The sequence below is a fragment of the Cryptomeria japonica genome, chromosome 9 (assembly GCF_030272615.1).
Source record: "Cryptomeria japonica chromosome 9, Sugi_1.0, whole genome shotgun sequence".
Classification (NCBI taxonomy): domain Eukaryota; kingdom Viridiplantae; phylum Streptophyta; class Pinopsida; order Cupressales; family Cupressaceae; genus Cryptomeria; species Cryptomeria japonica.
In genome coordinates, this window is record NC_081413.1 from 668,592,028 (window position 1) to 668,646,754 (window position 54,727).

Sequence of the window (54,727 nt, forward strand, 5' to 3'; positions counted from 1 at the left end):
GCCTCCACCAATCTAGACAAGGTGGCTAGAACACAAAACACCCACTGTGACCCAGGCAGACCTTTAAAACCCTCACAAAACCCTTAAAAACCCCAAAATTCACCCTAGGCACTATACGGCCACTTGGAGGCCCAAAACCAAAGAAATCCTTGAGCCCTTGCCAAATGAATGGCAGTCCATTTTGGGAGTTTGGGTATTTTTTGCATCGTTTGTGAGAGGCAGCCCTAAAATTCTGGGTAGGAGGCCTAATTGGTCCTAATCCTTGTAGCCCTATTTTGTAGGCAAAACACAAAATAGTGAAATTGGCAAGGGGTTGAAGGCTTGAAACCTCTTGGGGGCACATGAATGGGTGGAAAGATCATGAATTAGACCTGAAATAACCTTGCTAAGACCTTGGAAGGTGTAGAACAAGCCTAGCCCTTATTAGCCATAGTAAGGGGTTTTGAGTCTCATGAGTAGGTGAGACCTTAGGAGAAGCATTGCAACTCATTAGTGGGTGGAATTGGGCAAGGTCAGGGGATTCCTCAATCAAAGGAAGTCCTAGAGACCAGGGGTGTGTAGAGAACACCAGGTGATCCAAGGAAAGGATCCAAGAGCATAGACTAGGCTAGTCTATCCCAAACCCCATCCCATCACTTCACCCTCTGACACTCTAAGCACTTCGACACAAAATCAGCAATGTTGTGTTTCATACCAGCCCAATGATAAATCTATCTAAGATCCGCGTGCATCTTCTTGACACCTGGATGTGTCGAATAAGGTACACGATGGGCCTCAGTCATGATCAAAACACGAAGACCCTCCAAAGGTGGTACATAGATCCATCCTAGGTGATGAAGAAGTCCATCTGCCTCAAGTTTATATCCAAAAAACCTACCCTCTAAAGTCCTTTCGGACTCTATCACAGCTCTAACATCCTGATACCAAGTATCTTGAGGAAGGACTCCTAGAATCCTCTCTCTCAAGTCTACTCCAAGGGACAATGCTGAAACTTCATGCCACCTACGACTCAAAGCATCTGCCACTATGTTCTCTTTCCCCTGAATATAACGAACCTCAAAATCATACTTGCAGAAGAATTCCATCCATCTCCGCTGTCGAGCATTCAAGTTCGGTTGCGTGAATATATATTGCAGACTGCGGTGATCACTATGCAGCTCAAATCAATGCCCTAAAAGGAAATGCCACCATCTAACCAAGGCATGAACTACAACTACCAACTCTAAATCGTGAACTGGATAGTTCAACTCATGGTTCTTAAGTTTGCGAGACTCATAAGCAATCACACATCCATCCTGCATAAGCACTACACCTATACCTTCCAAAGAGGCATCTGTGTATACCATAAAATCTCTAGATGGATCAGGAACTACCAAAATCGGAGCACTGACAAGGAGTTCCATCAAGGTCCGAAAATTTTCCTCACTGTTCTAACCAAACAAACTTCTTCCCTTTCCTCTAAAGAGAAGTAATCAGGTGTCCTATCCGGGAAAAGCTTTCTACAAAGCGACGGTAATATCCAGCCAAACCCATAAAACTCCTAACTTTTGAAACGTTGGTCGACGCTGGCCAATCAACAATGGCTTGGATCTTTGAAGGATCCAAGGATATACCTTCTCCCAAAACCACATGACCAAGATAGTTCACCTCAGACTGGAAGAAGTCACACTTTGCCAAATTGGCATAAAGTTGATTCTCCCTCAAACACTGCAATACCTGACGTAAGTGACCCTCATGCTCTTCCATAGATCTAGAATAAATCAGATTGTCATCCAAGAATACAATGACGAAATAATCAAGGTAGGTGCGAAAAACCCCATTCATGAGGCTCATGAAAATTGAAGGCACGTTCGTCAACCCAAATGGCACCACTGTGAACTCATACTGACCATAACGAGTATGAAACATTGTCTTATGAATATCTGCATCATGAATGCGCAACTGATGGTATCCAAATTTTAGGTCAATCTTAGAGAACACCTTGGCTCCCTTAACTTTATCAAAAAGGTCATCTATACGAGGCAATGGATATCTATTCCGGATTGTTACCTTATTCAGTTGTCGGTAATCAATGCATAACCGAAGAGAACCATCTTTCTTCTTAACAAAGATAAGAGGCTCACCCCAAGGGGAAACACTAGGATAAATGAATCCCTTGGCCAACAATTCTTCTATCTGCAACTTCAACTTACTCAACTCCTAAGTAGTCATCCAATATGGAGCTCTCGAAATAGGTTTTGCACCAGGAACCAAATCAATGCGAAAGTCTATGTCTCACTTCGGAGGCATACCAGGAATATCCAATGGAAACACATCAGCATACTCTCTAAGAATAGGGTGACCATTAAGAGCGATTTCTCAACTCTCTGACTCATCCACATCCTCAAGAGTAACTGCAAAAATTTGACACCCTCTACGCATGCACCGCTTAAGTTGCATAGTGGAAATCATACGTAGGGATATCGGTATTTGAACTCCAACAATCTCCACTTCTCTGTCGAGGTCATCTAAATACTCCATTGTCTTCTTGCGATAATCTACGCGAGCACTATGAGATGATAGCCAATCCATCTCCAACACAACTCCATAAGAACCCAAAGGAATGACTCGAAGGTCAACTGAGGTAACTATGGTTCCTAGGTCCAACTCACAACTAGGAATAAAGGCATCTACAGAGACACAGACACCTGTAGCCAACTCTACTTGCCACCTATCCGCCTACTTAGCAAACGCGAGTCTGCACCGCTCCACAATGGATGAATAAATGAAAGAATCTGAAGCACCGGAATAAAAAAGTACAGAGATAGGGATTCCATGCAACATACCTGTTGCTTCAATACATGTACCCTGATGATCAACTTGGCAGTCATCCACTGCTGCAAACACTCTATGGGATCTCCCTGCATCTCCCACTGTAAGCTCTGATGTTGTTGGCCTCTAACTACCTGTGTTGTGGAAATGTTGAGGGCACTGCGCGGCTCTATGACCAAACTGTCCACAAGAGAAGCAAGCTCCTCTATTACATGTCAGCCCACTAGACTACTGGAAACTTCCCTGGCTAGGGGCGTGAGATGTACTTTGCAAGGACTACCCTGTCGAGCCTTGTTTTCCCCTCTTCCAGTTCTTGTTCTTCCTATACTGAGAGTTGCCACCTTGTTGGTCCTGGAACTGTTTCGGTTTTGACGATTGTTGTTGTTGCTGATGTCCACCCTTAACGGGTGCCTAAGGAGTCCTAAACGGTGTAGCTGACTGGGACTAATTTCCTTGAGCTCTATTCCCACTAGAAGGTGCACTCCCTATCAACACACATGACTGACCACCAAGTGCACGGCTAAGGTTCAGCTCAACCAATCTGGCTTTTGCCATGGCTATCTCAACTGAAGGTGGCTCAAACACCCTCACTCCTCTACTGATGTGGTCATTCAAACCTCTCAAGAAGTGTTGAACAAGCATAGCCTCGTCATTACCAATCCCGACATACTGTTTGAGCTCATAGAACCTGTACTCATACTAGTCTACTGTCATACCATACTGACGTAAGGCGTAGAACTCATATGCCCGAGTCTGCCTCCACTAGGGTGAGAGAAATTGTGCCCTGGATCTCTCCAGAAATAACTCCCATGTTACGGTGTTAATGCACACACCGATCTTCTCCTCCTCTAGTCTCCACCAGATCGAAGAAAAACTTTTGAGACGCATAATAGCACATCTCACCTTGGTATTGCTACTATATGGAAACATAGTGAAACACCGGTCTAAACCGATGAGCCAGGTCTCTGCCTCGAGACCGGTACCCATACCATCAAAGTAAGGAGGGTTGGACCTCATCAAGTCCTTTATGTGACCCAAAGAAGGTGGATCTTTGTCAGCTATAATCTCCCTCCTCCTGGGCGATCTCTCCCTCTCTCTCTCTCCTCTGGAACTTTTTGATGTGGCTCCTCAACCCGAGCATGAATAAGCTACTCAAGCTCAGGTCTTTGACCTAACCTAGCCAGAACCTCCTGAAACATTTGTCTCAGCTCTTCCCTTTCGGGAGCCTGCTCTCCTGCATGCTGAGGATCCTAATGAACTGACTGTTCTGGCTCAACACTCACATGAGTGGGTGGTGGTGAAGGAATGTGACGGTCAGAACCACGGCCTTGTCCTCCACCTTTGCGTCCCTTGTGGCCACCTCCCCTAGCTTTCCTAGCCATGACCTAGCACCATAAAAGAGAAAACAGTTCAGATCTACGACAAGGATAAGACAAGAGAAAAACAAACATTAAGACCTAAGTAAAAAGGACTAGCTAAATAGGCTCACTACAAACCTAGAGTACCCAGTGTTCAAACATGGGCTTTGATACCAAATGTAATGCCCCGCCAGGAACCCTAAAGGAAAACAACACAACTAGGCAACTAAAGGGTGAAATATTTTTTTTTAAAGATTAAGTGCATTAAATTATAACAACGGCAAGTTTAATAATACAACGGAAGTCTAACACATGATTTCCTAAGAGTTACCAATGAAGATTAATTCATAGATTATATTAACATCATGGTTAATCCAATTGTCCATTTAATTAGATAAATTAAATACTTAAGATTAAACCTACACATACATCTAAATTCCATAATGAAAGAATCAAAGTATTCTAATGCATTTATTTATCCATATTCCATTTATACATAAGATCAAAGCAACTGAATTAACATACATCCCACTGACATAATATTACAATATTCATAATTACATGGCTTCCAAACATACCACGGAATCCAAAAGTTACAATATCAAGGTTACATAAAAGTCTGATACAATGACCACAAGGTCTCAACTGAACAATGATCATGAACAAGAGCTAGTACATCAACCACGAACCAAGAAACACCAGCAAAGCCTTTCCTCGCCTGAAGATACAATCCAGAACATCTGATGGGAAGTGGCACTACCACCCGACCATGTGATCCTGAAATGGAACTACCCCACCATGCTAGGAGATAGTAGAAAACCCTCAAGCAAGCAAGATAAGACAAGTACGAAAGAACTACATGACTCCGCAAACGTCCATGTGACTCAACTCACAAACACTAGTGACTCTAAGGAGAGAGTGTCTTCGCATGGCTTACGATGGTTACCCTGGTAGGCCTCCATAGGTCCCGGCCCCCATCCTGAGTTATCCTGGTAACCTCTCCCGAACCTCCAGCTCCATCTAAGTCTCATGCGGACCCTACCAATCCTTTTGTGAAGACAAGGTGGTAAGTTTGTCATTCCAAGCCTTCTCGCAACATTTTGAGCCATGTACTAGCACTTACCTATGCACGAGGTACATTATATTAATTAATATTTAATCTACCCACCCCCTAATCAATTATTAGGTTATCACTTCTTAACTAACTTTCGACGGGTTATCCTGTCATCCACTTCGGGTGGGACCCCCGCTCGAAAGCCACTCTCTCTCATAGGACACTAACGGGAAAGGTCTCTCTACGAGAACTCTAGATGAAACAAACAGCCATATCTAATCCTAACAAACCACAGGTGAAGGATACACAATCACTAACCCAGGATTGACCATTTGGAACAAAACACACAATGGCTCACATCAATAGGGTTATACAACAACACCTGACCAAGGAGATATAACAACATATGACATAATGACAACTCAACCAGAATTACAATGAAATTAAGCTTGACCGCAAATACCAATTACACAAGATCCTAATACAGGCAATCCTTTCTTTAAACAACCAAAAGCACAAATAACTTGCAATTAAAGATTTTCTAGAAAATAAGAAAATACAACTATATTAATACAAAGAAATCAATTTTGTCATTTGTCCAATAAGGTTAAATCAATCATATAAAAAATAATCTCCTAATGTATTTCCAAGCATAAATATAGAATCTAAAATATAAGATTTTTTTTAAAAACCAAACTCTAAATTAATATAATATAATTATATGAATATATATATATACATCGTATATATATACATCATATATATATCATATACCTATAATCACATTACAAAATATATATATAACCACATGAATTAATTTTCACAGTATTAAAGTAATACTAAATAACATAATACCCATAATAAAATAAACTTATATATGAATATATATACATATATATTTATATACATATATCATATTTATAATGAATTAATTTAAAAATCAAATTTAATAACCTGCATAGAAATCCGAAATTTCCATATTTCGGTTTGCACGAATTATATCTAGGGTAGCAAATTTAATATTACCTTGCTACATACGGTAGCAAGTGCTACCGTAGGTAGCACATGCTACCACACGGTAGCAGTGCTACCGTACGGTAGTGGCTACCAATTGGTATTTTTTATTTTTTATTTTTTTTTTAATTCATAATAACCTAAAACACCAGTAAATTTAATTTTCAACCAGAATTTATTTCCAAACCAATTTATTTCCAGGGAAATTAATCAATACATAATTTCTCCAAAATAATATAATAAAATAATTTCCCTTTACTTTTAATAACACAATAAATTTAATTAATGATTAAATTTATTTCTATAATAACTAATCATATCACAGAGATACACAAATATTAAAAAGGACTGCCATAGCCAAATATCAAAACAAAAATCAAACAAGAGGAAATGATTTCTCTTGTAAATTCCATTCCTCCCAAATCTTGCAATTTTCATGCACAATAAAAATCTTGGCAAAATTTACCATAATAACTTTTCCCAATCTTTTCAAAATTTTAATCTAAAAACACCCAAAAAATAACTTCTTTCCATAAACCAAAAATTAACTTCAGGAATGGACTTTAGCCAAGAACAAGAAATAATCAGACAGGATTTTAGATTTGACAAATATCTTAACACACACATCATTCAGAAAGAAGAAAGAAATAAAATATTTTCTTTAAAACAAACAATCAAACGAAGCCACCCAACCTGGTATAGCTTTCGTAGAAGAAATTTGTAGAAGAGAACCAATCCTTCAACAACCTTCCAAATAAATTTCTCTTCACCTGAATCTCTGACCTATTTCCTGTCCCCCCCTAAAATAAAGACATATTCCCCTTTTAAACTAAAATTCTAGGTTGCATATTTTTTTCCCCAAAAAAACCCTAATATTTAATTTTAGTAATAAAAGCAATTTTCTTTTCTTTTCTAATATTCTAACAAAGGATAAGTTCTTTTCTAATATTCTAACAAAGGATAAGTTAACATGCAATAATTAAAAATCATTTTTCTTTCTTTTCTTTTCTCATGCAAATTAATTAATTTTCTAAATAAAAAAATTAAAGCAATACTTTAATTCTAATTAATTATTTTATTTATTTAAAATTCTAGGAAACAATAAATGAAATTAATCTAATTTATTTTTCCACTAAAATTTAAATAAAATATATTTCTAATATAATGCAACTTAATTTAATAACTTCTTTTAATTAATTAAATTTATAATCTCAATGCATAAAATATATAATTCAAAAATACCAACTATGAGATAACTCCATAAATTTAATTAATTAATTAAATCCACTAAAACACACAAACTAAACAAACCCCAAGCAAAGACTCAGAAAAAGTCAAACGACAATACACGAAGGCCGAACAAACTAACAGGATGACCAACTGACAACACTCACAAGAGTGTAACTGAGTAAAATAGGGTCAACTACTACATCCTCCACTTTCATCGGACAATATAAGGCATGCTCAAACCTGTGAAGCCAGGTGGAGACGATACCCCATACCTACCCGGTACTTGTACCTGCAAAATCTTGCATCACCAAACCACACATGCATATATACAATATAGAAAACACGGCATGCACACCAATGAAGGAGAATCGCGACGTTCCCTGTCTCATCGAAATGAGTGAAGGAAAATCGTCCCCTTCCATCCAATACACTCACAGACACACAACATAGAATTACACATTGCATAGATAAAATAAAATGTCAATACATAGCAATAATCCTTAAAATGCCATAAACCACAAGTACTGAAATACTGCAAACAAATTATGCATCTCATATCCAGATAAAGCATGAAATAATGTCATATAAGTCTGAATAACACATCATGGTAATGTATCCACTGAAAGTAAACAATAATAAAATATGAGTCTAGTAAGTTCAAATGAGTAGGGGTACTACAAGTAACGTATGGAAGGTCCTAGGTTTGAGTCCTAGCTGGTCCATGTCTCAACACGATGACCAATGAAATTTACCAAATATGAGCAAAGTAATGCAATACATGGGTAGCTAGCAAGCCAATAAATCAATAGGAAATGTATAAGCTCAATTGTGACGGTTAAACCATTACAAACAATACTCCAAACATTGGCTTCAATCATCAATTATCCAAACATTATTTTATCGTAGCCAACACAAACTTTCCATTCATATTTCCATGCCTCCTCATAGCATAATAGGACCAATTCTTGGCATGTAGTATTTAATTGTACAAATCCTTTTATTTTATGAGCTTGAGCAATTGATGTGAGGAACATTCTTCACAATTACAAAAGACAAGCCAAATCAAAACCTTCTATTTATTAATTCCAAGAAAACAATAAGTCTTAGTGACAATAATAAGAAAAGCATGTATGCACCTTTTACACTCAGCTCTAAATATAAATGTCATTATATTTTTAGGTGATGTGTTGCATCAATTTGGTCTAGATCACATAACAAGAAAAACATAATACTATAACATAAATTAAACATGGATAATGAATTATGATAGGAGCTTGCCTTTAATATAAAAGACTTGTAAAATCAACGACAGCATATGTGCTACCCCTAAATTTGGAGCCATGCCATTTATCCTATGCAACCTCTACTTAAACTTGAGTAGCTTAAGTGGTAGGCAAAGGTTGACAACTATTTTCCAACACACATGAACAACACAATACAAATTGGTGGTGTAAATAATTATTCATCATGGATATTATTACACCTTACTTAAGTTTACTTAGGTACACGCATATCATAGTAGTTTGGGTATGAGACACTTAGGTGTTTGTGCCACATTGAGATAGTGTGTGTAGGAGAATTCCCACTTTTTATGGGGTTGATCTTGTTACTACTCTATCATATCCACTTATTGTGGAGTGATAATTCCACCTTCGGTAGGTGATCCACCTCATGTGAAATATTTTATTGTTTCTCCTACCTACCACACCTATTTTCTACCTACCCTTGTTTCTTATTGAGCCACATGTCATGTTTGTGTGCTCACATATCCATATAGTCTTGCCTATATAAGCAAACTCATCTACATTGTAAAAAACAACGATTGATGATCCAGTTGATCATATTTTGCATCTTGATAGAATACAATTTATTTCTATCATCTATTTTGTTCTCTCTTATTTGTGTTTTCCATTGCCTCTAGATCTTGTCAAAATCTCACATGGTATCAGAGCCATTAAAGTGTCATTGGTTTGCTAATTGAGAGAAATTTGGGGTTTGCAATTTGGAGCTTTCTATTGCAGGTTATTATTGGAGCTTGTCAGGTCAAATCTGAGGTCACCATTGGATTGGGGAGGTTTGAGAAAGTCAAAATCGACTTTTGTTTTGTCCAAATCCGACATCCGAGGCCAAATCTAGAGTCGTTTGAAGGTGGAGGGTGATGACTTGTCCTGACAGCTATCTGCAATTTTGGAGCATATTTGGCCAAATCCGTCATCGCCATTACGCTCAAAAGGCCCCAAAACCCCAAGATCGATTGTCAATTCGTCGAAATTGGCTTTCGTCCCTCCGAGTTGAAAAAGTTCCCCCCCTAGCCCATCGTACGTACTTGCAAGTACAAGTTTGCAATTTTTTTTGTTTTTTGTTTTTTATTTCAGAAATTAAAAATAAAAAATAAAAAATCATAAATTAATAATTATTGGGGGGCGAATTTATTTGTTTTTGTTTTTTATTGTTAAAAAGGCGAAAAATAATAATTTTTTGGGGCTTTACATGCCTGCAGGTACTGCGAGTACACCATAGTGTACCTGCGGTCTCGCAAGCACTGCGGGTACACCGCAATGTACCTGCGGTCCCGCAGGCACTGCGTGCAACCACAGTGTACTTGCAGTCCCGCAGGCACTGTGGCCCCGCAGTGTACCTACGATTATCCGCAGTGCTCTGCGAGCCCCTCCCTGTAGGAGTAAACTTTGTTTTTTTTATAGTTTTTTAATAATAAAAAAACAAACTTTCTAAATAAAGTTTTTTTTCCTTTAATAAATTTTTATTAAAGTTTTTTTTTTCATTTCAAAATTAAAAAAAAAATGATTGCCTTTTAAAATATATATATATTTTTAAATAAAGTTTTTTTATGGGCTATAATAAATTGTTTTTATTTAGATTTTTAAAATCATTTAAAAACAAAATATCGTGGAATAAGTCAAATTGGGAACACAATTTTTTTCTTGTCACTTCATACCTGTCTTGCAATGCTTCCAACTGACAGTCAAAGGGGGGGAGGGGTGAGGGGGGGGTTGATTTGCTCCTTTATATCTCTTGACCACATCCCAGTCGGAGGCGTCTTTTTCTGTAGTATTCTACAAGGCTTCTTTGGTGGCATCATTTTCATGTTTCCAGATTTGCACTATCATGTTGTATGCTCTTGCATGAGCAATGTTGTACTCGCACTATCATAAAGTGCCACACCTCTTTGTATCTTGTTATTGTTGACTATTTGATGTAATCCTCTTGTACATGTAGATCAGGAATATCTTGTGAGACTTGGTGCATGGTTCCAGTTGAGATTTAGATTGTACACATTTGTGCATGGCTCCCATGAGACTTAGATTGTACCAGTATTTCTGCCATTTACGAGTATCCAGATGATACTCAAAGCAGGTTGTCTCCATGTCTGATCTTCATTTTGTTGCAGCGAGTGATTCATCGTCATCGACTTGGTACTTGGTTTTGTCACACTTTGACATTATTGGTGCAGCATTGGCTCTCTTTCTTTCTAATGGGAAGGCATTTTGGTCAACATCATTGGACCATCTTAGCAGGAGATTTGACATTGAGGAGGGGCTTCATGGTGTCTTCTTCTCTCTTATTGGGGGGGACATATTTTATTCTTCTCATTCTTCATTGAGAGCATTGTGTGCTTTTTTCATCTCTCTTTTGGGGGGGAGTTTTTTTCCCATGTGGTAATCTCTCTTTCCCCGCTTTATGGGAGATTGCATTTGTACATGGGTACCTAACATGGTCTAGTAGTCGGGACCCACCTTGCATTGCTTAGTTGCATTGTAGACTTAAGTGCATTCCCCTAGGTTGCACTTAAGGGGGGGTGTTGGTGTAAATAATTATTCATCATGGATATTATTACACCTTACTTAAGTTTACTTAGGTACATGCATATCATAGTAGTTTGGATATGAGACACTTGGGTGTTTGTGCCACATTGAGATAGTGTGTGGAGGAGAATTTCCACCTATTATGGTGTTGATCTTGTTAGTATTCTATCATATCCACTTATTGTGGAGTGATAATTCCACCTTCAGTGGGTGATCCACCTCATGTGGAATATTTTATTGTTTCTCCTACCTACCGCACCTATTTCCTACCTACCCTTGTTTCTTATTGAGCCACATGTCATGTTTGTGTGCTCACATATCCATATAGCCTTGCTTATATAAGCAGGCTCATCTACATTGTAAAAAACAACGATTGATGATCCAGTTGATCACATTTTGCATCTTGATAGAATACAGTTTATTTCTATCATTTATTTTGTTCTCTTATTTGTGCTTTTCATTGCCTCTAGATCTTGGCAAAATCTCACACAAATAAAGTAGAGACACAACTAGTTTTTTTTAGACCAAATTTGACTATAGTTGTATCTCTAGATCTAGCTTACCCAATGTGCGATCCTTATGCTAATAATAATGATGGGATAGGGAATCAAAAAGTGGGATTTTATAATATGTTGAGTATGAGAGGGGTCAAAATCTATGAACCTTATTTTCCTAACCCAACCCACAAAACAATCTAAGGGTGAGCATGCATCTTTAATGTTTTTTACCCTATCACTAACTTCACCTTATTTAGTAAACATATTTTATAATTTAGAGATTTGGGAAAAAATTAGCTTCATTTTCTTGCCTAATGAAAGTGGGAATAGCATATTGGGCATGTCTCTTGTATCCTATTTTAATTTTCTCTAATGTGAAGCAAAAATGGATTCTATAATTTATTGTGGAGCCATATGCCATTCATGATGCACAAATAACTAGACAAATCTTGTTAATTTGGCTAGTTGGAGAATAATAATAGTTATTTTCTAATATGTATTAATAGAAAGTACACGCCTTTACTCTTCCACTTGCCACTAGACCACCTAATCAAATAAATCAATGTGATATTTTCCAACATTGGAAAAACAATCACTTTGGTTCTTTTCCGTTTGGAATTATACATGCTAAGCCTACAACACTTTTTTTCTTCTCATCCTCATTCTTATATTTAGATGTTGAAAATGGAATAGTAGTTGATATTCTTATTTCATGCCTCTATCATGTTTACAATTGTTATCCCAAATAAGCCACTATCAAGCAACAGATCACCTTGATGACAATTATCCATTTGAATGACCCATTTTTCTTCCAAAAAGGAAATAATTGTGATTGCTAGAGAATTAACACACCATCAAAAACCAATAGGGACCTTCCAAATGTGTTGTGACCTATTCAACGCTAGAATTTTATATTAGGTCAATGTCAAAATTTTCTTGTTCACTCCTAGAAACCACAACAATAAATTTTTTACTACTTATTGTGCTATGTTTTTTATCTATCATTATTTACTACTTATTGTGTTATGTTTTTTAATCTATCATTCTTCTCAAGTGTTCAAAGAAAAGAATAGTCTTACAATAGATATTAAATGGGGAAAAAAATGTAGAAATAAAGAATACACAAGTAGAAAACATTCATTAAAATTGAAACGCCATTGATAAACAATAAAATGAGTTGCCAAGAAAAGAAAACATGGTCCATATCTATCTTCATGGAACATCTTTCAAGAGGTCTTACCTTCTCTTTTTCTCTTTTGGAGAGGAGTTCCATTCCCACTAGATTTTTTCAATTTTTCCACATTTAAGAGAGATCTTTATTTGTCCACTCTTTTTTTTTGGTTAAGTTTTCCCCCTTCATGTCACTTAAAGGGAGTATTAATGTGCAAAGTTATTACCAGTCTAGTTAATTTTTAGTCTATTTAAGAGAAATCTCATTCACTACTCTTAAGCTCGCTTGGGAAACATCTTACTTTCTATCTCACTTCATGTAGCTTCACCACTTGTGTCCCAACACTTGTCTATAGAGTCCTACATGTGCTCCACTATTGAAAAAGTAGTGTTTCACTCCTTTTCACTTTTTCATCCTTGAATTTATATGCAAACTTTTTTATGCATTTTAAAGTTGTCAATGCACATGATATTTTGCTTCATTTCGCATATTCTTATTTGTGAAAATATTGTTTGATCTTGCAAATAATCTTGTCTGCTTCAACACACCAAAATAAGATTTAAAATTAATTTCAAATTTATCAAAACTTGTAATCTCAAAAAAAATGTTCAAACTGCATCGCATGAAAAATAATTAGAAAAATGATGTGTACAAAATCCTATGAGTTCCGAAAACAACAAAACATACATTGAGCAAAGATCCAAGGCTATCCTACTAACTCTTATTACTCTTCTTAAAATGAAGACAAATAATTCAAACAAACAACCTTAATTTTTGCATATAAAAAATCACGGTTCTTAACCTTTCAGTATTACCAATCGAACACCCTTTTCCTGGTCCGCGGAATGGGTTCAGCTGTCAACAATCTCTTGCGCTATCAATCTGTGAGCTCACACCAAATTAATGTAGTTATATCAGCCCAACGTTGTATATCAGCACTCCTCGCTCATTCATGTAATGCTCGCCAAGTTGGAGACATCTTCAAATTCAAGATTTTGAGTAGAAAGAAAGGAATTCCATTTGAACATAAGTGATGGACTAACAAGTGCAGGATGAGCTATGCTTCTTCAAGAAAATGAGCTAACATGGATATTTGGTCAATTTACATCTGCCGCCTTGCGAAACTGTCTCGACTGGCATAAGTAGTCAACTGCATACCAGAATTTGTGTGGATTTGAAGATTTTTCATTTGTAACTATTTAGAATTGAATGTTCTTCTCTGCAATTCACGGTAGAAGACGGGATAATTAAAATCATTTGCACCTTTCTATGGAGCTATCAACGAATAAATAAATTGATACAACAAAAAATAATAAAAGAATGAAACTCCTGACCTTTCAACGCCTTTTAATCCTACCCCATTGTCATCGATGACAAAAGGACGTGTCACAGAGTTTTTCTCTTCATTCAAGTGTTGGGAGGGCACAGAGCTTGCAAGGGATTTGCACTTGCAGGATCTGATACGAATTTGCAGCTTCCTATACAACGCATGCTACATTTTGACTTCCTATCAAATGTACCCCATAGGTTACAGTTATGGCCTACAACACAGAAGAGTCAGAAAGCCTAAAAGCTCGACCTCCAATTAAAACGCTTAGAACCTAACCTGCCAAAAAATTTAGAAATTTGACCTTTGAAAAAATTAGTTTAGTGTCATTTAATTTTTCCAAAAACATAATTATCATGATAAACAAATACCAAATGTTCTACAATTAAAAAAAAAACATAGTAATGCTTTAAAAGCAAAAAGCTTCACACGCTTTAATCTCTATTGTAAAACACATCTCACCATTGTTTGCATTTATTAACATAAGCATTACCACAAAGAAAAACTTTCACGTGAATTATAAAAAGTATGAATCTGTATTTTCATTTGACTCTATAAGATATAGATGATTTAACTAAGATGGCCTTCATGAATGAGGTAAATTTATGTGAAATTAATCCAATAACAAAAAAGAACATGGTAATGAGTAAATACATAAATTTGCAGAGATGTTCACATCCTTAATTGTTTCCCATAAGCTCCTAATGGGAAGAGACCAACGGTTACGAAGAAACACATCACTGTATGAACTGCAAGTTATATATTAAAAAATAATAATAATTTAAAAAATTAAATAAGAAAGAAATAAAAGAAAACAATAACCTCCTGTGACTAGTTCAATGAAACTTGACGCATTTATTAAAAGTTTTGCATTGATTTTATAAATGAATTACCAAGAACTTAAATAGAACATAATCAAGTATAATAAGTTTGAACAAATTGACACCATTTATTGAATGACATACAAGACACAAATAGTACTATGATTACAAAAATATTCTTTACATACAAGACAAATTATACTCTAGCTACACAAGTCTTCTTTATGTTAAGATATGTCCAATGTCATCTCCCTCTGAGTTCAAGGCTATTATAATATACATGCTTCATTTCACTGAGGTATGGTTTAATATAAAAACTAGATATATAGTGCAATTCCCTCACACTAGCACACAAATATATGCTATACAGTTAGGATGGAACGCTTTCAAATAGACATGATTTAAGCTACTGCAAAGCATATTGTATCCATCCTCCTTCCATGAGAGGAAAGAGAGGAGAGGTCAACTTGTATTCTTCTGGCAACTTGTTCTTCCACCACAGCATAAAGCTGCTGTTTTCCAAGAAAATCTCCGAAGAGAGTTCTTGAGCATCAATCATACTATTCACCCGATTCTCAAACTCTTTCAGTTTTGCCATTGATTCTGTTGTATAATTCTCGAGTGAGTGATTCACCTCTTCAAAATACGCCCAAAAGCAAGAATCCTGTGTCAAGCTGGCTGGCCGAGTGCGAGGTTTAATCTCTTGCTTTTCACTTTGCATTTTGTCTTCAAACCATTTTTGAAGAATTTTGTAGCGACGAGGCCTTCCTGCAGAGAGATAATGTCCAGAGACCTCGTGCCTATCATGCCTGTAATGATAAGCAATATCTAGTGGCTCAACCAGTTGTCTGTAAGCAGTTGCTGAGTATATCCACTTACTTCTGCATTGGAAGTCAGGAGGTAACTCGTTGTTTTCCACCATCTGTATGAATTCATCCCAGAAGGTAGCAAGCTTACCTCTGTTTATGTTGGCCCTGAAGTCCTTTCTGTCTTTTTGTTGTTTAAAAGCATCGTAGTAACCGATGCCATCATCAGTGCAACGCCTTTTGTACCATTCTAATTCTGCCATTGCTTTCTGTGCCTTGCTTAGTTCCACAATTTGTTTATTGCTGTTAATGCTTAACCGCATGCTATCTTCCCCTACCTCATGCAGGGCCAGTTGTGCTCTAACATTCTGAACAAAATTCCACAAAAACATTAGAAAAGTTGAAATATATCATACCTAATCAGTTAATCATAACAAACTTTGTCTCAGAAGCTGACATGTTAATCAGATGGATAATGACAAGAAAACCTATTTGACGGGGTGCATTTCAAAGCAATTCTTGAACTGAACTCATGAGAGCAAATGTAACGTGGACAAAAACTTCTATACAGGTTATCGAGAAGAGATTTAACAAATATGCAAATTTTAAGGAATTAAAATTTGATGTGAGATTTATTGTTGGAACTGGCCCAAATGTCATTAGCTCTACTTTCCTCTTATAAATATGTTAATTTAATTTATTAAAGATTTTATAAAGACAAATATGGTTTGGTTCGACTGCTGTCAAGTTACCAGGTTCCTTATAACTATTCCTAAGAATTATTTTTTCTATTTATCTTATATTGTTTTTAGCTGTACAGGCCTATGCACCGTCTCTGTTTCGTACTACGTAAACTCTTTACTCTAGAGGAAGAAAGTCATCCACAATTAGGGAATGCAAAACAAGTTACAGAGAAAAAGTTCCAAATTCATAACCGATTAAATAGGTTAGAACGTGTAGAAGATCAAAACATTTTTTTTATAGATGTGAATTGATAATGTCAATGGGTTGAGATGGAGATGTTCAAATCTTCAAAGTCTATCTTATAATAGAATTTCAAGTGGTGGCTTCTGGTCTTTCATTGTGACTTTTAAATTGAATAGAATTGATTGAATTGTTTCTAAATTGAATATGTTGACAAGAAAGTCCTTATGACCTTTGCTAATATGAAACCAACCTAAATAATCCCTCCTCGCTAATTAAAAATAAATATACTTAACATAAATATACTTAACAATGAAAATCCACCCTTAAAATTTTTAACTAAACTAAAAATTAAAATAAAACAGACACTCTTGTTGGTCGATTCGTTAGAACTTAGAAACACTGCTTAAAATGATAAAAAGAAACGCTTACGTATGGGAAAGATTAAATACCCTGCCCAGCTCCAACCACACTTCTCAAATCAACCAACCACTCGGAAACTCAACTACATAACCTATACCTTGCTAAGGATTATAGTGTTGAAGTCTCCTTCATTTCAACAAGATTAATGCTTATATCCCATCTACAGGAGTACACGACAAGCCCTCTTGGATAATCCTTCTCCTAGATATGAAAACCTACTAATGTAGCAGAAGCTATCATAGTGAGAGACTGGTGATAGAGAATTCAGGATTTAGAGAAGCGTGCTAAGACTAGTAGAGACAAGTTGCTCTCCACTTACTCTCATCATTAGCAAGGTTAACATATTACAATAGGAGATAATCACCACAAAACCTTTTCTAGTGGTGAATTCTTCATTCATAACGCAACTTTTAGTGTGGCACCTCACAGTACAACTATTGTTTCTAACTTCTAACCATATCGCATCGTACAAATCAAAAGGTTGAGTTTTAGTTAGACAACTGAATAGTTAAAGATAGAGATGATGACTACAAGGTCATAGTTTCCGGGTTTCGTGATAAAGTAAATTGCCAGAATAGGTGTGTTATACATCTTACAATTTTAATGTTTGATTACGTGGAGAGACGTTTATCAATTGTAGGGGGGTTCAAACCATACATGTACATTTTTATTCTCCTCATTTAGTTTGACAACCATTCACCCGTTGAAATGCCGTGTAAACAAAACGTAATAATTGAGGATTGTTCACAATGTACCTGCAAATTCCGAATTGTAGTTAGTCCCATTGGTTATTTCTCCAATGTAAGTTGATGTAAATGGGTTTGATTCTTAGTTTGTATGTTTCAGTTTAGATTAGTTAAACTCATTTTCACCATATTATACAGGTTAACCGAAGGTATAGTTGGGTCTTCACTATTTTCCAGGTCTTTTTTGTTTTGGTCCATACGAGACTACAGTGCACCACACTAGCATCCTTGGTTGAGACACTCAAATTTGGACCAAAGACTCTTGTCGTCTGCACTTTCCATTCTAATAATTGGAAACTTCATTTTACTATCTATAATTAGATATCTTCACCAATTTAACTATTTGGAGATATCTAAATGTACGTTGTGAAATTGACTCTCAAAAGAACATAGTTTTCCTTTTGTAGAGTCGCATCTCCTCTATTACAGGGAGCAAAGGTAGAGAAGGTAGAAAATAGCATGGAAAGAGAGAGATGGAGAATAAATAATATTATATTGTCCATAAAGTGATAAGGATAATTGTTCATTTTGAATAATTTTAGTAACATTTTGTTTTTCTACAAAATAAGATAAAGTACCGTAGTATGAATATCATATTAAAAAACTATTTAGACTTGGTACTTAATATCATAGTACCGTAGTGTGAATATCATAATATTATATTGTCCATAAAGTGATAAGGATAATTGTTCATTTTGAATAATTTTAGTAACATCTTGTTTTTCTACAAAATAAGATAAAGTACCGTAAGTGTGAATATCATATCAAAAAACTATTTAGACTTGGTACTTAATATTATTTGTTTGAGGTATGGCAATTTATTTCCTTGTACTAGGAACTAGATAATAGAATGGAATACCAATAGGTTTTGTCACCAGCCTTACCGATTAATGAGGATAAATCTTGTATAAATAAGTAGTCAATGGAATATAAATATGACATTAACTTATTCGTAGGTTGTCATTTTGGGTCTAAGTGAATGGGCTAGTGAACCCTTCCTAGTAAAGGGTTTTGTAATAACAATTATTGATTGTGCTAATTGTACCTATTAACCTAATTAGACTTTTGATGGTGCCACAAAATTGTTGCATTGTGAAGATATTTTAACTATCATTTTCTTGTCTCGAATATGGCTTGATTCATTTTATATTTTTATCTTAATTATAAGTTCTGTGTGTGGATTAATTCTAGTAATTGTTGGTAAGAAATGGGGTGATCCTGAAACTTGATTTTCATTTGGAAGTCCTAATGTCAATGAATATTAATGTCTATGGAGAGAAATAAGTTCATATAAATAAACCTTGTGACTTATTAATATCATCATGATATAATAAGATAATTGTCACATCTATTGGCATCAATAACTGTAGCATTTTATACCTTTGGAGGAACCTTAAGCTAAATTAGCTTAGCGTGAACCATTTATTGATTTGATGCTTGATTCCCTTGAATCTATATACTTCTAAAATGTTTGAACTAAGAAATGTTCATACCATTCTTGAATACTAAATGGTGAGGATTAGCAATTGAGCTTGAAAGAACATACATGTATATTGTAGATGTGTCTAATTGCTTGGTAATTATCATAATATACGAGATGATGGACTTATTTATTGGTACTAGAGCCACACAATATTAAATATAATTTAAAGATTACAACTTGACACTTTAGGTAATCCACTTTGGATATGAAGGTAAAGTGTTAACATGACAACATGATGCCTATCAACCTTTTAAATTCAAGAACCTTGATACAATAATTAACATGGGAATGAAGGATATTATAGTTGTAGGGAACCACAATATGATTGCATAGTGAATTTAAAGCAACTACCATTTAGGTTGACAATGTTGTTGAGATTGAATGAAGAGATAAACCCTAGATATAATTATGCTATGCAACATCTCTTTATACCTTGCTACTGATCATCAAGGTCATAATCAGTATAAATGGTAGGTATGAATAAATTATCCAATTTACAATCTAGACTATTATAAGAACATGAGATTGCAGCATATGGTAAAGGAAATTAAGAGATTACGAATATTATTGATGATATTGTTATTGGGTTTATAGTTTCGTGGGCTTGCCTAATGGATATAGTGTTGCCAACTTCTTTAATTAGGATGCATTGATTATATTCAAAACAAGTTTATAACTACTATCATACGTCCTTCAAAGATAACTACAATAGATTCTTGGATGCTTATGTTGAATTAGGAATAATATTATTGTGACGTCAAGTTAAGAAATGGATGACCGTTTTGAAAGTTTCTTCATATAGGTCTACTATATCATGAGTTTAGTTATTACTCCCTAACTACTATCAAGTGTTACTAATTGTGGTGAAATGTTGGCAATGGGAAACTATGTGTAGTTGTCATTGAGAGACCTTGTGAGGAGAGCTACATGTGACTTTGATTCGTTTGGAAGTGGGTATGTAGGTAGTCCTTGGGTGAAGGATGCCCCTGTGACCTCAAGTCTGTAGGTGGAGGGTCTAGAGGGGATAACCCCCAAATTTAGGGGTTGTTCCCAATTGTTTGACGGTCCCTCTTTAGTAGGGTTTAGATGAGGCCGAAATAGGTATTAGATGGTTATGAAAGAGTTAAGAAAACTTGATAACTTGTATTAATACATAATGTGCTTCTAAATAGAAAGATAAAGAAAGTGAATGGGTTGACTACCTTATAGTTGATATCTACATAAGGGTACATGTTGAGTCAAGGCCATCTTGTGTTAGTTCAATGAAATTGTTATGTGTTTGTGAAATTTAATCTTGGACCTATAGTCTCCTAATTTGTTTGGTTGTGATATATTTATTCATTTGACTAGTACTGTGAATCTTGTTATGTATGACCCTCACAAGTGTGAACAACCAAGATATTTATGTAATGATGGGCAGTCATTAAACCATGCCAATGATCAATGTCTGGGTTAATACAATGGATTAGCCAATTATTCACCTCGTTCACGACAATGAAATTTTTAATGGCTACCATGGATATGATATGATAACAGTTAGCAAGTTTTCATTGGACCATGTCAATGGTGGATGCCTAAAGCTATGGTTGTATCTTTTGGATTAGCCAACATTCACATGGTTCACAAAGGTAAAGGATTGCTAGAGGCTACATGTTGTGACGTTTACACACATCGCCCCATTGCAAATAGGGACCCCCTACTTTTTAGGCCCTCTTGGTCTTTTGGTATTGGTTTTTGGGTCTTTTCGTGGCAATCTCATCAGTCTCTCTGAGTTTGCAAGTGAGTGGGGTAAGTTTGATCAAGCCTGCTTTTCGTTTGAGCAATTTTGACTAAGTTTAAGGCTCGTTTTGTCAGTTTTAGGGTTTCTATCTTCAGTCCTAGATTTTAGGGGTTTCCTTTTAGGGTTTTCGAAAACTGAATGTTGCATTGGAGTTAGGACCCTCTAAGGAACCTGCACGTGAAATTTGAGCGAATTCTAAGCAACTTTCTATTTTTAGAAAGCCTATTTTTTAGGGATTTCACTGCCTCCCGGAATGTCTTCATTTCACCAAAAATAAAAATTACTATTTTTAGTAAGTTTCTATTTATAGTGAGTCTCCCTGCTTCCTGTTTTGCTCTAACACTGACATTTTGAAAAAGTTTCTATTTTTGGAAAGTCTACTTGTGGGAGGTCCTTGCACTCTGACACTGAAGACCAGATATGCATGATCATTTCTAAATCTGAAAAGTCAAAGAGCGGGCAGAGTGATCAAAATATGGGCATTCATTCCAAGAATGGAAAGCTTGAAAATCACCAAAGTCTAGAAAACCACTTCAAAATCCACACGTCATCCAAATCTAGAAATGACCAAAATTGATTGTCTGGAAATTCCTTCGTCAGAGTTGAAATTGTGAAAATCCATAGTGAATTCCACACCCAAGTCAATCTAGTGGGCCTTAAAATGGGGTCATCATGGAATTCATGAAAAATGAAGAAATCCCTCCCAAGAGAAAAACAACGCCCAAGTAGAGAGTAGGGCGCTAAAATGGAGTGTTCATGGAAAGTCAAAAAATTTGTGAATTCCTTGACACATGCAAAATTCCGCCCAAGGATGGAGTAGGGCGCCAAAATGCCCATGGCATGGAAAATGTGAAAAAAGTGAAATTCCTTGCCCAATGGAAAATTCCACCCAAGGATGAGTTAGGGCGCTAAAGGAGAGGGGTCGTGGAAAACCAAGAAGAATCAAAATTCCACCACGAGGAAAATAGCACCCTAGTCAAGGAAAAAATGTTTAAATGACAGAGGCATGGAAATGATGAAATTTCTCCACTTAGTGGATTCCACACCCAAGGTTGGAAATTTTCCAAGGCAAAGGGGAATTTGAAGGTCAAGAATGGAATAAAGAAGCAGGAAATCCCCTCGGGAATTTTTTAGAAAAATCCATTTTTAGACACCAAATCTCGTCTAAATTTCAAAAAATTTGCAGATTTGGAATCGTGAGAGAATTCTCTCTCCTGGACCAGGGTTCTAAATTTTAGGAAAATTCCTAAAAAATAGGAAATGTGGAAAATTGATTAAAAAAGCCTCCTCGAGACAAGAAGAACTCAAAAAGCACAAAAAATTCCTTCAAGGAAAAAATTTCCAAAAAAATTTCTCCAATTCCAAAATGTGCCCAAGGTTGGAAGCAGAACGTGAAAATCAAGGTTCAGAAAGAAAACTTCAAGAATTAAAAAAATTCCTTCCTTGGGGAAGAAATGTGCCCAAGGTGAAGAATTACAGGAAAGTGGAAAAATTGACTAAGTGTTGAAAATTCCTTCCTTTGGGACAAAATTCCAAGAAAGTGAAAAATTGTCTAAGTGTTGGAAATTCCTTCCTTCATGACAGAATTCCAAGAAAGTAAAAAAAATGACTAAGTGTTGGAAATTATTTCACCATGGAGAAAATGTGCTCCAAGAAAGGAATGGGCACGCCAAATGAAGGTAAGGAAGGAAATTTCCTTCCAAGATGAAATTCCTCCATGACATGAAAATTTCGCCCAAGGAAGAAGATGAAAATTCCAAGGTAAGGAAGGAATCGAAGATGAAAAGAACGAGAAAATTCCCCTCAAGAAAAAATTTTTAAAATCCCATTTCAGGCATCAAAATTCATCCAAATTTCAAAAAAAATTCAGACTTGGATTCATGAGAGAATTTTCTATCTCCTAGAACTTGGAACCCTATTTTTGGAAAGTTCCTAAAAAATAGGAGATGGTGGAAAATCATTAAAAATCTCCTCCAAAGCAAGGAAAGTTCGAGAAACTTCAAGAAAATTCTTCATGGATCAAATGTTCTTCTCTTGAAGTTTTCTCTCTCCAAGGGTTTCTCACCAAGTCGCACTCGGGTCAGCGCATGTTGAATCAATTGAGCATCTTTTGCATACAGTTGTCACGTGAAGGCATAGTGGCGGCACAATTATTGTTGGAATATTTTGACTACGCGGCAGCTCGATCAATGCATGTTGAGTGCATGAAGAATCTTCTGCATGCAACCGCCATATTTATGATTTATGGCAGATTCCTTTTGCATGCAACCATCGCATGTGGAGATGGTGGTGCATTTATGACATGATGGGGTGATTTGTGCATGGAGGAATATTCATTGTATGTTGGGCGAATTTGATGAAAGTGGTGCATTTAATGCACGAATGGATGTTGTTTTGTGCATGTTTGAATTAATTGTATATGGGCTTAATGGGTATTAATTGTTGATTCCCACCTTGTTGCATCATGAGTGGGGAATCTTTTGGGGAAAACCCTAATTAGGGTTTGCATGTGTCCTCAAGGCATGAAGCCTATATAAAGGGGGACCCCCTCATTTGTAGAGGGGGGGAGATGTTAGACAGCTCAAATAATCAGAGGACAACTGAGAGGGGGGGTGAATCAGTACTCAACGGATTACAAAACTTTAAGCATTCAAATCCTTATTACCAGAATACAAACTCAATACCCGAATAACTGATATAGCAATTAAGCATAAACATAAGTCACATAACAGTTACCATCCATCCAGAACACGACACCAAGATTTGTAAGTGGAAAACCCCGTAAAGGGAAAAACCACAGTGGGAAGCCTACCCATAGTCAGATAATACTTCTGCAGTAAGTATGTGATTACAAAATGAGGGGCCTACACATGCAGGAAGGCCAACAGCCTAGAGCGCACTGCTCATCACAAAAGGAGCCTCACTGACTACAAAATAAATCCATACTACAATCCGAAAAGAAGAGTGAACTGCAAAGATAGCATCTCCTATGCCTGAGTATAGTTTTGGTTAAGCTCAATACCGAAGGTCTTAAACCCCTCTTACCAACCCAATTCGATCACCAATGATCGACCAAAACTCCTGCATATGAGTACAACATTATTCGCACACGGGTAATCGCATAACCATCCCATAACCATAATCCCATATACCTATTAATCCCCATGATCTACAAAGAGATCTTACTTCATATATATACCAACTCTCGACCTAAATAATTAGGTCGGCCACCTAAAGATGATACAATAAATTCATAACATAAACCCGCAATCCAATGATCAACCAAGTCGGCTTAGGCCGAAAACAATATAAACCAATCATTAAATCCTGTCGGTAACGCATTGGGATCATCATCCAACACATTACACAAACCGGTCCATAACCTAGGAGAATAACACAGAGTAGCACCGGACCTAAACTAGGTCGCCATAAGCCAAATCCAACACCACCGATCAACAGGAATACGAACAAGATAACCAACAACATCTCGAAAGCCATCTAGAAGCCGCACCAACACCACTTATCACGTGAATCAAAAGATCTTCAACAAAGCTCTACTAGTAAAACCCTTACCGGTGACCAAAAGGCTTACTAGAACAAATGATAGTATCTGAGTCATCAAATCCCAAACCAAATGATCGTGATACCTATCTGAATAGCATGAATGACAGATCCAAATCAATTCCACAAATCGGAGCATACCGGATCAATATCATAATCCAACCACTCTACTGGAACCAACCGAAAACCGGTAAACAACCAAAACAGTCGGTGTTGCCATCAATGCAACACATAATCAATTCCTCCAAATTGCCAACAAGAGACTTGTATGAAATTGTTGCAATAAGTTTTTGAGATAATAATAGTGAAACATTTTTCTCTAATGGTGTCCACTTAAGTTATTTTTCAAAAATTGCATGGTTTCACCTTCCTCACTTAGAGTAGAATTTTATTCTCAATTGTTAGATAAAATGCTTTGATTTCAATGAATAATGTAATGGTGTTTGATGAATTTCCATGGTTCATACTTTTTGCATCTTGTTGATTATAAGATGCAGTGCAAAGTTAGCCTGAACCCCCAAATTTTGTGCTAAGTTCGATTGTGAATAATTGTTTGGATTGCGTCGTGTTGGGTATTCAAATACACTTTCTCAATGTGAAAATCCTTCAACATCCTCAGAAGATTGCACCGGTTCTTGCGGAGTTGTAGTAAATCCTGGCAAAACAGAGCTTGGTTTATTTGGAATTCGTCAATCAAAGAATTACCTATTGATATCACTACCCTTAGGAGTAGATTTAGATCCTTCTAAACCCTTTCCCCTTTATTTTCAGTTCATTTTGGTTCGTTCGAAGTAGAAGCATCACAAAATCTCTATATCCGATGATGGAGTTTCAGCCACAACAAAGAAGTGAAAGAACAATCCAAACGTAAGGCTCCTTGGATTACCAGCAAATCACATCAACCAACTGAGCCACGTCCGTAGTTTAAAGGAACCTTGGAGTCGATTGTCTAAACTTACTGCAATCTTAGCACACAATCGTACTTTGATCTTGAGAGAGAGTGAAGTGACCGTTAGGCAACTTTATTCTGTGTTAGGCGTTGTCATAAAAAACTCATCAACACTACCCAAGATTTGATATGTTAACAGTTGCACACATAATTACCTGACCATGCAAGTGATAATAATCAAAGAAAATTGTTTTATCGAGAGGGTTCACTAGCAGTCACCTACAACATGGGGGTGATTGATGCCAAGTGTTACCCAGGATTGTGAAGAATATTGTTGACAATATCACTAAGGTCACCAAGTGGTATATGTCAGAAGCTACTTCTTCCTAGGTGGACAAACTTATCACCGACGACCCAGAGGCAATTAATTTATAATCCACTGAGCTAGGTTGGTTCACTACTTGTGGAAATCCTTGGGATTGAGTATGGACCCATAGCATAGTAGAATGCACTCAATCCCATTGCCAGTTGTTAGTTGCTATACTTGACCTTGTTCGGTTGAGAATGGACCCCCGATGTAGTATGGGATACACCAAATCCTCTTCCCAATTGCTATTGGTGCAGAAGACCAAGGAAAAGAATGGGGCCCATGGTCTAGTGTGCAATGTACCGACATTCCTTTTCTATTAGGGATGCATTATGGATAGAAAATAAGAAGCCATTATGGATGAATCGACCACTATTTTCTTTATGATGACTATATGAGCTAGTGACTATTGTCTTGGTAATGCATATATGAGCTGGTCGTTATTGTCCTTGTGATGCCTGTATGAGTCCGACACTATTGTTTACATGATATATGTTGGAGCTACTCACTATGTATGTGATGTAGGCTCGACCTATTCAACTTGTGTACCTTGTGTTCTTGTGATGTGTATGAGCTGGTCCCTTGTGTATATGTGACGTATGCTTGAGATAATTGTTGCTTGATGTAATATGACAGTTGTGTATAAGTGTAAGTTTGTACAATAATACTTGGTAATGTTAGGGACATGGAACCCACACTTGATGTCAATGCTTATCTTATAATATGATAGGACTAAGTTAATAGATTCTCTTAATTAATAGCCAGGGTTTAAAGTGAGATTCGAGATCTCATGCAAGAGGAAAGGTTAAACTTCATCTAACATTGAATGCAAACTATGAAGCCTCTGATTTCCTACAAGAGAATACACAAACAAGGTCATTCCAAGTGAACACTCGAGGCTTGGGTCTAGGTTTCGAGATGACCCTAATTATGGGAGCTTAACACTTTCCAATGTAGGCATATAAATGGTTTTGCAAATGAAAAAGTTATGAAGTCAACCCTTCTAAGCTAGATGAATAATGTTTGGTCAATTAAGTTGATAATCGAGTGTATTTAAAAAAAATTGTAGTGGTCGTGGGTGGTTTTTACATGCAGCTAGTTGTTAGATGATCTAGTGGAGTTAGGGTTTGGTCTAAATTGTGGGTTATGTACAATGAGGTGCTGAAATGAGAGTTTTGATCTTCTCAAGAACTTGTTTGCCTTCTTATTTGACGCATAGCTTGTTGAGTTTCTCATAAATCTTGGACTTTTAATTTGTTGTTGGAGTCCAACTAAGCTATTGTTGTCCATATAGGACCAACACATCTTTAATTCAGGTTTGACATAAAAGCAACACTCCCTTTAAAGTCAAATTATGTGCTTGGGGCTCCCAGTTTTACCTACCTTTGATATCATGTTGAGCTTTCCATGGGCCAGCTAGGACTCGAACCAAGAACCTTCCAATTGCTATTGGAGTGCTCTATCATTGAGCTACTAGCCCATATAGGACCAGCCCATCTTTGGTCCAAGTTTGGCTTATCACCAATTATCCCCCCTATTGCACATATAAGTCTTTGTTGTCATTGATGTCAAACATGTTGGGGGTCCGAATGTTGGTCCAGAAGTAATATGATGTAGAGGTGTATGAGATGCTAGTCCGAAAATGGTCCAGTAGAGTCTTAATCCTGGTGATGACCTGTTAATGGTTTGGTTGTTGGTTCGGAAGTGATATGATGCAAGGTGTATGCATGTCTTGCAAATTATATATAGTATGATAATATGCTTTAGGACTATGTGGATATGTTGTTTTTGTCTAGAATAAGGAAGTTGTACATATTGAGTTGTGAAGCAACAACGAGATGACACTATGGTGCAAGTGTGTACAAATATTGTGGATGCGTGGAAACTAACAATAGGTTTTTTGGATGGCAAATATTGATGTCTTTTTGCTAGGTCTGAAAAATATATAACTATTTCAAGTGACTAATCTAGTGAACAGTATCTTTATCTGGTGGTGTGTGGTTATATCGGATATGTATCAAATGGATGTGTGGATTGGAGTGGAATGATCATGGAAGGCTGGTCTCCTTATACTTTATTTTTCAGATGGACAGATGATTTACCACAAGAGCTATCTATGTCTGTGCTCAAGGACAACATAATTATAGGACATTGCAGAGGAATGTTCTGCATTCCTCGATTGGCTAGTACTCTAAGGGTGTTTTGGGTCATTGAGTCATGTTCCTGGCACGTTACGTTTCTTCTGTGGTGGTCCTCATATCTTATTTTTGGTTTGGATTAAAAGTTTGGATAAAACAAATTGGTATGAACCAACTTATGTATTTTGGTCCAAGTGGTTGCATGTAGAACCTTTTTTTGAGATAATTGGAAGGTGTGTCGACATGGTCTGAATCTTCACACATCTCTTCTGCCTTCCACAGGTGTTTTATAAGATTGTTTTTGGGTCGATGATACATATACACGCTACATTTCTATAACTCGACCTAATAGAAGATATTGAAGATCCGGTTGATGTATAAAGAACAAATTAATTGAGTATTACGTGACATGTGATTGATATTGATACGAAAGTATGATGCGAGCTTAACGTGATATGCAAAGCTAATGTGAGGTGACATAGAGGTCCAGATATGGTACAGTGCAAAACTGAAGGATGGATTAGATTAGTATTAAGTTGTGAACTGTTATCTATATATTGGTAGATGTTATTCTCTTGCAATTCAATCTCTTATTATTGTATCTAGACAAATGTTTTGTATCTTGCCCTAAAGAAGTGATCTTCGACTATACAAGTCTTTTGTATCTTGCCCTAAGGTTGTGCGCCTTAGCCTACAAGTCCGAAGCAGTGAGCTCCCTAGCCTATGGCCTAAATCTTTGTAAACAATCTTCATACATATATTGAGTATAATTCTCATTGTGGTTTTTCCCAATTTGGGTTTTCCACATAAATCTTGGTGTTCTTGTGTGGATGTTTTTGTTGTTTTTGTCATTTACTTGCATGCATGTGTGATGATTGAAGTTGTGAAGACTTAATGGAATAAATGATTTAATCTAATCAAGTTTTAGTATATGTTGATTCACCCCCCCATCTCCCTTAAGTCACATCAAGTGCTTGGGGCTCCCAACCTGGCCTAGCTTTGATATCATGTTGAGCTTTTCATGGACCAACTAAGACTTGAACTTGGTAGCTTCCATTTGTTTTTGGAGTGTTCTACCAACTGAGCTACTGGCCTATATAGGACCAGCCCATCTTTGGTCCAAGTTCAGCTTATTACCAACACCCCCTTAAGTCACATTAGGTGCTTGGGGCTCCCAACTTGGCCTAGCTATGATATCATGTTGAGCTTTTCATGGACTATCTAGGACTCAAACTTAGGACCTTCCATTTTCTATTGGAGTGCTCTACCGATTGAGTTACTGGCCTATATAGAACCAACCCATATTTGGTCCAGGTTTGGCTTATTACCAAGGGCCCCCCTTAAGTCACATTAGATGCTTGGGGCTCCAAACCTGGCCTAGCTTTGATATCATGTTTAACTTTTCATGGACAAGCTAGGACTCGAACCTAGGACCTTCCATTTACTACTGAAATGCTCTACCAACTAAGCTACTAGCCCATACTAACCCGCCCATCTTTGATCCAAGTTTGGCTTATTACCAACATAGCTATGCTAATTATGCTAAACGCAATAAACCATTGGTTCGGAGTCCATTTAAAAAACTCTTATGTGAAAGGCAATAAGCCAATGGTTTGGTCTTCAAGATTGAAATCCAACTCTCACTCCATTACCATAGGTACTTAGCTTCAGATTTCTCTAATTCATGCCTGAATTAGCTCTTGTTGATCCCAACAATCTATAGGTCTTTAGTGGGGAGTCTCCTCTACCTCATGCACATTTGACCTAGCATTTCCTTGGCTGCAAGTGTAGCGCGAAGGTTCAAAGTAGATACCTTGTTCTTATAACCTTCAAGAACTGAACATATCTTTCGATACATCAAGGATGAAATTCGATCTAGGATAAACTAAGCAATAAACAACAGTTCTCTTCTTTCGGGATTCTACAATGCGACCATGTAAGAGATCTAGATAGCTAGAAGAGAACCTCTAGCTACATTTTGTGTCTTGGATCTGGTCCAATCTGTTGATAGTATGAAGAAGTAAGCGTTTATCTCCTTATCTACGCTAGAGGATGTATACTACAGTGCAAAGGAGGCAATATGTCAGCTCATGCGTCTTCAAACCCTTCTTCCATAGATTGATTTTTCTAGGAAACCCCCACAATCATCCGTAATGATAGGTTGAGTGGCATTTAAACGATCCAAAAGAGATCCATATGATGATATGGACTATGTCAATTAATTGTTTCACAGTAGTTCTGTGGATTTTCAGCATGTTTCTTCTATGGTGCATATCATCATCTTCACGAAGGTTCTTCTTAAGGATTTATTCCTTTAGCTTTGTGCACAGATTGGACTTCAAGGGCCTCCTTCCAAGCGGAATGATGTAGAGTAAGGTGATAGCAAACTCGCATTGGCTTTAAGAGGGGATGCTGGAGTGTATTAAAGGTATCCACAATAAAAAATAAAAATAAAAATATTAGGGATGATCTACAAATCATCAAAACACACAAAAACTGCAGGGGAGATCGAAGGACACAAACCAAAAACTTCTTGCTGAAATTCATTGATTCAAACTACATATTCGCAACCGAATCCAACTAATCAAACAACTAATCTGAACAAATCCCGGCTAACAATAACTAATCTCCAAAACTATCTTAGGTTTTCTTCTTAAGAAGGACCTATGTAACTAATCTCCAAAACTGTCTTAGGTTTTCTTCTTAAGAGGGACCTATGTCCATATTCCTATTTATGAGTCTTAAGTGACTCCGCACACTTCATAAATTTCTCTTCTATATTAGGTCTTACAGAGTCACACCCACATAAAAGGTGACTACATACATGGCTCAATCCACGTTTGGGTATCTGGAGGAAAAATAAAAAATGTTACAGTTAATGCTGTTGACTCAATTGACATAGAGTGAACCTGGGCTTAAGTTTGGTCAAAACTTGTATTTACGTTCTGCAGAGCGTCAACATATTTCGTATTAGAGTTCAGAAATTAAATCCCATTTGGCACTTCCCATATGTTTGAATACCTAAAAAGAAATGGGTTTCTACTTTCTACTGCCCACGTAGAAATAAAACAAATCTTCTGCCGTTATATTAAACTATCGCATCTTGTACTAAGCAAAGAAAAGAAATCAATAAATCACGTAGATTACATAATTTTAGCCTAATTCAGAAGTCAGTGGCCAATGGATCTTAGATTACTATATTCTACCAGTCAAAAAAAATTCATAAAAGGAATAGAAGGCTAGCTATCTTTTAAAAATCAACAAGCACTTAAGTAGAAGAAATTGACCTGTCTAATGACGTGAAATTTAATTACAACAAAAGGCAGTAAAATTTGTTTCAGCTGTTCTCAGTAAGTCATACCTGAACTCCAAGACCCAAAGCTTCAAGTTGGAGTGCTATGCAGATGGCAGAACTAGAAGTTGCTGCTGGTAATTCATGATGTACACGTACATCTGTTATTCCAGATCTCATTCTATTGTTCACTATTCTTGAAAAACAGCTGCCATATTCTGTGTGTTCCGAAATGCAATTCTTACATGCCCAATCCAGTGATACATCCGAGTTTTCCAGGACACAATGGAGCAATTGCAAAACAACCTCATGATTTTCTATACAAACTGCTCCATTTCTTGAGCAAAACAGGAAGTACCCAAATGGCCTAAATGGACTTAGGTTGAACAAAGACTTTATATTTCTTCTGGTCATGTTTGTAGAAGATATGGAGCCAGCTGGATTGCTGTATGTAACTAACGCAGAGACATGCTGCAGGACAACATAATAAAAGTTTTCTATTTGTTGATTTGAAAGGGTTATTCCAGCCATGACACTTTGGTTCTCCTCATTACTGCCCTCTTTCATTGTTGTTGACCAGTAAGGCAGCAGAGCTTCCATAGGCTCATGAATCAGTTCCCTCGGTGTAAGAAGAAGCCGAGGAACTATGTCATGAACCAAAACTACGTGGCAAAATTTTGAGTCCCATCCCCTTTTACGAATTGCCTGACCAAATTTGTTATCTCCAATCAAAGGGGACCCAAAAGTCACACAGAAAATGGAGAACTTTCTCCCATGTTTCTCCAAAACAGAAAGTGTAGCCAAGCTGGCAATGGCCCCTGCCAGAGAGTGGCCAGTAAAAACAATTGTCTCTTTTTGCTCCGCTGCTTTTAGAACCTGCAATGAGTACCTCATCAATTTGAGAACCATACCTGCTTGGAGTTTTGTAAACAAGGACTCACATAGTATGAATCAAAATCTTGATATGGTAGAAGCTAAAATGTTTTATAAATTTAAATAACAAATCCCTCAAGGTTTCTAAATTATTTAAAATCTAAAAACAAGGTAACTATCAGATCAATTGCTGACATTTTTTAATATTACAGATTAAGTAGAGCTTTTTATAAAATAGTTTTAACATTTTTTTTTTAAATTAGATTTCAAATAAATATGTAAAAGATATAAACATAGAATATATTATTGAAATTGTAATTGTTTAAAAATAATGCTGTGCATTGTGATTGTTTAAAGATAATATTGTTTGTGGGTTTGATTATTTTTTTCTATATAGCCCTCCTTTTTAACAGCTCAAATCATATTATTTTTATGGGTATGATTCTCTTGATTAAATTCACATTAAAAATAAAATTGTGATTATTTAAATCTTATGATTATAATATAGACTAAAAATAAATTTTAAGATTTTCATAAATTAAATATGAAATAATAATGTCTTTAGTTTTTTTAATAAAAGAATAAATGTATTGGAGTTTTGAATCTACAAGATCATAAATGGGAAACCTCATCTTCAATATGAACATAGAACAATAACATTCCAAAAGAGCTTAAAAAAACGCCACCATCACAACATGTCAATGTGAACACACAACGGTAACACTCCAAAATCACACCATGTCAACGTGAACACACATCACCATCACACCATATCAACTGAACACACAATAATAACACTCCAATAAGAATTTGAACAAACACTACCATCACACCATATCAACAATAACACATCACACCATATCAACAATAACAATCCAATAAAAATTTGAATGAAGGTCACAATTTAACCATCACACATAATCATTTACCAACAAAATATAAATTTATAATATACATTAGAAAATTTCTAAACAATATAAATATGTTTATTCCATATAACTGTTTTCTACACTGTATTCTTAATAAAACTCATGAGAACACCTTGCCTAATCTCTGTTCCATAGATGATATAACGCCATTAAGTCAGTAGTAAATGAAAATGATCGCAACAAAAGGCACTAAACCAGATTGAGAACTAATGAATTGAAGAAGCTGTTCGAATTTAGAATCAATATTCCTCAGATTCAGTAAACAAGAAAGCAATGTAGAATTTACGGAAATAATTGTATGGAAAGAAGAAAGGGATTTGCAATCCCTCAGATGATTACTTGAACAGAACAGCAAATTTATGTTTTAGTGTTGAGATTCGTCGAGTACTCACCCAAACTCATGAGTTTCTGGATTAGTCATGCAGATCTCGCGAGTTTAAGATCGGGACTTGTGAGTTTCAACGAGTTCTGAGCCTGGATTTAGCCAGTCTGCAGGACTGCTGGTCAGTAAAAATCTATGGATTTTAAGTTTTAAAACGCAGTCGTAATTTAAGGCATTCAATTTGTTCATCTACTTTCAGACTGACATGGAAACGGACATACAATAAATTTGTTAACAAAAATTTTAAACAACTAACTGTTAAAATAAATTATAATTGATTGTTTTCTGTTGGTCAGCTTTTCTTGTTTTGTAATTTTTTATTCCTTTTGATGTAATGATAGTATTGTCAGATTGACTTTTTTTTTAAAACTAAGAAAAATTTATTAAACTATAGTATTTGAAAAAATGTAATAAATCTTGAAGTGGAAGCTATTTGAGAAATTATTCAAAATTCAAATAGCTCTGTTATTAGTTTATCTAAATGTCTAAAATAATATAGTTTTGTAAAATATTAAAAAAATAAATTATGTTTGTCTATTTGTGTGTCCATGTATGTATGCATAATTAAGATACACATTGAAAAAGTGATTTAAAGAAAAATACGTTTTCATATTAACTTAAGCTAATTAAAGAAAGACATACACTTATAAAAATTCTGACCTAATTCAAAATAGTTGTAAATGAAGAACTATTATGTGACAATATATTCTAAACTAGAATAACATCTTAAATATTCTTATTTAAAAGACTTCTCAGTCTTGAAATGGTTATTTATTCTATGTGATAAATTATAGATGGATGTATAATATTTTTAGGTTAGCTTAATTTTATTATATTTTTAATTTATAAAATCGATTTTTTTTCTATTAAATATATATGATCTAAAATTGATCTTATTTAAAAGACTTCTCAGTCTTGAAATGCTTATTTATTCTATGTGATAAATTATAGATAGATGTATAAGATGTTTAGATTAGCTTAATTTTATTATATTTTTAATTTATAAAATCGATTTTTTTTTCTATTAAATATATATGATCTAAAATCGATTTTAATTTTGAATAATCTCATTTTATATTGCTTTTGTTATTCTTTACTTCTTAATGATAGAACATTAAATATGATAGATAAAGTTAAAAACAATATTACAAATTTAAATCTAAAAATATTTAATATACATAATATAAATTATTTTGTTATTAGATATAATATAATTACTTTCTTAAAATTACTATTTTTAATAATTTTTTAAATTTATTAAAAAAAATCATCTATTAATTAAAATTTCAACATTATAATATATAATAATTTAAAAATATAATCAAAATAATAAATTATAATTTATTATCCAATTCTTACCAATAAAAAAATTAATACCAAAAACTAAAAGCAATGATTATCATCATCAAATTTTAATAACAAATTAAAATAACTTATAATAATATAACTCTATATAAAAATTAATGTCAATCATTGTATTACTCTCCATCAAAAACAACCAAATTTCAAAATTGTATAATAGAACCACAAGGACTCCAACTATAACACGGCAGTCATCCATCATTCAGCATTGAAAGAAGCATTGCTTATAGAAGAACTTTGAAAATTATATTTTTGTTTTATGGATAAAAGAGAGATTTTGAAACCGTCCCAATTTTTATAGAGATCAACAAAGACATTTCAGAGTGACTCAAACGTCACAAAGAATAACAAGAAGAAACATATAACATAAAGCCAACAAAGTAATAACAAAACATGAACACCCCACCAGACGTAACGAAGACAAAACTGACAAGACAAACTGTCCAATAATAACAACAGATATTATTTAAAAACAATTTAATAAATCATGTATACATTGATAAATTAAATATTACAATTAAATAATAATTAATACTTATATTATTTACCCTGATAACATTTGCATTTAAAAAAAAAATCATTTCAACTCTTAATTTACTTTTAAAATACAACCTATAAAATTTATGTCACTACAAGATCCTCAAAAAAAACCCAGTGTGAACTCAAAAGGAAAAGTTGAGAAGAAATTCGAAAGTTGAACTTTTCTCATTTCCACAGTCTAAGGATTCGTACCATAGCAACAAACTTGGACTTAATTTAAACTCTCCAAGTTAACTTGGTCTTGGATCTTGAAAGACCCAGATACCAAATTTATTGGACTTGGCTAGACCTGGTCAAAGCTGGATATTCTAATCAAATTTATTAAATAGAGATCTGGCCCTCTGATCGGGCCTCATTCAGCCATTTTGGCTGATTTTGGGCTAATTTTGGCTAGTTTTGGGCCAAAGTTGTCTTGTATAGATGATTATCTAAGGGATCAAAACCTCTGAAAAAAAACTCTTCAAAACAAAAGAAAAACCATGTATCTGCAAAAATCTCACATGTTGATCCCAGAAGGAAAAATAAATAAAAATAAAAAAACCCAAAAACAGTAAAAGCCAGAATTTAATTAGAATAAGTCTTTAAAAAGTTTGCACACATTCCAACTAACCTAGGTTTCAACCAACTAACCTGGGTTTCAACCCCTGAATTCTCCCACATATGCAGGAAGCTGTTGAAAAGCCCTTCGTGAACAAGGGCTCCATCCTCCACGAGCCCAAAGAGGCCACCATTCTCTGATTTAATCTCAAATTCTCCAAAATGACCACCTACTTCAAAGACAGCAGAGCCATCCAAAGGCCCCTTGAAGGCAATAAACAATATCCCTTCCTCCTCATCCTCAGTGATGAGATAAGGGTTATCACCAAGGTTTGTAGCAAGACAGGCCTTCCAGGCCTGTGCCGGTAAATTGGATGCAGCAATAAATGAACCCATATAATAACCATGATCAAACCTGCAACCATTTTACAAATTCTAAGTTCTCGAACTAAAAAAAATCATATAGACAGTATGTGACATTCTTTTTATATAATCATTCCAATCAACTCATTTTCGCTTCTATGGGTGCCCAAATTGAATGGAAATTCATTTTTTGAGATTTTTTCACATAGAGAGCTTTTAGGGTATTAGGTAATTCCAGGAAATGACGAATATTCAAGATTTTGAGATTTCCTTTCACAAATTTATATTTTACAGAAATCAATGAGAAATTTCTGGAACAATACATAAAATACGATGAATGAGAAGTGGATACAACGTAAATCTTTCCAAACAGATGTAAATGGAATATGATGTGAAGCTTACCGGGGAGTTTCTCCAATAGTATCCATGGAAGTTCAGCCGTATTGGAGCCGCAATGCCCAAATTTAATCCGCTTTTTTGCTGCCGCAATTGAGGCTAAAAGGGTTGCAATTTCCGAACGAATTGGGTCTGCAGTCATTTTCTGGTCCATCTGTAACCTAAAAATTCTATTGTTCTGTGGAAAATAGAAGGAAAAATTAGCCTATGAACTTTCTTGGAAGGTGACTTAGGCGTTGGCGTGGCTCATTGGAAAAAATGGCGGGTCCAATAAGGCGGCTGAGGAGTCAACTTGCCTGAATAATTTGATGATTAATATTAATTTTAGATATTGTTTTATAATATCGATACAATGATAAATGATGTAAATTTTTATGTCAATTGAGTTTTTTCTTATCACCTGTTTCTTTATATATATTTTTATCTTTTATTCAATTCATACCTTCACACATACCAATGTATTCATCCATTTAGTACTCCTTTAAATGCACATGCTTCTATGTACCTTTTATCTACTGTTTCTTTATATATATTTTTATATCTTTTATCTCATTCATATGTTCACACATATCCATGTATCGACCCTATTTATGCACATAGTACCCTTTAAATACACATGCTTCCATGTACCTTTTGTCCACCTTGATTTCACCTTTTTTATGTCCAAAGTCAAGTTCTCATTACGTGTTAACCCCATAGTCTCTACTTGACCCCTTTCATATTCAACTTTTGGCTAACTCTTTGCTAAAGTGTTTTCCTTCCAAGTTTTGATTAAATATATTTTTGCATGATTTAGGGGAAGAGCACCAATAGTTGAGCATGTACCAATTGTTGTGAGGGTTGTTGATACCTTTTGTTCCAAAAATTGAACAAATAAAACCTATTGTTTGAAACAAAAAAATATCAATTTTTGTTAAGAAATGTACCAATATTTGTTAAGGAATGTACTAATATTGTAAAAAGTAACCAATCAGGTGATGCCATATCAGCTGCACAACTATTGGGGTCTCTTTTGCACGCCTATTGGTCTCACTTTTTTTTTGGGTTGTTCTGGACACCTTGGCAAAAAGCATGCTAATGTGGCATCATATTTGATGATGTGGCCCTGAAACCTTGGTTATAAGCAGGGGACTTGCCAAGTAAGCTGCTGTAAAAAAATTAGAGTGATTTGAAATTTCTAAGTAGGATTTTGAGAAGCGCGAAGTTAGGGTGCACAACTACTAGGTCCTTTCCCCTAGCGTTGTGTTCTTGTATTTAGAAGATTTAAAAAAAAAAAAATTAAGAGATCCAAGGAACATCCAATCTTTTAATCATTATTTGCATTAGAGCATTTCGATTGGTGCAAAAAAGGAAATTTACATATGCACGATCATCTTCGGAGAAAATGTCTGACTAAAGAGTATTATTTTGATCATTTATTTAAGTTTTATTTGTGGTTTGCACTTTTTTTAGAGATTCAAGGAACATCTAATCTTTTGACCATTATTTACATATTATTCACATGGCAACGTTTCAATTAGTGCAATGTTTTATTTAAATCATTTATTTGAACTTTCTAATGATTGACCTAAGAGAATATATCCACTTACAAATGTTGTTGGTTGCACAACACACCCCATTTTCCCTTACAACCCCTCTTTCAATATCTTGGTTTTAGTCTTCTTTTAGAGTATTCAATTGATTTTTTTGTATTCATTTGATTTTGAAATCTTAATTGATGAATAAGGATCACTTCATTGTCAACTTTATACAAATGTTGGAAGCCACCACCTGGTTTTAATTGGTCCTGATCTATTTGTTTGGACTTTATAGTGTGATTGCTTTTAGTAGTTTTCTTTTCACTTTGCATTCAAAAATAATCATAATTTTGGGATCATACTTATAATTAAGTTTGATTTTATTTTAGATCTAAATCATGATGTTAACATGTACTTCAAAGAAATTTGTAATATCAAATTAGTTGAATTGTATATTTTAGAGGAGACCCCTAGATATGATAAGATCCCTACCATCACGGTTAAGTAATAAATTAACTATAAGGCCCTCAAAGTCAAGTGGAAATCATTAAATATGGTTAAGACCCTTGGTGGACAACCCTAGGACCCTTGTTTTAATCTTGACATCCTTGGAAAGTGATGTAAACCCTCGTTTAGGCTACATTTGGCCCCACCATACTTGGATTTCATTTAAATATCCTTAGGATGGTCAAATTGTATGTCTAAAGCCATTTGAAATGCTTTATACCCATGTAAACAGTGCAATCTTTGAGCATGTAGCACCTAGAGGTTGGCCAAACAAAAGGGGATCACCTCTAAACTAATCCTTGCCTCCTTATCATTGGATCTTTATCACTCTGTTAGATGGGTTCTAAGGAGTACAGGTCTTGTATTTTAATTTTGCATTATTTCATCTCAAAATTGATGGTCCCATCTCTTTCCAAATGACATTGAAATCTGCATTCAGTGTTCAGTCTGAGACAGAACATCATATGGATGATATAACACTAGTTGCAACCAATCACAAGAAATGACACAGATAAAGTGATGGTAGTTCATAATTCCTAAACTAGCCTGGCGCATGTAGCAATCTCTAGATTCTAAATCACTCAGTAAACTGAAATGTGCTCACTGATTTCAAGTTCACGGTCAATTATAATAGACTCAGGTTTTCATGTTCAGAGCATAAAGAATCTTTACACAGTTTTTGTGGAGCTGATAGCTAAATTATATGTTCTGTTTTACTACTATATTGAAATCTGGAGCATAGGAGTAGCACTAAGCACATGGTCTCACGTTGTGTTTTAACTATAGAAAAATTCAGACTGTGACAGTCTTGCCACTAACAAACTCCACTCCTGCACGCTAATGAACCCAGACCAATAACAATTCGCAGGTTGGAAATCTGGTCTCACATGATCATGTAGACTTTCACTCTCGCACTAGACTATAGCAATGTTTTTTTTGCACATCGTGCCTTAGGGCAAATCAAAACAGAGCCCTCTTGCTGTAAATCTCGATTTTTTTTTGTTGAAGGGTTTTATATCAAATTCAGCAGCTGTATTTTAGCTATTCGATATGGGAGCACAATTCATAGACTGAAATCTGTTAGGCTAAGCAACACGGATGGAAGGATACCCATTTCAACAAAGTCATTCAAGGCACAATTGCAGCCTCATTCCTTATGATGTTGGGGCCTTGCACACGGCGCGACTTCATCTCAATTTAAAATGGTTACATATACAATTAAAGTCTTAAAGCCCAATCTAGGAGCAAAATACCTACTTTATGGACATAAAAATATTATTAAACCTATCGACATTAAAATTAACATGTAAATATTGTCTCGAAGATATATGCACTAGTTAAGCTTGGTTAAAGAAGGTAATTGTACTTGTTTGGCTAAATTGTTAGGTGGATGAGGATATATGGTATTAAAGCAATGAACTAGGATGAAGAAGAAGTTAAACACTACAATAATGCAATAATCTATGAGGAGCTTGTCATATGTGTAAACATGAATCTATTAATATTGTTTTTATGTCATTCACTATCAAACTTTGATCATTGAATTTATATCTATTTGATTCAACAACAGTTATCCCAAACCAAATTTGATAGGTCAACTTCAGTAATATCAACCTTGAACAAGTCACTCTACTCGTAGTAAAATGAAAGTTTGAGCTTCGACTTCCCTCCCTTGGCATTTCAATACACAAAGTCTTTGAAATTTGACTATACATTTGAACATCTTACAATTTGTTTAGTAAAGGAGAGAGAAAGATTGGGTCAAAACTAATGCTAATTCAATGATATGAAATGGAGGACTTGATAGTGTAAGAAAGATATAAGAGTTTTGAATATATGACTTCAGACACTAGTTTATCACAAAGAATAAAATCATGGCTCTAAGCCTTGAGAAAGATTTGAGGTTTATTATGTAAGATAAGTTGAATGACTACCATCCATTCAAAGATGAGCTCCAAAACTTATATCAAACATGTATTGCATTAATCATTGCACAAATTCATTAATACAAGTCTCACTTAAGCCTTATGAATTCAATGATTCAAAATTTATGGTAATTTAACTATGCCAAAAAACAAAAATTATTGAACCTTTATCATTGCATAGTGCTCAAAGAGAGCTTTTTGACAGCGATTGGAAGTCAAAAATCCTATAACATGTACAAAAGTATGGCCTCAAAAGAAAATTGTTCTAGTAAGACATGAAGGGGGTCATAAAAGCTGTAGATTTGTGTACAAATGATAAAATCAGCAGTGGTGCCTAAGTGACATGACGACAATGACAAAGAATTAATTAAACATATATATGATAGACAATAGAATTTAAAAAACAAAACCATTTTATTTTTTTATTTATGAATTTAATTAATAATAATTTAATGTTAAAAAATACACCTATATATTATCCTTCATTTTATACCTTTTGAAATCACAATCCTTGACAAATCATTACTTATTATATTACTTAACATTTAAAAGTTGCTTTTATTTCTTTTCACCGATTAGACCTTGACTTAAAATTAAAGTTAGACCTTGACTTAACATTAAAGTTATGTATATTCTATAATAAATGCCCATGGGTGGATGAGGTTATACATTTCACAAAAGTAATAAAAATAAATAAATAACTTTTTTTAAGGTTATTCTATAATAAATGTTGAAAAAGAGATAAGGTTATAGAATAAAAACAATATACAGTCAGGAATCTTTTTAATAAGATATTTTAAAATTTGATTCCCTAAATTTATGTTTGATGCTCTAGCCCACGATGACATCCAATAAAGAAAATTGAAGTCCTTGATATTATGTGGATATAGTTTCTTAGTTTAAAATAAATAATCAAGAGATTCCCTCATCTTTTTTCTAGAAGAGTAGAAGAGTCTACTTAATATTTTAAATATTTTTACAATTAAAATATGATATTTGGAGAAAAAAATTAATTAAAATATTAAAAGGTATTTTATTATTAATTGGTTTTTTAATTTATAGTAAAAACCATTTAGATTAACTTTAAAATTTGTATTTTAGTTTTGTGTTATAAATTTAGTAATTTTTTTGGATATATTTTAAGTACTATCTTTAATTTTTTATTATTATATCATTTCTACATCTTTTTTTATGGCGGTGCTAGCACGATATGCCCTTCGGCTTCATGTGAATGCTTTTGATCCCGAGCTATGAACCAGTGAGGCCACAAACGGGGGCCTCATCCTCACATTTCACTTGATCAAACCCACAAGCCTCATCCCCATGCTTTACTTGATCAAACCTGTGAGCACAACTACCTAGCGAAAATACAAGGCATGCGAACGCAATGGCCCAATAGGAATTTGAACCTTGTTGGCTACATCACCAACAAAGTGTTTTAACTACAATACTACACATCTAAAGACAATCTTCTCTAAACATTAATATATGCATTAGAATTAAATTAAATTTATACAAAAATTACATGAAATTGTTAATCATAAATACTTTTCAACTTTTAAATATTTTATGTTAAAATTAATAAAATTTTATATTTAATTTTTATCATACATTTAGGAGTTTTAAACTTTGTTGATAAATTATGGAATGTAATTTAAATTTTTTATTTAAACATTAAACATATTATCTTTCTTGAAAAATTCATGAAGAAAACTTTATATTTAATATGTACAATACTTTATTGTCTAGCAATTGTACTACAAGGAGTAACAACCAAAAGGTCTTGAACTAGAATGAACAAGATTCATATGAGAGACCTCTAAATACACAAGGTATGTTGGACCTAAATCAATGAATGAAACAAAACAATGCTAGATAACTAGAAGAACAGGGTAATCCAGTCTCCACCTTCACTTCCCCAAGGCATAAAGTTCTTGGGGTCTTACCCAAGATTGATGATGTAGGCGCTTAGAATTTTACTTTAATTAAATAAATATTTATTACTCATTTAATTATTTTACCATAATTTCTTCTATAAATTAAATCAATATTTTTATTTATTTAATTAATTCATTAACATCTTCCACTATTAATTAAATAAATATTTTAATTTACTTAATTAGTTCAATAAGCCCCTTCTTTCTAATTTAAATAAATATTTATTATTTAATTAATTTTACCTCTCCCCTAAATTAAATAATTATTTATGTTTATTTAATTTATCTTGCCCTTTCCTCTATTAATTAAATAAATTTAATTAATTTATTCACTTACCTTTTTACTCTTTAATCTTAGCCCTCCAACTTGTTCACATGGATCATGATCTAAATTCGTAGGCATGTGACAAGTGTCATATTTCTCTTCATTCACTTTGTGCTTTCTCCAAAGTAAACCCTCTACTTAATCATATCCCTTCATTTTGAAATAACCTCTTAATCCCAGTTACCCTTATCCTCCACTCTTCCACATCTTAATCGCATCCCTTCATCTCTACCTACCCTTAAATCCTATGCATTCTCTTTGAACTATGTGATCCTGGCCATTCACAATTTAACCTCTTAATCTAAACCCTCCATTTTTAGGATGATCTCTATAAAAGAGGATTATTCCTTCCATTTTGAGATAATTACACATAGCTTGAGCATACCTATACTCTATCAAAATATAACTAGAGCATACATCATCACAATCATATCCTTACATTATCACAACCACATCTATTCCTCTTTGTGTTCTTATGCAAGTGCATACAAATATGAGAGCAAACACCATCAAAATCAAGATCAAAAAGGATAGGAAAATAGTGGAGACAAGCCTCTCTTGCATGTGAAGGTATAGTTGTTCTTTTTATTTCATGTTATTTGAATGCATTTCTAGTTCTCTATTTGATGTTTATTGAATGATTTTGTCCTCTCTTCCATGTGAAGGTATAGTTTTTTTTTATTTGAATGCATTTGTAGTTCTCTATTGGTTGTTTATTAAATGATTGTGTAGATCTAGAGTTTTTGGTTGGATCTTTAGGGTTTACAAATCGATATAAACTCAACACACAGACAAATATCTACTTTCAAGAGGGTTGTTTTTTGATTCACCCCCCTCCCTTTATACTTCACTGGAACATGGGAGTTGAGGTCATCCCTTGGGGTGATGAAATCCCCAAGTAGGCCTCCTAAAGGGAAAGCCAACATTAGGTGTTTTTGTCACCCATGTTCACACAAAGCACGAGGGAAGATCGTATATAAAACTAGTGAGTCTTGGGATCTAATCTATAAAAATAGTGAAAGTTTGCAACTTTTTATCACCCAAGGTTGCAAGAAGCACAAGGGGGGAGTATACACCAACTATAGACTTTCCAAACATGATATACAATGGTTTATTCCCCTTAAGAAAATGAATTATGTCCACATTAGTGAAAAAATAAATTCTTGGACAATCAAATTTGCAAAAAAAAGATGTTAGTAGTTTTAAGATTTTATCTTTGACAAACAATTTGTAGATGCACTAGAAGTGGTTAGATGCCAAAATGATCAAGGAAAAATATTGTTAGCATTTAGATAAGTGATGCCCTCCTAAATGACACAATGTTAGTTTAAGATCAAACAACACAAAACACACAAGATGTTAGAGTTAATCAATCAAAAACCAAATACATGAAGGCATTCCAAAGGAGACACTAAAAACACATGCTAATGAATCTAACTAAAGAAGTAAAGACAATGAGATATCTCCAACTATCTCTTAGCATGATATTAGTTCCTTCTCCCTTGTTCCTCTCCTCTCCAAGTTCCAAAATAGTGTAGCTCTCAGCAACTTTTTGCACTATGGATGCTTATGGAGGATTGAGATTTGTAGAATAGCTCTAAACATGAAATGAAAAGCTATTTTTAATGCTAAAATGATTGATTTTACCAAAAAGACAAGATTTAGTTATGCTATGCTAAATGCCCTCTAAAATGGCTATAGTCTAAATGCTTACAAGTTTTCAGGATCTGGATTATGAAGGAATGGGCTCTATTTATAGGAAAAATGGAGCAATGGATGGCCAGGATTGAATGATTTAATCAAGGGTCAAGCTTGAAAGTTGGAAATCCATGTGCACAATTGACACCAATGAAATGGTGACAAATGTCAACATAGGGTTGGGTTGAAAGAAGAGGTTGGAGGCATTAAAGGCCTGAGAAGACCTCATGGTTATCTAAAGGCTAAGGGTCAAGCCTAAATTAGGATTACCCACTAAATTAGGAGTTAATCCAAGGATAAACCTTTGTGCAAATGTTTAAGAGATAATCATGGTCAAAGCATTGAAGGCTTGATGAGACCCTTGGGTTGGGTAGAGGTTGAGTCAAAACACATGTTTTAACCATGTGGGAGGGTTGAATTAACCATTAATGGTTATTGGAGACTTTGGGGATTAAGTGGTTGAAAGTTGGAAGCCTTTAATGGTTATCAAAGACTTTGGGGTCTTTGAGAAGTGACTCCATTTTGCTTAGGAATGTGACAATATTTAGGAGGTGGACTAGGCTAAATGGGAAGGGGTTAGAAGAATCTAGAAGGGGATTAGATTTTTGCAAGTGGATTTGGTGGGTGAGGGAAAATAGGATTTTATTTAAAATAAAAATTCATTTATTTCAAAATGTGTGCAAGTTGCATTTGTAGGAAAATGCAAGTGGGGTGGGGATAATGATTTAAATAAATGTTTTATTTAATTTATTTAAAAGAGGAAAAGGGGATTTTAATTAAATAAATTGATTTTATTTATTTAATTGAATGGAATTTGATTTTAATGAATTAATTAAAATAAATTGAATAATTTATTTAATTAATAGAAGAATGTTTGGGGATGAATTAATTAAATATTAATTTAGTTAATTGATGGCTAGTGGATTTTTAACCAAATAAATACGAAATATTCATTTAATTAAAATGGACAGATTTATGTGACTACAATAAGCATACATAAAAATTCTTGGACCTTTTTAATGATGTAGGTTGGAATACTTAACCTAATAATTGGGGGGTATGGGGGGACGATTCTAACCCCTTGCTAGTAGGAGTTCGAGATGCAAACCCTTAAGGAAATTTTCTTAACTAGCAAAAATGTTAAAAGACAGAGTGTATATGCTAAATTGCATAGACTGAAGGACAAAGTGCAACTACAAAATCATGTAGAACTAAATTGGCATATGCATGCAACATGGTAACTAACATAGGCGCTAAAACAAATGACACAAGCACTTAAACAACCCGTATAGACACTAAAACAACCGGTTCAAGCGCTAAAGCAACCAATACAAGCATTAAACCACATAAACAAGAAAAATAAAAATTGTTAGTAAGAGCTAAAATGATAGGGTCACTAATTTAAGTAAGTTTGCATATGTATACGTATAAACCAAAAAACTTGCCACATGGAGCAAGGCTGGAATATAAGGTGGATGGTGAAAGTATCATCATAGTATCCTATGGCATTTGAGAGATTTTAAGGTTTTTATTCCAAGAAATTTCTCCCATACAACTTTAAATATAATTTTGAGGGTCTTAAAATCCTTGGACAATCTTGAAAGTTAAATGATTTGGTGTTAACACAATTCACTATTGTAGGTATCTTCATGACTTCATGAGTTTTCCAACAATATATAATGATTAAAGATCCAATGGTTAGATTAGAAGTTATAGCTCCCAAAAGTTGAGCTAATGAAATTCCAAACTTGTAATCTTTAATAAAATATCAACTTGAGTGGGAAAATGGACCATTAGAATTTTGGTACCCAAAAATCAAGGGTTCTAGTATAATCTAGGGCAGTTATACATTCTAGATAAATAAGGTGAACGAGAGTTACATGAAACAGTTCAAAAGTGCAAATTGTGGCTTTAGTTGGCAAATCATTGTCACGAGAAAGCTCATGTGGTTGTAGCATGTTATTTTTTAAAATGTTGTAATTTCATTTCATTAGGATAATAGAAAGCAAGTATTTCTTTCCTACATTTTCTGTTTACATATTTGTTGTTGTTGTGTGTTAATTAATTTACCTAAATTAATAGGTGCTAAGCATCTATACCTTATTACCCCCGCCAAAGGAAATTATCTCGGGAGGGAATAGTCTAGTTCAACTAGAGAATGTTTCGTATATAAATTGTTTTCATTCGGGGGTTCAGACATTCCATCCTTCATTAATGCAGGAAACAGCCCAAATTCCTTCTAGATCCCCTCCTTATTCTAGTTACAACTACAAGGGAATTCCTTTGAACTAGACCCGAGGGCAAGGGTTTTGACTTCCTTCTTTCTCAGGATCCTTTGGTACTAATACACCCTCTATAGAAAATAAAGGATGCACTAAGAAGAAACCCAACTCGCGAGACAGAGTGGATGACAGTAAAATAAGGAGGAAAGGAGTCTCCCTAACCAAGGAATATAGGTTGGTGGGAATGAGAGTTAACAATTCAACAACTGCCTTTATCTTTATTTGGCAACCCCCTGGACCTTTGTTTGAGGAATCTTGGGATTGACGGATGAGAAGACAAATGAGAAGTCCCAACCTTTGTTTCCCTAGATAGAGGGGATACAACTATAACTCCCTAGCTAGTTGTTGAGGAGAGAAATAAGCTAGTTCAAATACACTGATCTAGTTGAGAAAGGAAGGCCCACACCCCCACCCCCATTATAGTTATTATTTGGACCTTCATTCTAATAAATTTTGGCTCCCATCCCAAGGTAAATAGGATGGTGGGGTCTTTTTAGTTGAGGAGCTACTAGGGATGGAGTGGTTATATCCTAATGAGGACCTCCAATAGACACCCACCGGGAGAGGTTATGTTGCTTGCTCCTTTGCTCTGCTAACAAATACTAGAATTGTTCACTCTTTCAGGTAGTCCCTTTGGAAACTACCGCAACTAAATTTCTCCAATCGTGATTAGTTTAGCACATTCATCTCTGACGTGGATTCTCTATCTCCCATTTCCAATCACCAAAAGGCTACTCTATACTCCCATCCCGTACTATAGGATCAGAGGAGACAGACAAAGATTTGCACTTGTCTCAGGGGGGTCGAGTCCAACCAACATTGGTTAGTCAGGGAGTAGGCCATCCATTGCCTTCTCATGTGATCTTAGGGGAAGAAGATCACCCATGATAGGGAGAATCTCCAACCCGATGGATGAACAAGAGAGAAGGGAGGCAAACACCCCTTAGAATAGTAGGGAAAATACAACCAACCTCTCTCTCATCCTCGTATCTGAGAGGAGATGTAGACCCACTAAGTTATTTTCCACCTGAGAGACCCAAGATTAACAAAACCTAATTAGTTCTAATATGGTTTTCCCATATAATGTTGCAACTTAAAGTGCTTCTATCGAGTCCCCATAGAACAATAGGGCAACTTTAGAATAGTGGGGGCCCATACAATTGTAGTGAGCATCAACTTGTTAATTAATCAACCTGCCTTTAGAATAGTAGGGAGGCATCAATAACTAATTTGCTTGCTTGCCCTTTAGAATAGTAGAGGCTATCTCTTTCAAATAGTAGGGGGCTCTTAGGAGGGCCCCTAAAATTCTATGGTAGTTGCTAGTTGGTTTGAATATTTATTGTGGGGGGTTCCCCTTAAAATAGTAGGGTGGGTGGATGGGAAACTATAGTTCTTATTTTAGCTCCTTACCATTCTAAAGGCCCCCCTATACCCCCCAAGTTATAGTTCGGTCGATTCTCCCTAAAATTCTATGGGCAATCGAGGGCTTATTAATTATTAAATCAATTAATTGAGTGGGAATAGGGAGAGAAATTGATCTATTGTTTTAAGGGGGTAGGGATAGGAATGAAAATGAATGAAATGGAAATGTTGGTTGGTTAAAGATTGCCCCATATAATTTTAGGGAACCGAAAGGAATTAATTATTAGCTCCGGTTGGGCAAATGAGTGAAATGGAAATGTTGGCTTGTTAAAGCTAGAAATAAACCAAAAGAAATTCAAGAAGGATTTTATCAAGCTTTCTCAGTATTATCCCCATAGACCCCCCCCCCCCCCCCGCAAGGGAGATAACTCTAATTAATTAGTAAATCAATGATGCCCCATTAGACTCAGTCCCCCCCAACCCCCCTCAATTATAGTTGCTAGAATGACATATACACACCCTCCATCATTAATCTAGCAGTGCCCCCCTCCAATTATAGTTGCAATATCGAGAGAAGCTCGAGACCCCCCTACAATTCTACGGTCCCTACTAGATTAATGGTAGAGAGTTCTCGATCCCTACAATTCTATATGGGCACCCCTACAATCGAGCTACAATTCTAGAAAGGGGCAGGTCTCGATATATCTGCGAAGGGTCTAGCAAGTTAATTAATTTATTGGGGTTCCCTGAAATTCTATGGCATTAGAGGGTTCTCGACCTACAATTATATGGGGGGGGCACACTCCCCTCTTTCTATAGTTATCAACCCGCTATCCCTTTCAAATAGTAGGGCCCCCACTTGTATTACTATGGTTATTTTTTTCTAATTGCCCACACTTATACCCACCTTACTCACATCACCCTAATATTCTAAATCAGTGGTCGCCAACCAAGGAAAGAGTGATGTTATATATTGATGTGACTCACCTCAGCGATCCTATGTCCTTATAAGATTACTTTCACCTGAATAGGTAAAGGCTAGGATGGAGCCAATGTTCATGATGGATGTAGTTTCATATGCAGAGTCCTTAGTAGCAAATACCCTTAAAATAGTAGTGGCAGTGCTTGGAGAGCCATAATCTATTCCAAAGCCACAACCTACAGATGCATAACCCAATGTAGATTCACCAATGGTAAGGATAGCGTAGAAGGCGATAGTAGCAGAGGAAGAAAGGGTGGCCCTAGAACTACCAATAACAACGTTCGAGCTCTCATACCTTCCAGTCCCAACTTCCTTCCTTCCTTCGTCTGGATCTATATTGCATAAATAATAGTAGACGAGCTTATCCGGTTTCAGAACCTTTTGATCCAATAATCAACCCATCATATACAACAGTCTTACCATCAATTCCATACACAAATTTAGTTGCATGAGTCTCACCAACAGATCCATCAGTGATAGAGGTAGAAGCAACGATTTCAAGACCACGAGGATCCACCGACATGAAACATTTACTGAGCAAGAAGCATTTGAGAAAGAAACTAAGGTAGAGAAAGATAGGAGCAAAATTCGTAGAGGAAAAGGTAATTGACCCATAATCTGAGTTAGACTAATAGCTAGTTCCATATTCAATTGGTAGAGGTTCCAATATAATTGATAGGGGGGCCTTTAGAATGGTAAGGGCAGCAATTAGAGATTCAGAGCCTCTTGATGATCTAGAGCCAATTTACTCAGTGACAGGAGCATATCTAGATACACTTGTTTGATGTTTTATAGCTAGCATCTCAAACATCAATTCCAACTTCTCCACCCCTTACAATTCATCTACCTCCAAGTAGCCCTAAAATTCTATGGGGTTACTCTAGCAAGTTGATTCCCTGCAATTCTATGGGGTTGCATATCGCCCATGTTAGGGAGAATTACCAAATTGGTGGACGAACAAGAGAGAAGGGAGACAAACACCCCTTAGAATAGTAGGGCAGAGATAACCAACCTCTCTCCTGCCCTCGGATCTGAGAGGAGATATAGACCCACTGAGCTACTATACACCCGAGAGACCTGAGATTAAGAAACCTAATAAGTTTTAATATGGTTTTCCTAAATAATGTTACAACTTAAAGTGCTTCTTCCAAGTTCCCATATAATAGTAGGACAGTTGGTGTCCTTACCTTTGTCTCTATTCCAAGTCTAGTAGAGATAGTAGTACCACCAGTAGCAGTGGTAGAGCTAGAAATAGAACTAGCAGCCTGGGTTAGGAGCATAGACTATAAATTGAACATATCCATATTGAGACCAAGCAACACCATCACTCTAACACAAATCCATATTTTCGAGATGTGGAGCCAATTCTATTCATAGTAGAGCCAAACCTAGTTTTCTTTAGAGTTGATTCGAGATCAAAACCAAAGCAAGCAACATATCTAATTCTAGATCTGGCATCTAGTGATTGACCATTCAGTAGCATTTGAACCAGTCCCAGGTGAAGCAAAACTAGTTTCTCCTTAACCATTACAACTCAATGAAGCACTTGTTGAAGTAGCAAGTGAATCATTTGGAAAGATTGACAATGGCATTTCCGGGTATGCATAGGCCCTACAACTAATCTACCTTGACCTTCCAATTAAACAAATTCATTCGAGTATAGATAATTGATAAAAAAAGTTGTCACCTCTTGCTAGCCACTTTTAGTTGTTGCCTACTAGAATTCATTGAGTCTCCCCTCTAGCCTTCATTTCCTTTTGTTGGTGTAAATAATTCATCGTAATTACACTTTACTTAAGTTGACTTAGGGTAATGCATTTCATAGTAGTTTGGATATGAGACACTTAGAGAAGTGTGCACATAGGGATGATGCATGTAGGAGAAATTCCACCTTTTGTGGTCTTATCTTGTTGTTACATTCCACCTTTAGTGGGTGATCCACCTCTTGTGGAATATTTTATTATTTCTCCTACCTACCCCTACCTACCCTTATTTCTCATTGAGCCTCATGTCATGATTGTGTACTCACATATCCATATGACCTTGTCTTTATAAGTAGGCTCATCTACATTGTATGTAATTTTTTATGATCCAACTGAGCAGTATTTTGCATATTGATTAGAATACAGTTTATTCTTATCAAATCTTTTGTCTCTTTTTTGTGCTATTCAATGTGCTCTTGATCTTGACTATTTTCAACAAATCCTTACATTGTATCAAATCCATTGGGGCTTCATTGAGTAGTCTTTGTGGAGAGATTTTGGAGCATTCAATTTTTGGATCTGAGGAGTTGCGCATTTTGGGGGCATCCTATGGCAATTTCGACCTCACTGTTGCGTCTAGGAGGTCGTTTCATGAATTTTGAGTATAAATTTGCCCATATTTGGTGAAAAACTATTTTGGGGTCTTGGAGCAAATTTTTACCCAATTTGGGTAGTATGGTATGATTTTGCAACAAAAAAATTATTAAAAAAAAATATTTATTTAAATTATGTGAAATTTTAAATTCCATATTTTTTATTATGTTTTCATAGTTTTTTATTTGTACACTTATTAAAAAAATTAAATTGTAAAAATATTTTGGGAGGGGGACCCGTGACCCCCCATCCTTGTACTACATCTTTGCCTGTACGCAAAGATCATACCGTTTGCAGAAGTTTGGGGTTTGTCGCGACCAATCCTCCCATCACTGGACATTATTTTCGGCATTGCTTCCTCCACGTTGGTTGCTTCATGCCAACTCTGCTCCAGTCCTCGACTCCTAGTTTTATTCATCGTTGACACCTATCACCTATGCTTTACCTTCGGTCTGATGTAGCACCTCACCACTCAACTTTGTTAGCCTACACGTGGTAGACCCCTATTTAGCCATGACATCATTTGATTTACCAACACTAGACACGTGCCACCTTGTTATCTACTAGTCTTGTGTCTATTTGGTGCCCAATTAGCAACACGTGCCATAGCCACTATGATCCACATCAGCTACACGTAAGCGGTTGTACATTGCCACGCAACATATTTTCATTCATTGAACTAACAAGTCATCTAGCCATGACAACATACAACACTACCACATGGTAGATTCTCATTATGCCACATCGGTTGTACAAAATCCTAGTCAGCTTCGCCACGTTAGCGCATAGTCATCATCTGTATACAAAGTTGGACACCACATCATTATATGGGTTGCATAGTTAGCTAGCCAACAAACAACTATGTCATCAATTTTATACAGTTTGTGTGTACATTTGTACTATTGACATCACTTTATGTATGAATGATGTCATCATTCATACAACCAGCAGGGAGTGCGACATTTTGATGATGGCTAGAAAACATAAAATTTAATCACTTGAAATGCTGACATCAACACTATGTCAACCTTTTTAAAAAAATTATCAGCGCCTCTCCAATGAGCTTTTTGGTTTTGTAGGCAATTTTTGGAGGCCCATAACTTGCTCATTTTAGCTCGTTTTTTGGTGCAATTTTTTTTTATTTGGGCTAATTTTTCACGCTCTTCATAGTGGTGGTGGTATTTTCTAAATTTTGGTAGACAAATATTTATGAATTCTCAGTTTTTCACAACTGTACCTATCCATTCCTCAATTTTGCAATTTTTGAGGCTTCATTCAAGCTCATATGGCCTCCTTTTTAAGTTCCATTTTTTTGAAAGTGCATAATTTTTCATCTACTTTCACATGGTGCTATCATACTTTCACTATTTTGAATAGAAATTATACTTTCAGTATTTGGTCATTTTTTGGCCTATTTGGTACTTTTATTTTGCTTGGATCTTAATCTAGATCACTTGCAGTATTTGTTGAAGTCTCTTATAGCCGTTTTTAGGTAGTTGTAAAGTTGAAATCAGAAGTCCACTTTGCCCTTCTTTGTAAGTGGCCCATTGTGCATGCACTAAGTATAAAGTAACAAATCATCATTTTTTATTTATTTAATTTATTTATTTATTTATTTTTTTGGGGGGGGGTTATTTGATCAAGTGAATTTTGGGGGGTGTCTTGTATGATTGTGCCTCTCTTTATCTTGTGCTCTTGTATTTTGTTGCTATGGGTTCTCCTAAATTTCCTCTTTTAACTCCACTAAATTCCCACTTTTCACTCCACAATCAAATTGGCTCTACACACCTACAAGTTGCATAACTCGTAGATCACAAATACTAAATAAGCAAACTCATCATCACTTTAGTAACCTATAAACTATGATATCAAAGAGAATAATAGTGTACACACCAAGACTCAAACACAAAAACAACAAGGTCACATATATGACTTGCTAAACATATCCACGAACAAGTAACAATAGTCAAGGAACTACTCAGGCATCATAGATATAAGAATTACCTCCTAACATCAAACATAAGCACCACTAAATTGTCACAAACCTGGTCATGTCATGTCAATGCAAAAGTGCACCTGCAAAACCATGACACCATAATCACCACCAAAAATGTACTTGCACTCTACTATCTTTCATACAAGACTCCAAGTCTCAATCATGTCCTCAAATTAGAAGAAAAATTTAGTACTTGTCACCATCAAAGTTCAACTATAAAAAACATCTATAAACGTGTACCAGGGAGCACCGATTTGAAACTCAACTATATCATCATAAATATCACTTAAAAATATGTACTCCCTCAAGATTTTGCATCTTGATTTGTTATGTTGCTCACACTATCACGTCCTAAATCTCAAGCACTTACAAGTGTTCAAATAAGTACTCAACTCTCTCTACACCATATACTAAAAAATTATCAGCACCACTTTATAACACATGGCTTATGCTCTCCAATGCCTCTTCAAAATTAAAAAATGGATTTCATATGCAAAATTTATGCTCAAAATCATGAAATAAAGAATATTTGACTTATAGGCTCCTAAAACTAATTAAAATGACAAAACTAGGGAACCAAACCTATACTAGAACGTAGTGCTCAGAAAGAGATTTTTGTTGACTATAAGAAGTCAAAAAATTGACTCGCCAATTGAAACTTATGCTCATAAAAAAAATAGCTAGTCTTCCTATACAAACAATTCCAAAGCCAACCCCACTCCAAAATAAAAATATCCATTTGTTTTTAAAAAAAATCAATTTTTCAAACACGTGGAGCCGACCACTTTTCGAATTTTATTTAATTTTTTATTTCAAAACATTTAATACAATTGGCAAGTAGTTTAAATGTTTTAAGTTGTAATTTTATACTATAAAAGTTTTGGTAAATAAAAAAGGGCAGTTAATCTTTGTGTTAAACAAATGAAAAATGCAGACAGTTA

The 54,727-nt window shown here is 35.2% G+C and overlaps 1 protein-coding gene across 1 annotated transcript; it reads right to left on the reverse strand.

Moving 5' to 3' along the window:
- Positions 1–15,252: 15,252 nt before the first annotated feature.
- LOC131039480 (lipase-like PAD4) lies at positions 15,253–37,116 on the reverse strand. Its single transcript, XM_057972253.2, has 4 exons — positions 36,905–37,116; positions 36,233–36,554; positions 31,586–32,392; positions 15,253–16,281 (listed from the first exon to the last, which is right to left on the reverse strand). Exons 1-4 carry the CDS (start codon positions 36,928–36,930, stop codon positions 15,514–15,516), a joined length of 1,923 nt encoding a protein of 640 aa, XP_057828236.2. The 5' UTR covers positions 36,931–37,116; the 3' UTR covers positions 15,253–15,513.
- Positions 37,117–54,727: the final 17,611 nt, after the last annotated feature.

Coding starts and splice junctions, on each gene's coding strand:
- LOC131039480 (XM_057972253.2), bottom strand. CDS start 36,930: ATGGATACTATTGGAGAAACTCCCCG. Junction 36,555..36,904: donor ACTATTGGAGAAACTCCCCG/GTAAGCTTCACA, acceptor AAATGGTTGCAG/GTTTGATCATGGTTATTATA. Junction 16,282..31,585: donor CTTTGGGTCTTGGAGTTCAG/GTATGACTTACT, acceptor AATTTTGTTCAG/AATGTTAGAGCACAACTGGC.